The following is a 66,170-nucleotide window of genomic DNA, read 5'->3' on the forward strand; positions in this document are numbered from 1 at the left end:
GGTCCAGCTGTCAAGCAGAAGGATCAAATCAGCAGAGTACTTAGGTACTTTAGGTGTTGCTTTCAGACTTCAGCACAAGGTACTTAGGTACTTTAGGTGTTGCTTTCAGACTTCAGCACAAGAAAAACCATGAGGGATGCCCAGCAGCACTTCTCTGCAGTGCTGGGCCTGCAGCAAGCGCCCAACTACAGCCAGCACCTGTGGCAAGGGAAGAGAGCAGCAGCTGATGGTGAGAAGCACAAGAAGAGCAGACGTATCACAAGTCTCGGTCCTCAGTCCCTGCTGGGCGGGAGGGAAGCATCCTTTCCGTTTCTGATTCTCAGATGAGAGTTGTTGTTGGGAGTTGGACACCTGGACTGTTTCTCTGCTGTCCTTCCTGCCAAACATTAATTTTCTCCTCTTTGTCTTCAGCATGGCAAACTTGCCCAGGTAGTTTTGCGGAGCTGGGCCTGGAAAACAAGACCAGTTAATGGAGCTATTTCTCTGGTCCTGAGCTGTGGTCCTATCCACTGCCTGAGAAGTGTGCGAAGTCTGGGTTGCTGCTGACTTGCGACCCATATGCATGCCCTTAAGGAGAGCAAAGATGGCATTTCAGAAATACACTTTTCATTTATTATAGCACTGTCTTCAAAGGTACTGTGCCCCCACCTCCCAAAAGCTGGCACTGCTTTCCTTGATGTGGTTGTCCCCAGCCCTGCTATTAATACAACGATTTACTCTGCTGGCTGCATCTGTGAGCCAATTTCTGAGAAAAATCCATGCCAAAACTTACTATATATACCGATTTGTATTGTATTATAATCACTCACCAATACTAGTACTCCAGCTCTCTTGCTTTTAAGGCACAGACCATGTTTCAATTTAAATGGAGCTTTCTGGGTACAGACAAAGGAGACAGAAATCCCACACAGTACTGAAGAGGCCAGGAGGGTAATTGCCAATATACACACTCATGAGTAGTTTAAGATACACGTTCTCATTTCTGCTGTTAGTGTGGCAGTGGAAAAGAGTCAGTGTTTCAGCCTCTCAGGTCCAGACCGAGGAAGCAGCGACAGCAGCGCTTGAGGTCAGAATGGTTAGCGGGAAAGGAAAGTACGCTAATGAATTCTGGAGGGCTTGTAATGCCATAAAAGATTCAGTTAATCTGCAGCATAGATGTTGATCAGCGAAACTGAACCTAACTCTCTGGACCTTGTCAGATGTATTCTGTGCGTGTCAGTGTTCCACACCAATTACAGATTTTAGAAGATGCTCTCATGCAAAACTATGTGCCCTAATATATAAGCCAGCTCAGATGTAACTAAAATTAAAATCTGACTGTGGCAAATCTCTGTGATCCTGATATATGAAAATCCAAATAAATTATTTGTTCCCAGAAATGAAAAATAACTTCAGCAGGAAATTTCAAAATTACTTATGCAGGATTAATCCAGTTCAATGAATGCATCTTGCGTTGATTAATAAAGCAATCCTGAATTGCAAACTAAAGCGAGAGGAGACTTCTGGTGCTGATATATTTGTGTATTTCTGAAGCTAGAGAGAAATGCGTGCTTGCAAGAGATGTGGTCAACCAGTGTAAACAGAGATTGAATACAAATAGTGATTTTCTAATTGTCTGTTTTCTCCCTGCAGCAGAAAACTACCTTTGTGTCATTGATCCTTTCTTGAAGAACACAGGTACTATGTTACCTGCCACAATACTGAATGAGAACAGGGCATCTAACACAATTGTACAATGACTCCAATTAGCATCCTGATGACATCTACTCTTTTGCCTAGCAAAGAAAAGAAAAACTTGAGCTACTTTGTGCTAATTGTCTTGCCACACGGAGTAGAAATTTTGGTCAAGTAGCATTAGCTTTTGTGGTCTGCTGTCCTTGAATTTAATTGGCCTTAGAAGTGAATAGATACAGATATTTAGAAAGTGAAAACAAGGGAAGAAGATTTAAACAAATGTAGCATTTTTGCAGCTTTTTCTTCAGCATACACACACACACACAAAAAAAATTGAATTCATTTAAAGTGGTCTCATCACTTAATCTAGAAACCTGTTCTTCCGTTTGGAGAACTACCTTCGATCATTGTAGTGTTTTCAAAAAGCATATTTATTAATGATTGACGTATTTTGCAAAATATCTCTAAAATCCTTATAGTTTTATCTTTAATAAACGGTTCCTCATACCACTCAAACATCTGCCAGAAAACCACACTGGAAGGATTGTGTTTGTAAAGCTGCTTGATATCTTGGTATCTTGTGTGGTATTCAGTTCCTGATTCTTTGCAAACTCGCTTCCATTTTTGCTTGCATTTGTGCAAAACAGTTCAGTTTTCAGAAGACTTTGGCTCATCAAGAATATTTTGTATGAATGGAGTAAGTGAACTTTGAAAATGCTTACTGTGAATAGTGAATACTGAGACTGATGATCCATTGCGCAAACTGTAACAGACAAATTGTTGCTTCCTCTGTATTTAGGGGTTTTGAGAAAGGTGTATAAATACACACCTACACATTTGGACCTGAAAAATGTCAAGTTCATAGACCATAGCAAGTACTGCTGTGCCATTGTTTTTGCTAAAACTGTAAACTCGGTAACAGCACTGACACTTGGATGTTTTTTTCTTCAAAACCACCTCTTTAACTGCAGAGATGCCATTAGTCACAGCAGGGAGCATAAGCAGAAGGAGGACGTCTGTAACTATAGCAAGAGAGCACATTAAACTGTAGGTCAAAATCATGACTGACTGATTACCTTCAGGGTGAACGTAAATCTTCAGACTTGCCAGAGTAATGGGAAACAGGACTAACGGGCTTGCTGAGGTCATCCCCTGCCTCCCCTATGCCACGGCGGGGTCGGCGATGCCCAGTGCACTCGCAGCAGACGTTTGCTGACTCGCTTAACCTTTGTAGTGATGTGTGACGGGATGTAGTCATCGTCATCATTAGAAAATGCTTCTTAATGTCTATCTTAAATGTCTCATTAGTTTAAAAAGATGATTCCAGGAAGAACCTAAAAGAGAAAACAAATATTTTCCGAAAATTTACATCCACAACGAAATAATCTAAAACTTCCACAAATGACAGAACCTTCAAAGCTGCTTTTCCTTCTCCTGCTCTCAGTAGATATGAAGAACTTTTTATTCCCACTCTTTTTGCAGCAGCTTTTTTTTGCAAACCTGAAGACTACCAGTCTTCACTTTTCTCTAGGCCAGTGACTTGGTCTCTCCTCCCTGACTATGGTTTTTACATCTATCAGCAGTCTGATTTTTTCCTTTTTAGCTGATCTCCAGCTGGCCCACATCATCTGTGCACTGACCAGTGCAGAGAAGACCAGAAGATTTCTGACTAACCTGCAGTAACGTGGTGCAGGGTTGCAATGGACTGAAGCTTCGCAATGAGGTCTTTCCATTCCTAGTAAGCCTCCCTGTAACCTGCCCAAGTCGGAGCTGATCAGGCTGATATTTTGGCACTATTCAAGATGAAGCATCCACTTCTTAAAGCACTTCCACTGAGAATGGGAATAAAAACCATAATCTGGCTGGGTAGGACACAGGTACAGAGTCCAATCTAATAATCCATAAGTGAATGGATTTTACATACAGAACTGCATGAAAAGCAGTTAACCTGCTGTAGGAAAGTGTGGCACTTTTATCAGTGACTGGGCACTCAGAAAAAAAAAATACTGTTGCCTTTTAAGCTCTTTCGCTTCTTTCAGTGGAATAAAACGAAAGACATTTGTGAAGAATTGTGTCAGGCACACTATCACCTCTTGTGAATTATTCTCCAAGCATTCACTTTTGCCATGATATATTCCACTGGTTTCAAAAGCTATTGAGGACTGCCAGTACCCGAAATGAAAAGATCCAACATTGCTCCAACAGTGGCCTATTTTGACTAGCACAAGGCTGTCATGCTCTGGATTCCCTCCTCTTGTTTTTAGATGTGGCTCAAGGCAGAACAATTTTCATAGCTATATGTATTCATAGCTATATGTATGTATTCATGCTTCCAATCACAAAAACACCAGCTCTCCTGTTTGTCCTGTGAAAAATGTCATCAAACAGCAACTTCAGCTCATTCCAGCACAGTTACTTTTTCTGGGTGCATGTACCATCTCTCTGTCCATCCCTGGCCCCATAGTTCAGAGTTTAATCAGAAAACCTTTTGTTGCAATCCTTAGCGATACTGGATGTGGTAATGGGTCTTTGCATTCAGGGTTGCAATAACACTGGCCACTCCTCTTACAGCGGGAAGAAAAAAATAAGGGGTTGTCCCCTTGGCCTGCAAAGTGAACTGTATATTAGACTCCATGTCTAGTCCAGCCTGAAATGTCGGTGAGTGAAGCCTCAGACTAGCCTACACCCTGATCACTACAAACCTCGCATTTCTATGCTAGCCCATCGGGCAGGCCACAGGCTGTGTGGCTTCACTCCCTCGTCTCTCCTGCATTCCTTGGAAATGTGTGACAACCCATCCAAGCCCCCCCCTCCCTGCTGCACAAGGTATTCCCAGGGCTGTGCCCAGCCCTTGCCTTCCTGAGGACCCATTGCCCAGGGCTGGGCAGCAGCGCTGGCACTAGCCACGCAGCCGGGACTGTTACCATGCCCTGACCCCGTCCCTGTTTCAGATTAAGCAATTAAACTATGCCGTTTAGGGAATTAAATGTGCAAACATTCTAGGACAAAGCTGCAGAACAGAGTCAGTACTCTCATACTTCACACACATCGAAAGCTATGGAGAGGGCTCACAAAATCATTGTTTAGACCCAGAACAACACTTAACAGATGAGACAAAGGGCCTTCATTCTGTACTCATTGGTTCCAATTAGAGGATGAACTGCCCCTGTTTTCCAAAGCATGTTTAATTTTGAATGGGTTTCTCATGGACAGTGGGCTACCATAGGCAAATCTCATTTTGACAAGTACTAATTATGGACAATGCAGTGGCAGGCTGTAATCTCTGTCATGAGAGCTATCAACAGGGATGCAGCGAAAGCTTTAACAGTGGGTGGCAGTACTCTGGGTCAAATTAATCACCACCATAATGACAATGAAATCAGTAGAGCTTTGGGATGTTAAGTTTGATAAAAGAAGCCATTCTGTTCTCTGTCTGCCTGTTTACATTGCAGCCTGGCCTCAGCTTGAGCTAATCCTTTGTCACAGTGTTCAGGGCTGGCTATTTTTTTGGCATGGGGTAGAGAGAACAAAGAGCTGCCCCCTTTGCAGAAGCAATGTTTTCATGTCCAGATCTGAGTTGCTGCAAGTGGATTACCTAAGTGTGAAGCAGACAGCCCCAGCTTTGCACAGGCTGCTGTTTTGAGGCACATGAAAGGACTCAAAAATCTAAGTGGAATTTTTAGGGGATGCAACCTCAGAAGTGCTGAGGTGTGTGAAGCCAGCTCCATTTGGCTTTGGTTTTTGTCAAAGAGCTTTAGGAAAGTCCGTTCTGCCTCCTTTGCCCCCTTTCGCCATGGCCACAGAGCTTGAGGTCTGAGCAAGTACCCCACTAAGAGCACGATGTAGGCAACTGCCAGGATGAAGAGACACAGTGCATGCAGACACAGCTAAAAAATGAGGTTCCTAGGAATAACCAGGTGGACCAATTCTGCATGTAATGATGCTACACTAAACTCTGTCAAATTTTAGCCCAAGTCAGCCTTGCCCTACAGCTATGGGCTTGCTCACTGAGAGTGCTTCATACTGCTTTATTCTGCTTCAGATACACGTTTCACACTCTGCTGCTAATGGCTGTTTCTGTAATACTGAGCCTTGGAACATTTCTCAGCACTCGTACCAATGTGCATGCTCCCTCTGGACCCCCAGAAAGGACACGTGCAGAGGCTGGACAGGAGCTGCCACCTTCCCTAAGAGCTCTTCAGGCTGCATGCCCAGGGCTGCAGGGCCCAAGGCATCATCCAGCGCATCCCAACTGGTTTGTGTGGACCAAATATATAAATATATATATTTGGAAGCCATTCTGTTCTCTGCCTGCCTGTTTACATTGCAGCCTGGCCTCAGCTTGAGCTAATCCTTTGTCACAGTGTTCAGGGCTGGCTATTTTTGTGGACAAAGCTATAGGCTGTGCAGCTTGTGTATCTGTGTGTCATGATCACAAAACACCTCCTCATTTTGCCATGCAGGCCTCCCCCATCCCCTTCCTACCCCACTCAGGGTTATTTCCCCATGTCCTCTGCATCTTCTGACAACTAATCAAATACTGTTTTGATGCGGGTGATGTAGCCCAGCTTTTTGTCTGAGGCTAAAATGGAGAATTTTCATTCCTACATCCACGGTCCCATATAATAGAAAGAATCAAATGTAAACCAATGTCTTTCCATTCACCTGTTTAGTACCAGACTAGTCACAGAAATATACAGCTATCCTAAAATCCAAATAAACTGCCAACCATCCATTTTGTATCCATTTTGTAACTATGCAGAATAATCTATTCTTTTATTAGAGTGGTTAAAGGAGATTTAGAGGGAGGAAAGAGCATGGTGACTTCCAAGGGAAGAGTGAGTGATTCAGTGCAAAAAGGGTAAATTTCATCTGCACATTCTTAACTGCGAGGACATTCTGCACATCTCAGGAGTGCACTAAGTGGTGCAGTAAACCAGTAAATTAGAAGAATGTAAATTCTTTAGTAGGAATTGCACGCAAGGGAAAAATGCTTCCTCATGCTCATATTTGTTTTCATGAAAATAATGTACACTATTCCTAAAATCATACTGGTACAGAGCTGAGTAAGACATCAAAACCAGTAATAGATATTACACTGGACTAAGAAATGGCAATGACACAATTATCTTCCATGTTTCTGATGATCACTGCGATAAAGTGAGGAGCTGGCGTATGTAGAGCCTGGCGCCGAGTAGGGGGCCTTATAGCTCCCTTCCCCTCTTACTCTGTCTGTCTTATTTATCTCTCATTAAACTAAATTGTATTCTTATTGGCTGACTGACCTCTGATATTGTTATTAATTGATTTATATAGTGCCTTTTGCAAGCCTCAAGGCACTTCAGAGAATTGCAAATATATATAGGGATCACTTCACCAATCATCTGAGTGCAGCCACCGTTGGGGTGGAAACCAGTGGTCATTGCAGTGGCCCTGGGAAGACTTTGGGTTAGAAAAGAAGGCAGGCTAGCAGAGCCAGCACTCCTAGCAGTCCCACTGCCAAACAGCTGCCTTGACATCAGACCGGGACAGTTGGAAATCTTTAAGACAAAAGACTAGTTCTAGCAAATGATGAGTTGATAGACCATGCTCAAAACCAAGCATGAGGCAGAATTCATGGTGACTTCAGTGCCCAAGCGTAGTTGTGGTAAGGCCTGTATTTTTTAATGAGGTCCTCATGACCACAGAACCCCCTGGGCATTATGCTCTTAGAGCTTCTGCCCAGCCTGACCTCCCCACTGGCTCATACACACACGGAGACATGGCTTTTGTCCCTGGCAGCATGCATCTGCAGGCCCCATGGTGCCCAAAGGACTGCTGGAGGTGCTGGCACAAGCAAACACCATGTACAGGCATAATCGTTGAACAGCTACAGGGAGCCAGGCCAGGTGCTTCCTCCTCTTGCCACATCAGGCACCTGAAAAGCCGACAGGGACTTCAGACTGGAGACTGGGGCCACCTGGCTGTCTGTGTCATGTTTAGCTCAGGACCTAAAGTATCCCAGACAGCATCCGATGGCTGTTAGCACCACTTCTGTGTTTCCTTGGTGCCTACACTGTTACAAGTGATGGAGAGAAAAAAGGTTAAAATAGAATAACACAGAGATAGCAGGTAGCCACCAAGAACAGAAGGGATCGCACACACCAAAAAAATGGCAGAGATCTTCTCCACAGAAGGGCACCTGGCCCTCCTTTCCTTACCCTTGGCAGTGACTCTCCGCACCACAGCAGGACCATGTCTGTGGTCCCTGCGAGCATTTATTACTTCAAATGTGGGGATACTAGTTTTTCAGTGTAAGAGCTTGAGCATTCACAATAAACATTTTTAATACTTTCCCACCAATTATAGATGAGAGGGCTTTGTGTTTTTTCAGAATATTATAGTTTTGTCTTCATTTGAAACATCTGAATGCCTCTAATTAAAAAAAAAAAAAAATAGTCGTCTTTCCAAAGGTGCAAACATAGCAGAGAGTATCAGAAATATCTTTGTTATGTTAGGTCATTACAGCTACTTAGACCTGAGTGAAATGCATTGTACAGATCTGAAGGTTTGGAACCCTTCCCCACCAAAACAAACCCTGAATATGAAAAAGTGCACCCTTTCCAAAGCAGAATTAATTTCACTGGCTCCATTAACAAGCAGGTCTGCTCTCGTCTTATCTTTCAAGAATTCTATGCCTGATTGCATTTATGTTCTCATTTAGCATCTCAAAATGGGCACTTTCTTTCAAGAAGGGTTAGTGCATGACTCACCCGCTTAGTTAATCTGACTAATTAGCATACTGTCACCCATTAACAGCATTAGAACAACAACTGTAGCTCTGACTACCTCGATGTCTGGAAAACAGACCTCTTCTAGTTTGCAAGGACATCAGTTGCTCCCCATCTTTTGGTAGCCATGGGGTTATTTATCACACCAGCACAGGATTTGCAGATGACTCTGGAAGTGGCAATATAATTCTTAATATCCTGCAAAAACCCTCAGCCCATAATCTTTCCTGATGACTTATTGGAAATCATTCTAAAGTTCAGTCCTCAACTGTAAGAAACCTCTCTGGCACCTGAGCTGCTCCCATGCACCTCTTCCAACTTCTCTGAAGGAACTGATGGTGGAAATTAAATAAGTTTTCCTTACATATAAGTCACAAATATGTGTATCGATATTAAAATCTTTTGTACTTCAACCAGCCATGACGCTCTTGGATGTATTTCCCACAGCTATTCTAGGTGTATCAAGCCCTGCTCGGACAGAGGTAAGATTTGTGAGTCCTTAGAAGAGTAATTTTCCAAGAAGCATGCCTTGCAGACCAGGAACACTTTTATTCATGGAGGTGATGCTGGGAACAGCAGGTTAAAAGACTGAACTAGGGAGGCCAAGCCAGCGACTGCCAGAGCTCCTTAAGACAACTGCAGAGTGCTCACCGTACTCAAGCAGATTTACACACCTAATTTCAGCCCGTCCTAAATAGGCTGGAAAAGCTGTAGGACCCAGATAGGTGTGAATTCCTATTATTTATCTCAAAGGACTTTCACAGGAAGCCTAATTACAGTCACTTAAACGCCAGGACAGTTAATCATTTCACTGCTGCTTACCATACCAGAAATACCTATCATCTAACAGGCTTCCTCTGTGTCACCAGCACACAGGTGAGACCCGCTGGCGCCACACACCTTCACACCACACTCCCAAGGAGTAAACCTGCAGCCTATGGAGGCCAATGCAGCCTGCACAGCCCTTGGATGGTCCTCAAAGCACAACAGAGAGTATTTCATCTTCCTTGCTGTTAGCATGGAGATGTTGGATGCCAGTGTTTGGCTGGCTTATTCGAGTGATGCTGGCTTTGTTGGGTGCCTCAGAGCCTGCAGGGTGTGCCTAGAGGTTTTGTAGGTAGGGCTCCTTGCCTCCTTCTCAGCCAGCAGTGAGAATTAGCAGACGTAGCACTTGAAAATACTTGAAAATACTTCAACAAAATACCATAAGCTTTAGAAATCTGAAATATTTAGTGGACCTGCACGTTTTCCCTGATGGGAATGTTGCTGATGAAAGCAAACCCATTTGCTAGGGAGGCTCACATTGGACAACGTCAGAGCTCACGCTAAGTGAAGTTTCCATCTGCTTTGTGTAAAAGCTGAGCAACAAGATCCCCTGACCAAAAATCCCTCACAGAGCACTGGTCCCTGCAGGAGGCGATGCTGCTTGTACACCCCTCCCGCTGCGCAGTCACACCACCGCCGCTCCTAATGACTGTCCCTGCTTACAGCTGAGGCTGAAAAGCCGGAGCTCCTAGCACAGATGGAACACCACCAACATGTCTCGCGCATCCGAGCCTTGGTTTCAAAGTGCCCCTGATGGTACTGACAACGATTTTGTCCAACTCACATTAGCAGCTAAACTAGTTTCAGGACCAGTGGAGGGCAATATTGCTTTGGCTTCCTAGAATAAAGGGACCTAGGCACCAGCTAGGGCACTGAGCTGGTGTGCACAAGGCAAAGCCCTTACTCTGGGCACAGGATGGCTCTTTTCGCTCCACAAAAAGCAGTCCCCAGGGCATACGGCCGCCGGAGCACCAGCACCACCTTGTGAAATGTCTTGGTCCCTAAACACCAGCTTGCTGTAGGAATCAATGTTTTTGTGCAGCTATCATGATCCCAGACCAATGCACAGAGAAAGTCAGAGGTAGAAGCAGTTCCAGGGTGAAATAGATTCTCTGTATGTACCAGTACTCTTATGACATTTGTTATTTTCCTAATTATAAGCTTGACTCAGCATTTTACAATTCCTCATGTCCACAGTCAGCCCAAGTTCAAGTCTAAATAAATATATAAAGGAGGTCAAAAAAGGGATGCTTAGGCCATATTTTCTGGAAATAGTCTAGTTCACGTAGGATCTGAAGTACTTCTGGATTTGAGCAAACTGTTCAGAAGGTGAAATCACCAAGCCTGCAAATGTAGCAGGTGACTTAAAACCTTTGCCCTTTTTTAAAATAGTTCCTTAGATTCCTTTCATAACATTAAATCCATTATTTTAACATTAAGAAGGACCATTCATATTTTGTGTTAACTGTCTTAGCACTTTCAAAATGATCTTGCAGTGATACGACTTTGCTATAATTTCTCTCTCCTGTTTGAGATTTTGATTCATTTAGCATTTCCCTGGAAGAAGAGTTTCAAACTTGTGCTCAGGGAAGAGCTGTGGTGTGTCTCCTTTTTCATCTTTGGTGTCCGTGGCAAGCGATGGCTGCTAATCAGTACCTGCAGAGCAGGCGGCTGCTGGGTGACTAATGGTGCTGGGGTGGGGAGCAGCCTTGCTGGAAAGATGGAAGTAGAGCAACGGGGCTGAAAGCTGGTCGGATACGGATGGCAGGGACATTGTCCGAACTAGGGGCAAAGCTGGGGTGCCTGAGGGCTAAGGGAAAATTAAAGCCTGATGGGGTTGCAGGTTAAAGGTGGGCTTTATGGGGGCAAATGCTGACGTTTTTCCCTTCCTCGCCCTGCTCACCTCCTGCTGCCACATTCCTGCTTTGTTCTACTTCCATCGTGTCTGAGGGGACCTGCAGTCTCCATGGAGGCTCCCACAGCAGGCACTGCTGCATTCCAGGGACACGCTATTAGCAAGCACTGTTGAGTCCTGCCATCCAGGCTGCAGTGGGGCAAATCTGTCAGGAAAGATGACATCTTTGGCTAGACCCGCTGGTTTGGCTGTAAAAACACAGGCAGGCTTTCTAGGTTTTTTTTTGCCTGGAGAGAAGTTTGTGCCTGAAAACTTGGCTATTTTTCCAGCAATATCAGATGCTCCAAGAAAAAAAAAAGGTAACATTTCTTCCTGCAGTCTGTCTCTGTCATATCAGTAGATAACCACACCAAAAACATGATTAGGAATTTGGCACATGCCATTCAGTGTGGGCTGCAGGTCTGTGCCTGCTGAAATGCAGTCCAACAACCAAAAGCATGCACCTCAGCCCATTTTTGAATTGCGACCTGTGTGTGTTCAACCTTGCCTTTACAGGGAGCAGAATTTATTACCCAGCACAGAAAGTGATAGAAGATTGGAACTGAAGCCTGGAGAGCCTTAACGTGCTATTGGGGTTCCTTTTTGCATGAGAGAGGCATCTATATCATTTATACATAATTATTAATGATAGGATAGCAGCAAAGACGAGTGACTCAGTGAAGGCTAAATAATTTCTCAAAAGCCATGGATTGACAGAAAATATCTCCACTTTATCTTTAACATGTGACTGCAAAGAACAGGTTGGCAATGCAAAAATCATTCCTCTTATTGATCCATTATCCATCCATCTTTCTGAGAGAGTTTGGTGTTAGAAATATTATCGAAAGCTTTAGTGAAGACCTGAAATCTCAATCACCAAATAGGTCCTTCAAAAGCCTGAAATCAATTCAGGCTTTGAACTTTTTGTCTTGTGATTGTGCCAAGGGCCCGGTAGAACCACAAAGCTTTAGATGCTCTTTTATCATTTGCTGTGATACTTCTGGTCCAAGGAGTCCCATATTATTACATGTACCACGTTTCTGGCTTCAGAAGAAAGGAGGGAACTCTGTTGGAAAGCTTCCACTTTTAATGACAAAAGAGGGTCCTAGACTTCAAGAAAGACATTTACTGTACTTATGAAGACTTGCACCTTTACATATCCACAACTCTGATCAAAATCAGGGAATGCAAAGAGACTGTGCAGTTATACGACTGTTGGCACATCACATGGCATGAGAATGTGTTGGTTTGACTGCTGATACTGGCTAGGACCTCTTGTAAAACCGTGCCTGTCCATCTGCTGAAATACACATACTTTCCAACAGCCTGCTCAAGTCAAGCTAAGCATACAGGCAGGATTTTACAGGGTTAGTCTAACTTAAGTGTGAAAAGCTGAGAAAGAGGACATTCTTCTCTTCTATTACATTTAGTGTTACATTACCAAAAATATTGAATTAGAACTTTATTTAGATAGAGTTATTAACTGTCACATGGGTCCTTAGCTCATTATATCAGTGCATCCAATTATCTTCAGTTCACAACCCAATTGGCTTATAACACATGATTACAGTGAAGGACTTCATACATCCCCAAATTGTCTTCTGAGGCATCTGTATTCCCCAGACAAAGGTGACTTCAGCAAAATAATTGCTAAAATTTTGTCTGTTGAGAAAGTCATGGAGTGAAAGCTTCTTGGGAATAGTATCTTCCTCTTCTGCAAAGTTGGCACAGGCTTCTCAACAGGGTGAGTAGCATACAAGCATATTTCTACTCCTGCCTTGGGAAAAGCAAAAGAAACGAAAAGGGCAGTGCTGGATTGCAGACAAGGTGTCGATACACTTTTCTTCCAGAGGATAGAGACGATGCTCCTAGGAAGGGTACTTCACCCCAGCATGAGCTTGGTCTGTCTGCCTTGCTTTCCCCAGCCTGGCTGCCTGGCTCAGGCGTAAGCAGCACAGAGAGCAGGACTGTGCTGTTTTGCTGGGCTCAGTGATCTGATAGTTTAGCTGGATGCCTACACTGCCTATGCAAAGGGTCAGTTCCTGCTCTACTTTGCCGAGGACAGGAGATTACAACATTGATCATCTGATACTGAAATCCTATTATCACACCTAGTGGTTGAAGACTGTTTTGAGTTCCTTTTATTATGCTGATATTTAATAAAACACATATATAGAGTCTTCATAAATAGGAAGGGACGTGGAAAGACCATCTATCCACTCATCAGCTACAGCTAATCTTTCCTGAGAAAGTTTGCTATCCAGATCCTACTACAAACAATGAAGATGCCAGCATCTGCCCAGATAACCTGTAATAGTGCCTCATCATTGTTGCTCTCAGACATTTCATAACATCTAAACTAAATCTCTCCTGATACAATGTAGACTGCTTAATGCTTGTTGACAGGTTATTGTTGACCTCTTTGAGGTTATTTCTGTCCTCTTTGCCATTTATGTTTTTGAAGGTGGTTAATCTGTGTGCCTTAATTTCTTTCTTCTTTGGATCAAACAGCCTGGTTCCCTTTTATCTTGCCAAAGAGTTTAGAGGAGAGCAAAGAAAATGGCTAGATCCACCTTACCTCATCTGCATCTTTCTTTAAGTGCTCAAAGTGTTCAAAAGTGGACACCATTCTCCAGCTGAGCACCACACCTGCACTGAGCAGATGAAGGAAACTTCACGTACATTGCAAAGTCCCTTTTTTTATACAGCCCAGTATACCTTTTTGCCATATTATTAACTCATATTCACTTTAACTTCCAGATCTTCTCCATGACTTTTATGCTGTTTCAGCTGTTCCCAGTTTTGTGGGTTTTGGAGTATAGATTTTCCTTGGTGAGTGTAGGAATTTTCCTGATGAAGCCACACAGTACTTTGTTCTCATTGCCTTCTCCAATATACTAAGTATAGTCTGGATCCTAGTTGTGCCTTTCAAAGTGTTTGCAGCTCTCTCAGCTTGGTGTTGTCTGCAAATCTAACAAATATACTCTTTATTTCATCAGCAATGTTGTTACTGTAATTTACTCTGAATGAATATTCAACACTTTGTATTACCAGGTCCAAAACAGACCTCTGGACATTCCCCCTTGAAACATGCTGCAGTGTGACAGTGGACTACTAATTATTCCCTTTAGTTTTTGAAGTGATTTCGGACTAACATATCCAGACCATATTTCCTTTACTTGTGCATGGGGATCCCACACGTAACCATGACAAAAGTCTTCCTGAAGTCATGATTTATGGACTCTTATTCCTTCTTCCCTCATCCACAAGGCTTGTTATTCTGTCACACAGAAGGAAATTAGTCTGGTTTAATACAATTTGTACTTGACAAATCCAATTTGTCCTTGCAGCTAGTTAGATTATTTGTTCCATGGGCTCTTTCTTTCCCTGCTTTCTAGAGATAAGCATTATGTTTATCATTTTCCAGGTTTATCCCATGTAGCTTATCTGCCCCACATTTCATTACTTGTTTTCATCTCTAGCTTCTTCTGCAGGTAAGATTTGGCCAACTTCATGGGTCATCAAGCAGTACTCTTTTAAACTCATGCACTCCTATCCGTTTTGTAATGTGCATGTTAAATGGCTCCAGAAGAGTTTTGGAGCACTCCCCCAGTGCAACTGTCCTTATTTCAGAGAATACATCGATGCTTACACTTGTGGATAAACTACAGCCACATTTGGCTCAGTCTCTACAACCATAGCACCGCCAGTGACTTGTCAGTTCTGCTTTGGTTAGGCACAGACTGCATTAGTCCAAGGTAATTTTGTTCCTCAACCTAAACAACCACAAACTTCAAATTTCAAATTAATTCACCTTTAAGGCAGGTCACTTCTTGGATTTTGATTTAAGAAAAGTCATACTCCCAGTACAGCACAAACAACTGTAGTCTGTGAAGGACAGAAGAGTCAAGTTTCACAGCCTGCTTCAATTTTCTAACAACTCACCAGCCCCTGTGTCGTCCATTCTGGTTTCTCTCACTTCTTTGGTCCTCTCATTACACCAGGTCCTATCTACACCCCGTGAAGCATGATGCTGGAGAGATAAGCAAGGTGGAAACTCCAAGTACGACATAAATGGATGAGGCAGCTGTGAAAATAGGTAAGCAGAGTTGTACAGAGTAGCATACGGAGAAAATGGCAGCGCAACATCAGCTCCCTCAGCCATACTCCTTTAAAAAGTGCTAGCAGTGACTTCAATACGTCTGGTGTACAAATAACCAGAGGAGAATATTGAGCAGAACAGTATTGCCTGAGAAAGCACCGATTTCATACTGTTGGATTGTTCTGTGGCAATATTAAAAAGTTTCCAGGCACACTGTGAACAGACATATTTTAGAAATGCAAAATTGTTTGTTTTCTGTTGGAAGGGGAGGTGAGTTTGTCACGCAGGTGTGCAGCCTGTGTCCTGCTGCAGGAGTGTGTTTTGCTGAACAAGGTATATGGGCCCTTCTCAACATTTTTTTACTGTCTCTCCAAACGACATTCAATTGCTTGATCAATATTTCAAATGATGTTCCCAATCACTCTTTCACCTTTGTGTGTGTGTGTGGACCTGGATAGAAGCTTGGTTTGTTCTAACTCTAAATCAAAGAAAATGTCCTTGATTTAAAACAAAGCTTTTACTTAAGGGAGGCATGTCTTCAAGAGGATTAGGTTGAGTTAGAACTGAGCATTGATCATTTCACACCTTTGGGGCAGAACTGCATCCTCTGTTATGTCTCTCTTCAATCGGTACTAAACATTCATGTTCATATAGCTTCCCCCCTTTCTACACCTCCCTCAGATTTTTTTTACTTTTTTTTAGAAGGGAGGGGGAAGATATCATCCGTGTTCCTTAGGAAGATGTAGAGGCCCAAACACAATTTATTTATTCCTGCTTGTCGTACAGTTACTGTTTTAATAGCTCATCAGAGGATGTGAGCTACTTAATTACATTTCACCTTCACAAAGTGTTGTTTGAGTTTTTTTAAAGGAACAGCACAAGAATGCTAATCCCCCAAGTAAGGCTAACAGCTTGTGAATCAACAATGTCACCAAAAAATAAAACATGAGATAAACCATCACATTTTCTCAGGTATCTTCCATCCTAAAGGCACATTTCAGGCACTCTTGCTCCAGATTCCCAAGGAGCGGTAACCAAACTGATGGCAGGTTTTCCTGGTTTCAGCTGGGGTAGATACAGTTAATTTTCTTCTTAGTAGCTAGTACAGTGCTGTGTTTTGGCTCTGATGTGAGAACAATGTTGATAGCACACTGAGGTTTTTAGTTGTTGCTGGGGAATGTTTATACCAAGTCAAGGACTTTTCAGTTCCTTGGGCCCAGCCAGCGGGAGGGCTGGAGGGGCACGGGAAACTGGGAGGGGACACAGCCAGGACAGGTGACCAAAGCTAGCCAAAGAGGTATTCCATAACATATGACGTCATGCTGAGTATATAAACTGGGGGAAGAAGAAGGAAGGGGGGGCACCTGGCATTATGGCGTTTGTCTTCCCAAGTAACCGTTACACGTGATGGAGCCCGGCTTCCCTGGGGATGGCCGAACGCCTGCCTGATGGTGGGAAGCAGTGAATGAATTCCTTGCTTTGCTTTGCTTGCATGCGCAGCTTTTGCTTTACCTATTAAACTGTTCTTATCTCAACCCCTGAGTTCTACATTCCTTTCTGATCCTCCTCCCCATCCCTCTGGGTGAGGGGGAGTGAGCAAATGGCTGTGTGGTGCTTGGTTGCCGGCCGGGGTTAAACCACGACACAGGTATAAGACACTTTGCATCAAGGGGCAACCTGCCCTCACTGGTGGCCAGGGCTCAGCTGTGCTCCCCCTCTGCAGCGTCTAGACCACTCATGCAAGCTCCCCTAGCTCATGTTAAACATCTTCATCTGTATCCAAATTAACTCACAAAAATAATCAAAATGGATTTTTTTCTGTGGATGCATGTGGGCAAAAATATTTTCTTTCACCAGGGCAAGAGGGAAGCCATCTACCATCCCAGTCTCCAGCGCCAACTAACCTAGAGCTGCCTAAGTGGCAGCAAGCAGAAAAGATGCTGTGACCACAGACTCTCTCAGTCCTTACAGGAGCACTGTAAGGGCTCAGCAGTCTGTGACCAGATCCAGGCCCCAAGGCCTTTGATCCTGACAAATTCAAACTACAAGGAAACCCCCTACACTTGTGTTCCCCACTTGAGGCAATACATCACTTTCCAAGATAGAGAAGGCTACATTATTTTTTTTTAATTCTCAGCATGTTTAAATTATTTAAAAACTTGTAACCTGAAGTTATAAATTTAAAAAAAAAATTCTAAAGCAATAGCTTAACATTCTGAAATTATTATTAAACATTTTACAATTTTGAAAAGCTTGAATAGTGTGATTTGGTGAAGAGTTTTGTCTGCTTTTAAAGGTAGCCTTAAGCAAAAACTACATAAGAACTGAATAATAATAACTTAAAAATCACTGTCTTCCCGACAAATACTTACCACTCAAAGTTGCTTCTGCGGACATATTATTATACAAGAAATAAATAGATTGCATTTGTTCATACTAACAAGACATTGTCTCAGAAACACTAGCTGTCCAAAAAGTGCAGACAGTGATAACAGGGTAAAGAGCACTTCCAACAGTCAGACTAAGCCAAGGGAAGCTAGGAAGGAAGGGAGACAACAGCAAAATAAAAAGCAAAGAAAGAGATGAGGAATTAAATATATTCCACAGAAATCTTGTGTTTCAAGGGCTGAAGTTCTCACGTCTAGGATTTCTGCTTCAGACTAGTGGGGAACAACTGAGGGATATAACAGGGGTGCTGCAGCAGAGTTACTTTCTGCCTTTCTAGCAGATTATAATTTCATTTTTACAGAACTGTCAGGTTCTTCAACTTCTTCTGTGCTGACAAAATACATTTCTGTTCAGCTGAATCATGCAGTACAATACATGTATGCTTTCTTTCCAAGGCTGCTTTCTGCATCCAGTGCTTTTATGAGACTTAGATGAGGTTTTGGTGATTCATAGTACTTAAACCACCAAAGAGCACTTTTTCAATTGGAAAATTCAGTTGAAGTAAATGCATCATCAGCATGATTGTCCATGCATGAAAGAACTACAAGCAAAACAATGAGACCATTTTTTAAAACCCACACTTAAGCCAAGAAAAACAGTTATCATGAACTATTAAAAGACCTTATTTTTCAGTTTCCGTGAATCTCTTATGGAAAACATGGGTTATCCTTGTCTCTGCATCTCTTATTCTGAGAATCCCAAATTGCAAACGAAAAAAAAAAATATAATGTGCACATTGTTTTGGAGTTGTTAACATGATACACAGCAACATAAATTATATTATCTACAACAGATTAAGCTACTACTGATCTAGCCTTATTCTTGTAGCGATTTTTTCCAGGAGGATACCTATAGGATCTAGGCATTGAACACTCTCATTATTCTATTTTGTGCTTTTGGAATTCTTAATACAAATAAAATGCTATTTGAGTCTTTTAAGAATTAATAGAAGATGCTCTGATTGCCAAGCACACTGTGGATTTGAATATTATGTCAGATACTTAAATGAAAATGGACACCTACATTTTTGACGCTTAGCTGAAGGAAAACATTCTATCTGTGGGTTATGTGTGTGCATGTGCCTATATGGCATTTTCACAGATGATTTGATAGTGGTGCTTCCAAAATATTTCTACTCCTAATAGCAGCAATGCAATCTTTCACTCTTACTCCATTGTGGCAGTGTTTATTTATTTGTTCACTTAAATAGATTTATATAGTACATAAAAAAGGTCTGTCCAGAACTCTGCATGCTTTTGATATACATGAAAATATAGTCAGACTGGTAAAAACAAGTATAAAACCAGCAACCTCCATTAAATCAGAAAAGAGTCACAGAAAAATAAATTTAAAACTATTCCCTGCTCCAGACAGTCATTCAGATAACCTGCACTAACCAAGACCACAAGGGCAATTTGAGAAGGTGACTTCAAATCATAAAAGCCTTTAAAAAGGGAGCCCATGAAGCCCCCAGCTCTAAGTGTACCCATCCCAGTCCCAGCTTTGTGCCCCGTGACCAGCAGGGACTGGAGATGGGTCCAGGAGATCTGAAGGTCAGAGGAATCAGGCGATTTCACAGGAGAGTGGTACAGCCCAAATGTGAGAGCTCCTCACTGGGAGCTCCTTGCTGGCATTGTTTGTTCCTGGTGAAAAACGAGAGGATGTGTGCTCATGTTGCCCTTTGGGTAGGGTTTGGGGGTAGCTGAGTGCTCTTGGGCATGGAAGAGTCCCACCCTGGGGAGATGCCAGCTGCTGTACCATTTACCAATCAAGGCTCAGAGGACTAAACACCACCACCAGTGGCATCTGTCTTCCAAAAACAACAGTCCACCACAGGCAGGAGGGCTTGCCTCTGACAAGTTGACAGCCACCTCCGGGCTGGAATGGCAAGTCCAGATGTGGAAGAGAAGCTTATCTGGTGTGGGAGCTAGAAGGACTGGCCATGGCAGGACACATGTCAACAGAAGCAAGCTGGTGAATGACAGGGGAGGTGAGCTAACACCTACAGGGTAGATGGAGCTTCTTCACTGGTTTACTCCTCTAGCAGCTTTGCCTGATGAACTTGAACTGAAATACGAGTATTTCTATTAAAGGTGATACAGATGTGTGTTCTCAGGCTCATCTATAAGCAGACTGCTTGCATAGTTTCCTCTTTGTTTCCATTACTAGGTAAAAAAGTAGCGTGGAGAGTACGTAAAGGCTTCCCATCAAAGCTCTCATGGCTGCTTGGCCTTTGGTATATGACCTAAGCCACATACTCCATTTTGATCTTTTAGAAGTGCTGTAGGAAATCATTTCCATAAACAATGCCTACACGCCCCTACAAGGATGAATTCAGTCCTTCACCTCTACATCTGCTCTAATTTTCTACTCCCCGTCCCCCTGATTTGGAGATCAACCAGCCCCCTCAGTCTACACTGCTCCTGATGTTACAGGTGCTAAGAAAAATCAGAATAAGCACATGTACTTGGTGTCCTCCTCTGAGTCCTTATATCTTGATGATAATGTAGCTTTCCACCTTCTCTTCCTGTTCCAGGGTTCTTTTTGTCATGTAAATATGCCTTTCAATTTTTTTTTCCAAAAAATATAGATTCCTGTGGCAAAGTCCCCTGCAGACTTGTTTTCCACAAGTAAAGAATGGAGTAGGCAATTAAGTGGCTGCTGTTTCCAGGTGGATAAGTAAGGGTGGTTTCAGATTTTGCTTCTCATGGATAGCATTACCTGTAAATCAGAGATACAACACCTTGCTAAAAAAATGGGGAGCAAACAGGAAGATATGCAGGGATGGTATTTATCAGGATATCTTCTGTATTGAGTTTGTGTGGCCAGGTTTCGGTAGCAGGGACCTACAGGGGTGGCTTCTGTGCCAAGCTGCCAGCAGCTTCCCCCATGTCCGACAGAGCCAGCGCCAGCCGGCCCCAAGATGGACCCGCCGCTGGCCAAGGCCGAGCCCATCAGTGATGGTGGTAGCGCCTCTGGGACAGCGTATTTAGCAAGGGGGGGGGGGATAAACTGAGCAGCAACCTGCAGCCAGAGAGGAGTGAGACTGTGAGAGCAACAGCCCTGCAGCCCCCCAGGCCAGCGCAGAGGGAGGCAGGAGGTGCCCCAGGCCGCAGAGCAGAGGTTCCCCGGCAGCCCGCGGTGAAGCCCCTGGCGAGGCAGGCTGTGCCCCTCAGCCCGTGGAGGGCCGTGGTGGAGCAGATCCCCACCTGCAGCCCACGGGGACCCCAGGCCGGGGCAGGGCGATGCCCCGAGGAGGCTGTGCCCCGCGGGCAGCCGGCGCTGGAGCAGCTCCTGGCAGGGCCTGTGGCCCCGTGCAGAGGAGCCCAGGCGGGAGCAGGTTTGCTGGCCGGGCCTGTGCCCCCGCGGGGACCCGCGCTGGAGCCGCTGTGCCTGAGGGGCTGCGCCCGGGGGGGGACCCGGCTGGGGCGGGCTGGGAAGGGCTGCTGCCCTGGGAAGGGCTCGCGTTGGTTGGAGAAGTCCATGGAGGGCCGTGTCCGTGGGAGGGACCCCCGGCTGGAGCAGGGCCCGAGTGTGAGGAGCCTCCCCCGAGGGGGCAGGAGCGGCAGAGGCAGCGTGTGATGGACTGACCCAGCCCCATGCCGTCCCTGTCCCCCTGCGCTGCTGGGGGGAGGGAGAGAATCCGGGAGTGAAGTTGTGCCCGGGAAGAAGGGAAGGGTGGGGGGAAGGTGTTTTTAAGATTTAATTTTTATTTCTCATTACCCTAATCTGATTTGATTAGTAATAAATCAATTTTCCCCCAAGTCAAATCTCTTTTCCCCTTGACAGTAATTGGTGAGTGATCTCTCCCTGCCCTCACCTCAACACAGGAGCCTTCCGTTACATTTTCTCTGCCCCGTCCAGCTGAGGAGGGGAGTGACAGAGCGGCTTTGGGGGGCACCTGGCATCCCACCAGGGTCAACCCACCACATCTTCACTTCAGGAGTATGGGAGCTAATCATGGGACACAACTTGTAATGTGTGAACCAAAATAAAGCATAATTTGAGCCCTAAATTATGTTTTATAATATACACATCAGCATAAAGTCTACTAGAAAAAAATTTGAATTCTGCCATAGTTGTCAGAGTCCAAGGGATTCCCATGTCTACAGAGGACTCACAGTATACCTTAAGCTAAAACTGCGTTTTGAAATGTCCATGAAGCCTAACTAGAGCAACCTGAGGCCATAACAATCCCAGTACAGAGTGAACATCATGATGTGTATAACAAATGTATAAAACTTCACTTTTTTTCCTTTTTTTTTTTTTCTGTGCCTGCCCATGCTACAAATGTTATACCTTTTTAACTCATACAATATAGTACCTTTACTGGAGCAGGAGATTCCAAAGCAGGCTAAGAAGAAAAAAGGAGAAGGAAGGAAGAGGGAAGAAGACCAGAAAGTCACTGAAGAAGCTGGGCTGTACAAATATTGGGTGCCTCTCCCTTTTGTACATCTGCCTTCTCATACTATCCACATACCTGAGAAACAAACATCTTACTTCTTTCTCTGTAATGTATCAGAATCCATCCTTCCTAGCTGTCTGTGTAACTAACATATTTTTCTCTGCTTCAGCTGCTTCTCACTCTGATTATCCTCCCATCTTTCATTTACTCACCTTACTTCTCTTCAATCAGCCGAAATTACTGTGACCACCATACTTCCTCTTTCAAATATATTGAGAGCTTGTTTTCTCCAGTTTATCGGCTTTGATTTCTTCACTTTGTCATGGCAGAACCAGTTGGCGTCTCTCACTTGCCCTGTTCTCACAGTCCTTCCCAACACCGCTAGCAGTACTTTTCGCATAAAATATTCTCCTTTCTCCAGTTCATTAAGCCACTGACCTACCAAATCTCTCCTAAAATAATCACTGCTTTCACTATGGCCAAAGAGGCAAGTTGATAGCACATAGGGTTTTTTTAATAACACTTGCCGGTCTCTCTGAACAAACCCAGGGCAAACAGCCCTTACTGCCTCCTGCTTCCCTGAGCTCTCCTGGCCCCAGCATCCCTCCTGCTGCTGCATGCTGGGATGCGGCCCCTGTGCTTTGCTTGGTGCTGACGCTCTTCCGCATGTCCAGTGTAAGTACACACAGTGGGGTTGTGCCTCCTGTATACCATGGCCCCTTGTCTCTGGCTCTCAGCCCATCAACTATATAAATCCTGAGAAGTGTTTGTATTTTCTCATCAAGCTGAGCACATTCTTAACACGAAGGAATTAATATCAATGTGCACTGCCTCCCTTTTTCCAGAGCTCGCCTGAATTCCTTGCATTGAACTGTTTTATCTACTTGGATTCATTTGCCTTCAAAATAAATAGTATTTTCTAAAGTATTGCAGCAATGTTTCTGCTAGGAATATAGTGCCTAACCCTACCCTAGTCTTGAGCAAATATAATTTATTTAACCATCTCATAAAATCAGTATAATAAAGAATCAGGACTATGATACTCCCAAACATTTTCTGTTAAAATCTTAAGTCCTTTTTTCTTAATTTAACATGGTAACACACAGCTTCATTAGTAATAGTTAAGCAATTGTCTTTCAGTTTTCTCTTACACTAGTTTCCCTATTTGAATAATAATTTTCAAGATTAATATAATCCTGGAAATACACAAAACATCCCTGCATCAAAAAAATCATTTTAGCATTTTCCTCTGAAAAGATTTTTTCTCCCACCAAACTAACACACATGTAACTTTTAAGGTCTGATTTTTCCAAATGAATGCTACTCTTACTGCAAAATTTTCAAGTTTTGTTGCAGAGTCACAAAATGCTTATTTGGTAATTCATAACAAAACACTTAATTTTTATTAGATTTAGAGAAGAGATTGCAGGCCATAGGAAGGATAATGTGACAAATTTCCTGGAAGCCTCAAAAAACCAGAAGCTGCTAACTTGGGTCCCGCAGACAGGCAAAACATCTACCTAAAAAAAGACTAAGAGTGAAATTGCAAAATTACAGAAAAGTGGCCCGATGTAAACACCCAAAAAGACTAGGGTTAATATTTTTCTAGTCAACTCACAGAGTTGACAACCTAGTCTTGGAGAAGACAAGTCATATCAAACCTGATTTCCTTTTCTCCCAGAGTAACTGGCTGCTTAGACGAGAGGCACCTTAGACTAAGTTCTCTTCTTTTTTGTCTGGTTTTATGTGCATTTTGATGGCTTTTGAATGGCAAAAAATGCAAATATATTACAAATAAGAGTACAGGTAGTGCTTGAGACACATGAAACACTTCTGAGCAGTGCGAAAACTCCCAAGCATGCAGCTGGAGGTGTTCACCAGGGCTGCACAGCGTCTGCTGCTGTACTTTACTCCCCGTGGTCAGTAACTGCCTGTCCAAAGACATCACCTCATTGCTCACCTGCACACATAGCTACTGGCAACCGAGTGCATAGAATATTTCAAACATTTCTATCTGATAAAAACATATTAGAGTAATCTTTATGGAATATCTGGAGGGTAAATGCATCTTTTAAAGAATTGCCCTCTAATATCTTATTTTCTAAAGCTGTACGTAGGCAACAATATTAATTACTAAATTTCTGAGGGTCCAGCAGTTTCCATTTAGCATTCCTGCAGCTAGATAACTTTTTAAGTTCCTGTGTATTAATTTAGAAATGTAACACTGAATAATGGTTTTGAAAATCTTGACCAGATAATTAAGCAGCAACCCAAAGAAAGCAGTTTTGAGTAACGGGGAAGACAAAGCAACTCTGGGAGGACTGCATGTATTTAAAGCTTGTACTTCTCAGGCTGTTCAGTGAGCAAGGCTGACAGTGACTGACTGACAGCAGTAAATCACTCATACTAGAACTGGTCAAAAGTTTGTTTTTCCAGAAATTTCAGTTTTCACTTACAGTGTACTGGTATTTCAGTAACAGAGATGAGGCAGGCTCAATCTAAGGGGAAAAATAACATTTGTGACTCTGCCAAAAATGCTGTGAATTTTTGAGTGAACTTCAGGTATAATCAGGATTTTATTAACTATACAGATGGCAGTCAGTATGGTCTCTTAAAACAACTATTCCTTCTGCTGCTCTAGATTCAGAAAAAAATCATATGTTGCAAAAGGCGCTACAGAAGAAAGTGTACCTTGATTTTTTAAAAGTGTTCTTAAAGTTGCTGCGTGACAAATTTACTAGCAATTTTCTAAATATTCATTACTAACAACTTTGGGTCCAAGAGCAACAATGTTGAGACAGGAATGAGGGCAACACTTGCTTGGTCTCCTTGTTGGTCTCAATTCTAAGGTTTCAGAGGGATCAGGACCCCCTTGTAAGGCTTGGATTATTTCAGTTTGTTCTGTTAATATTTGCCTTCGTTATCAGTAGGTCAGAAATGTGACTTTGAATCCAGAGGTATCGATAGATGCCCTAACTAGAAATAATAAGCTAACCCAGTAATGATGACTTCTGTTATTAAGGAAAGCCAAATTAAAAGCCCCTACAACGCGGAATCAGGTCATGCGCAGGTATAAACAATGCATACCTCATCGCAATCACTTTTCAAAAGAATTTTCATCAGTAACCCCACATTTGAGTCATTCTGACTTGGAGAGGTGTTCTGTTCTCTGATGAAATCTTAAAAATTATATTCCAGTTTAACAGTTAATCCTGTCTTTTAAATAACTAAAATACTTTACAGTTGGCCTAGAAATTTCATTTAAGGATTAGTGAACCCTGTTTTGCCTATCATGAGTAATTTACCTCACTTTTGTCCACTCAGAAGTGGTTTTATCTTAACACTAATGAAAGCAAAGACTTTAACTTTGGTCACTTAACAGAACCTATGCAGTGAGTAATCTTGACATGAGCAGTGACTTAGTACTGCAGATTTTAAATCCAAATTAAACCTTGCTCTTTCTTCTCACTACCATTTTTAGTTTATACCTTCAGCTCAGGAAAACTTGCACAAATACGCTGCCAATATTTGTAATTGCATTATTATTCTAATATTCTATCAAAATAATTTCAAATGGAAATACATTGAATGCCCTTGCAAAATTTTGTAAGCTTTATTTCATTAAAATAGGCTGTGGCATCTATAATGGTACCATCAGAAACAGGGCTGTACTTGAAGGATGCTATTTCTTCATCCTTAGTCTATATAGTTACGTTCGCCTCCTTAACTATATTTTTTTATAATGGTTGCTTGCAAGAATGTGCAAAGCACATTCTTAATGATAGGATTATACTGGATGTTTTGCATGAAATATGCTGCTGAAGAATCTCTTTGGTTTCTTCGTGCACTCAGAGCAATTTACAGTACTTTCTGTAACTGCTATGAAGAGTTATCCCACCTTTTGAAGGGGTTTGATTATATGAAAATTCAGCCGCTGTAACAGTTCATTGACTCTTCAGGAGAGACTGGGGTAATACGCCACACTAAAGCAAACCAGGAGGTGAACTCCAAAACCTGTGTGAGCATTTTGAGAATTAAAAAATATGGCATTACCATCTTTGTCCAGAGTCCTCCAGTACTCCAACAGTAAACTGAGAAGTTATTCTTAAACTGAACATTTCAGATAAAAAGCAAAAATGTAACATATCTATGAAAACAACCCTATTTACAAGTATTCAATGAAAATTAATGTGATGCTCTAATAACCCAACATTTTAAAAAAATTACATCCCAATAAACTGTGTCATTATTATTATTATTGTTACTATTTATCACATTATTAGAAAGACAGTCAAGGAGATGGAAGTGAGCGATCAAAAAATCCGAATGAGAGGCAAAGACAACCTTTTACAAGGATATCTCAATGAACATCATGGAAACCTTGTTTCTTCTTTGCATCAATTGACTTGTAGCTGCACAGTCATTATTTTCAGGTCATTAGCTTCATTAAACTAACTTTATTTGTCATTAACTCTATAAATACAGCATCATCATACAGTTTACAAAGATCTGGAACTTTTTAATAATACATGAAATGTCTATTTTAAAGAAAAATTAAATTTCATTCATTCATTGGTAGCTTTTCAAGAGCTAACTTTTAAATGGTTTGACGGTGGTAAGAGATGGAAAGACTGTCCCCTTGTGGATAGGATATGAGGAAAGTGATACTGTAACTCATGGATAGCAGCGGTAACCCTGGGCATTTGGAATTTCAATAAGAAATCAGCTAGAATCCTGCCTTGCACATTGCTCATAAATCAACACTCAAATGTACAAAATACTATGAAGAGCCTTTTAATTTAAATTGGTTGGCCTGACAGACAACAGAGGGTAAAGGCTGAGCTAACGTAGCATCATTGCTAAGACCATCAGTCCAGGCTACCACCTAAATCTACCTGCTGCAGGCAGCTGCAGTGTTGCCCTCATTTGAAGAAAGCTGTTTTGTGAAGAACAGCTTCTGAGCAGAGAATGGGAGAAGGTGCCACAATAAAGACAAAGTCTTGTGGTATATCTATAAACCAACATGCTGCCCACATGCATACATCTTCCAAACCCATGCCAGAGCATCCATCTACAGGACAAAGCACCAGCCTTGTCCTCGCTCCTGCAGCTGCACTGACAGAGGGACTGGAGAAGGATTGATGCACAGCTGGCTGGAGACATCTGCCTGTTGTTGCAGATGTTAGATTATCTGTAAGAGTTACAGATTGCCCGTATACATCATCACCTCTGATCCATGAGAACTACAAGAAGATGCTAGCACCCTGTCATCACTCAGATCTCGGGTAATCAAGAGTAGCTTCAAATTTCTGCATGGGGAAGCAGAACTTCACAGGGCTGCTGAGATAGAAGGGGATGCTAGCAGCATAGGAAGTGTTCTGGTTTATGAAGTCCAGTCCTTCCCTGTTACAGATGGTTATAGCTTCCCTAACAAATTCATCTTGTTCTGCCTTTATTAAGAATTTTCTCCAGACACCTCAGTTGCAAGAATTTTCTGAAATACCATTAGAAACCTCACAATTTTCAGCTCAGCCATATTCATGCTCAGTGTGTATCTATTCACTCTACCATCCTTTTAAGCGACTTTTTTACCTCCTTATTGTTTCAGCCCTGACAGAGACATATTCCCTCCTAGCCTTGTTTTGTTAAACTAAGTAAGCCACACACCTGCAGCTTGTAGAGGACAGGCTCCCCAAACTCTTTCATAATGTGATATGTCAGCTGAAAGTGTCCTGTAGGGTAAACTTCTTCCACCAACAGTCACTCAAGAATGTATTCAGTCTCATCAATACACACCTCTTCTCTGTCCCTAATAGAAACACTTTGATGTCTTCTTTGGTAGTATTGGGGTTTTTACAGTCACATCTTAGAGGTCACTCCTAAAAAGAGCAGCTAACTCAGTAGCTGATTTTACCAGTCATTTCCTACTGATTATTTCCCAGCTTGTAGCAGAAATTCTCATTCTTCCAGAAACAAGAATCAAGAAACAAGTTGCTGCCATCCTTTGAAGATTTCCTACCACAAAGTCCTAAAGGTTTGTGGCTAACCAGTCCGACGCAGGCAAGTTGAGGTGCAGGTTGGTGTGTGGTTCAGAGCAGGGTAATGGGGAAATAAGCCTGCAATAATCCTTAGCCTTTGATAAGAGGACATCCTGAATCGTGCCAGGTGGAGCTCACCAAGTCATAAGTTGTCCTCCACAAAATGTGAGTATGTTACATCTACTGCTCTGTGATACATGAATTGATTGAGTAGTTGCTTGAAGTTTCAAAAATGAAGGTCTCAGAATCTGTCAGGAGTCATTGCAGGCCTAGACAGACACAAATATTTGTAAATGTCTGTTAGCACTTTTAATTCAAATACATCCCATTCCTAAATTTACAACACCGGACGAGTTCAATGTGCACATCAGCAAATGGCCAAGTGCCTTACAATTTGGATGATGTGGGATACTGGTAAAAACATTCCGACATACACTCTGCAAGTCTGCACTGAAGATATTTTATTATCTTTTTTTATTTTTTCTTTTTGTACATTACAGGTCACTTTGACTGTCAGATGAGAACGAATCAAAAGTGAAAAAGAGGAAGCTCTTAAAACTTGCTTCCTCTGTCTGTAATGCTAGGAAGCAATGAGAAACCAGACTTTTATTCCTGTACTTCACAGGGGAAGCGTTACGGGGGTTGTGAAAGTTCCCTCTTTCCTCCCTGGAGATGAAACGTCATAAAAACCCCCGCATTTTTGCATAATTTCATAACCCTGATTCAGGGCAGTGGCTGAAGTGCGGCATGTGGAAGCCTGCGCAGGATCTGTAAGGGGTCTGATGTGGCCCCGCCACGCAGTGGGGTGGATGCTGCGTGCCAGCGGTGGTCACCTGAAGTGGCTGTCATCTGAAGTGGCTGTCATCTGAATGCAGCTGGTGGCCGCCAAGGGAGGGTGGGCGAGCACAGCCCGGCTGCAGTAGCCCCGGGGACCCGGCCACGGTGACTGCTCTGGGCTTGCTGCCGGCCACAGCATCGGCTTACAGCACCCCGCGTCAACCATTTCGGCCACAGTTTTTAACTTTTTAGCAAACACGGGGATCAAATAATTCAGAGCTTGGCCGGTTTCGTATTTTGTATAGCACGTGCGCAGATTTTTGGTTGGCGTAACGACGGCGACATTCAGCCACACTGGGGAAAAAAAAAAAAAAAAAGGCATTATTCTCCTAATTATTCTTCAAAACCGGTTTAGAGCACCGCCCCTCACCCCGCGCCCCCCTCACCCCGCGTCCCCGCAGCCCAGCACGCCGCGACAGCATCCGGGGCTCCGTGCGGCCCGCCCCACCTGTGCGGGGCGGGGGGCGGCGGCCCCGCCGGAGATGGCGCCCGGCCGGGCCCGGCCCCCCCGCACCGTGGGCGGGGGCGGTGCCCGCTCCCTCGCAGCTGGGCGGCCCGTGGCGCTGCCGCCCCCGCCCCGCTCCACCCCGGCCGAGCCCGGCCCGGGCCGGCCGGTGCTCGGCGCCCGCCATGGCGGGGCACGGGCAGGGCGGTGCGGGAAGGCCGGCGCTGCTGGTGAAAATCGTGATGGCCGGGGAGTCCTGCGTGGGGAAGACTTCCATCGTGCGGAGGTACACGGAGCCCGGCTCGCCGCCCGCCGGGGATTCCACCTCCTCCTACTTGGCCACGATCGGTGAGTGACCGCGGGCCGGCCCGCGGGCAGCCGCCCCCGCCGTCGCTGTCCCGCTGCCCCTGGCTGGCACCTGCCCGCGCCCCCCCGGCGCCCCCGCCGGCCCGCCGCCCCTCAGCGCCGCCGCCCGCACCCGCGGTGCCCGCCAGCCCGCCGCACGGCCTCCGCACGCCCGCCGCCACGCGGGGCCCGTCTCCCGGCGGCTGCGTGGGCACGGCCGCGCTGAGGGACTGGCGTGTGCCCCGCGGGGCCGGCGGTCGCCTGGCCGCCCGCTGCGCGCCCGCGCCTCGCCGCCCGCTCCCGGCTGCGCCTCCTGCCCGCAGGCCGCGGGCGCGCGTTTCCAGCGCAGCCTTCCCGGCGGCGGCAGCTCGGCGCTGCCGGTCTCGGAGCAGGCTCAGCGCCCTCGGTTACTGCTGCGTGGGTCCCGCCGCGACCGGCAACTTCAGCCTGTGCGGAGGTTTGACGGGGTGTCGGGAAACGCGTCACCCGGGCTCCGGAGCCGCTGCGTGCCGGCGGCTGCGCTGCCCTTGCTGTTTGTCTGGGACGTTCAGAACGATGTTAAACTTGGGAAGACAACTTGTTCCGAACTGTTTCTGGTTGCCCAAGTCTCCAGAGGGAGGCCCCGTTGCTGTACGCTGCCGTGGGTGCAGAGAAAACGGTGTCTGCCTCAGGGAGCTGTCAGACAGCAGCAGAACGCCCAGTTCATCTTTCATGCTAGAAAGGGATTTAACTTCGTGCTAATAACTTTAACTGTGTAAAGTCAAGGTATCGTCTACTGTAGGTGGCCACGTGCTGATGAGTAGAGGAGAGCCGCTGCCGCGATGGAAGCGATGAGCCGTGCCCCATCGGGGCGGCCCCTGTGCCGCACCACGGCGCTGCCTGCCCCGGGGCCGCAGGGCGCTCCCGCCGCGCTGTGCCAGCCCCACGGCGCGCTGTCTGAACACGTGTGCTGTGGTTTGGTTTGCTGCGGAGGTTTTGCCAATTTCTGATTGGGAAATTCAGATTTTTCAAAGTTTGCGCGTGTGTAAGAACTTTTTTTTCAATTTTTGTGCTGTTGAAGAGAGTGTTGAAGTATGCACGAGAAACTCTGTGTCCCTGCATTTGGAATATACATGGCTCTTACACGTTTTTCGGTGTGGGAGGAGTTGGCTTAACTGAATAAGTAACAGTAGCTGTGGCTGCAGCTGGTCCAGAGAATACTTGACGTTCACGAGATGACTTGACCTGCCCACATGACAATGGCTGAACTTGAACTGCTTTTTATTTTCTTGCCCATTCTTGCAAAGCAGCTTCTGAATCTGACAGGAGCAAAAAGGCAACCGGCAGTGAAGTTGTGAAATTGATCCTTGTAACAGGCAACTTGTTGCCAGTTTGGCAAGGAGTCCCAAAGAATGGTGGTGAAAATAAACATTGGTTTTGTTTATGTGTTTTATATTGGAACACAGATTCCTGACCCTGAGGTTATTATTTTGAGGTGCAATTTCTTTTGCTCTTAATTCAGTCCACGACAGAGTCAAAAACTCGTGTATGGTGACGATGCTAATATATATATATAATAATATATATTCCAAGTTGTGAGTTGAAATAGTTCAAGGAATAGTTAAGACAACAGTTTTGTTACAGTTACAGACTGAGATTAACCTTACTAGTTTTATTACTGTTCCTGAAACCTATTCTTGAGAGATTTAAAAACTTAAAACAGATATTTATCTGAAATGTAAATGAATCATCCAAGTGTGGTATTTATTGTTATCTGAATGTGATTTTAAAGTTACTTCTGAAATGCTGTGTTCCATTTAATTCTATTTTAGGAGGTACGTTAGAGCTTAGACTTTTAAAATGAATGGCGTTGTGAGTGATGGCTTCCCAAAGAGTAATGTTGCAAGTGGAAGTTTCTTTTTCATGAAACAGCTACAACCAAGAAAATGGCCTGTAGGTCGTAGCTCATAATGGTGTAAATGAAGAAGACACAATGTAATGGTTTTTCTGCTCATAATGTCTTCTTCTTCTTTGTTGACACCATAAAAAAATAAACAGCTGTTTTCATCCGAATGCCTGTTTCATGCAGGCTCAGTCAAATGATCCTTATCTGTCATGCAGCCTATTGAATGCTTACCTGATGTTAATTGATTTTTCACCCTACCTGTTCAGCTGTAACAGTTATTCGAGTAGATGGAAGACTATCCAGGCTGTGCAGTCTCGCCATCCAAGTTCCCTGACAAAATCATGCACCAGCATCTTCCTCAACGTCAAAAGGTTGTAGGCACAGAAGTTAAAAGGTTGTTGAAAGTCTTGTTTCTGCGTCATCATGAATCACAGGTTTGCGTTACTAGGGAAAATCCTAGCGTTACTGCAGGGGGAAAATAACCCCAAAGATTTTATAGTAGGCTTCAGTAGTGGTAAACTTCTCTAAAATGATGTATTGGGGGGGGGGAGGGCAAGAAAAAAAAATGCATCCACAGTACATTTTCATTTAAAGCTTTTTATGCAGCACTTAAATACTCAAGGCTGGGTGCCCTTCCTCCTTATCAGTTACACAGTTTAGGTAAACTATACCCAGTTATAGTTTTCTAATTAAACTTCTATGCATCGTAAGGTAGATGCATTGTATTATGAATAGACTATAAAGAAGAAATTTTTGTTTAAACAATGGCATTGCATATAAAGCTATAGAGAAGGTTTATGAACAAAAAAACCCCTTGTATACGAGTGAACAGGATTGTGATCTCACAGGATGTGAGGTTCTTACTTTGCTGTATTACAGTGGCTCTGGTCTGGCAGCATGCATGTTTTCTGTGAGAAACATTTCTGTAGAGGTGTGAATCCTCCCAAGTCTGTCATAGTTGAAAGTCGTGTAACTCCCGTTGTAGGACTTTTTTTAAAAAAAAGTTAACTTTATTTTGACATTTTCCTCAAAAGGAAACTTCCGCTTTTTAATGCCTACATTTACAAAAAGAAAAAAAAATTAAGAATGAAGTTGCAAATTCAGGTCATTTACACATCTGTTTCTAATGCACAATGAATAAGAGAACCAGCTCTGAAGTCTGTGTAGATTCCTTGATACTCGCTTCAGAAGGAAAGTAATGAACAGAAATGAACCATATTGAAGGTAAACATGTCCTGTGTTACAACACTTGTATTAATCCTCATCTTAATGTTCCTTGTTTTCTTTTTTACAAGGCTAGATTTTTTGTCACTTTTCTTTTCCTAACCATCTTATCCCATGAGTTGCTTTTCTTACCAAACCAGTAATTATCAGTGCTTGTGACTGCCCAGATACCACTCCAGATATTCCTTGACATGTACAGGAAAAGTCTGATTCAAGTAATGCACCAACAGCTAGTAAGGGTTAAGTATGTGTAGGAGTAAGAGGGTGTAAACTCAACCTGCAGCATCTGACTGGGTGCTTGCCCAGCCTGGGGATGGGAATTGATACCAGCTGCTGCCCTGTTCCCAGAGCACTTGCTGTGTGACGGTAAGTGGGCTAGGTAGAACCTGCACCTAGACATGTACCACCCTCTGTCCATGCTGTCACTGTTGCATGCTGCTAAGCTACACAAACTTGCATTTTCCCTGGATGAACATATTTTGTTAAGCCTTTTATATCAGGAACTTGCTAGCTGTATTGAGGTGAAAAGTGTGTTGTAATTTGCTTAGGCCGCTGCAGAAGACCTCTTTGAAGAGGACTTTTGCAGATGGCCAAAGGCTATTTATAGATACTGAGGGAAGAGTGGGGCAATTCACAGCTGAATTCCCCTGTGGCTGACTATTTTGATGCTGTTTAGACCTAATTGCCTTTAAGGTGCCTCAGTCCTAATATGGACATATTTATTAAATGGAATATAAAGAAAATAAATTATTCTCATGGCTATAAAACTTGGAAATAACAACTAGAGTTTGAACTTGTACCCAGCATACCCCTTCTTGGTTTTATTTGACAGCTTAAAAGAAGCAAGTACAAGCTGTAGCATTCAAATAACATTTATCTCAAGAGCAGTAATCAATGCTCGCTTTGTTTTGTTGATCATGTTGTATAATACATGGGCCTAAAAGCATCTGAAATCTGTGAGCTGTCTTTGGCATTGTATTTCTCATTTTTCTTTTCTGTCTTTCCAATTTGCTAAGTTTGCTGGAAATTTCATATAAAGACATGAGCAATTCATGCATGCAGAACATATTGACTTCTGTTTTTCACTAACATTCATTGACCTTCTATGTCAATAAATTTTGAAGTTGACTTAAGAAGTCAATAAGCCTTATTTTAATTTAGATTAAGTTTTAGTCTGATTCAGCACTCTGCTTCCCTTTTTATAAATAAAAAAATGCTTATAGCAATTTATTATTAAAATGTGTGTCAACTAAGAACTGTTTCCTATAGGTCTGGGAATCCCTGGCTGGATTATAATTTTTTGCTGTATTCCCAACACACAATTTGAAAGTGACTTTCCAGCCTCCCAGTGTGTACTGTGTCCCTCTCAACTACTCTAACATCAATTGTAGAATGTGATACAGATAATTAAACAAAACCAAGTGAATTTCAGGAGCAAATGTTTTCCATCACATTGGAATTTCAACTTACATGAGCAAATTTAACTTAAATTACATTTCCATCTGACATTATTAATTCCATCAAAGAAGCTTTTGTGTATTACTAACTACAGATACCAATTATATTATTTCATCTTTCCTTTCCGTTGGAGTTTCAATAAAAATTAATCAAGTGAAGGACATGATTATCATAATAATTTTAAAAATCTACTTAAACTTTTTTACCACATACACACAAAAATGTTAATAGCATTGGAATCACGTGTGTGAGAGTGTACTTGTCAAAGTTCTGTGCACCATACATCCATCGGTAAAAGAGAAGGGAGCATCTCCTCTACTGCATTTTTGGTTTACTGCCATGGATGCTTTCCTTTAGCAGACAGGTTCTTGCAAAAATCAGTGCAGTGGTATTAACTTAAAATTTTTGTGCTTTTTCAATCTGTTTAGTTCTTTCAGATGACATTACTACTAGTGAAAAGTCACTCTGAAGTCATGTTAAGTAGCCATATTTTGACCTTACGGAATTTTGACCATGCAGTATGGCCAGCTATTGCAGTGTCACCTTAACTTCACTTCATATAATTGACCAAAATAGCCTTATTGTTTTTCAGTGGGGGAAAAAAAAGGAGCAGAGAAATGACTAAACAGTATTTTGGATTTCAGCAATAACGTAATTGGGGAAAAAAATGGCTAACTGTGAGGAAATGCATCACTCTAAACCAGCAGCTGATAGCTGGCAGGTACTATTATTAAGATTGAGGCTTCAACAACCCATAAATCCAGGTATCGTATACCACATTTGGAGTACTGATTTGATAATATAATAAAGGAAAACACTATAAATTGTAGGGAAAAGTATATTTGAGGAAAGATCTGTAGTGTATGTAGAGACAACATTCTGCACTGATTTTAAGTGCTAATGCTTGATTTCATCATTAGTACTCTGGATCTGGGATACACAATGATTAAGGCTGTAGACAATCCTCTTCATTTTGAATGAAATCCGGTGTATGTTCTAGTACAGCTAATTCCTATTCCTGTTCATATAACCTAGATATCTAGATATCTCTTTTTTTTTTTTTTTTTTTTTAACTTTTAGGGATTTGGAAGTAAGGACAGGAAAATGGTGGTGTGCCTGTAAACAGTTTTGTGACATCTCTATCTCCCCATTCATTGTCACACTGTTGTGATGAAACTGGAAACAACTGAAATCACCAATATATTTGCCAAGTATTCTTGTGCATAGGCCATGAAACTGCTGTCATGTCACTTGCCTATTCATGGAGATACCTACATGTAATTTCAGAGTATCTGCACCTTCACTTTGACTTGCCCCTCCATTGCTTTGTATTGGCATTGCTTTGTATTGTATTTGTGTAATGTATTGGCACATAGTTCTTTTCATCATTGAATAATTTCCTTTTACAACTCCAGTTTTGAATCTGTATTCTTTGTTTGATATAGTTCCTTTTCATTTTCTGTTCAAAATTGCATGAGAGCTAAGAAACAGTCTTCAAAGGGAATCTTATGTTATTATGAGAAATGTTACAGATTTTCTTCTTTCTTCTAGGCATTGATTTTAAAGTAAAGCCAGTAACATTTAATGATACGAGAGTGAAACTTCAAATATGGTAAGTTTTAATTTATATCACAAATGAGAACCAGCTAAATTACATTACAGCATGAAAAATCTCATCTGCTGTTAATTGCGTGTCTTCCTAAAGTTCAATTGTTCCTACTAGGTCATTTTAAAATTTGAATTTGGCCTAGGGGAGCATATTTTTTGTAGCAACTAATGGAAGTTAAAAAAAGAGTTGTTGTTAAGTTGCTTTAACAATAACGCTTGCAGCGTACAAACAGTGCAGATCTACGATCCATATTAAGTATATTTAATTGCATAGAGTTACAATCTATATACAATCTAAATAGAAGTTACAAAACAAGAAAATTCTACATTTCATTACCCATCAAATGCACATTCAAAAAGGTCACTGAGGGACAGCTAGTAAGATGAATCTTTGGGAGCTTACACTCTGGTTTTTGATTTTGAAGTTACTTCTAAAGGCTGTATAGGCTACTGACAGCCATCTCTCCAGGCATCCAGTACTGGAGGTTGTCTATATTTACCAGTATTTAACCTCAAGGAGTAACTCTGTACAGGAATTATCTGACTAGTATTAGACCTGCTTCATACAAAAGTCTTGGAGGCTTGTTTACAGCTTCTTTAAGGCATAATTATGTGTAGGAATTTCTGCATCCCGTTGTTTTATAGCTTTTTCCCAAAACCATCTTACTGTCTGTGTCACAGTTTACAAAGGACTTGTCAGAATATGGAGTGTCATCTGACTCCTGCAGTGCTTGTACTCCAGATTTATTTTTTTATCACCTGAGTTATATTTGTCTTAATGATTATAGTGGGCATGTGGTGGGCTTGAAGTTACACTCAGACTTCAACCACTGGTTTAGCTTCCCTAGTGGGGCTGTATTATTCAGAATAAATTTCCAGTGTATTTCTTTCACTGCTGTATCTGGCACCCAGATTTTCTCTCATCCTTATATTTTCTTGTTCCTTTCATTAGGATACACCATTCAGAATTTGAACAATACTCCTTAAAACAAGTGGGTTTTGTTGGGGATTCTGCAGTCTGATCATCTTTTGTTTGTGTGTGTGATTTCTTACAATTTCTTTCAGGGATACTGCTGGCCAGGAACGATTCCATACACTTAGTACTGGCTATTTTCGTGGTGCTCAAGGCTTTGTTCTTGTATATGACATCACAAATCTGGACAGTTTTCAAAGTATAACAAGCTGGATGAAAGACATCCATGAGGTAAATATATCTAACAGTGGTTGATCTCTTTAATGAAGGTAGTTAACAAGTTACTGCAGTTAAATGGTTTAAATGACTGCGTGAGAGATATTGTTGTTACTTGGGCTGTATGTTTCTAACCAGAATTTCTTACATTGAACTCAGCACACAGTATGATAGTAGGATTATTGTTATGTGAAACTGGAGTACAGTGTAGGTTATCCAGGACAAGCCTATGGTGATGCAGAAGTGTTTTCTGAAGTACTTTTAAAACATAGCTTCCAATCTGGTTTTGTACATGATGGGTTATGGTGCTTTTGTCACTGATGTGGCTATGCACAAGCCAGTCTCTGTGAGCTCATCCCAGGATTTTAATTAGCTTCCATGTCAAAATTCCATATCATAGCCAGTGATTTCACTTTCCTAATTTCATTACTTCAGTGTAGTTACCTCATCCCAGGAATCAAAAGGAACAAATAAAATGAAACATCCTTTGTCCTCGGTGGATATTTGAGAGGATGATTTCAAGACAGGGGAACTGGAGGAGGAAAAGGAGAATCCCTTTTTGGTGGCAGCGAGCTGTTGGGTTAGCTCAGCTGCTTGTGGTACTGCAGCTAGAAACACGTGTCTTCATGTGACATGGGAAGTGATTCAGCAGCACGTGGCTGCCAGACGGAGAGCGTGTTCCCACCTCCCTTCCTGCTCCTGAATGCTGGCTCCCACTGTGCTGCTGCTGGAGGTGCTTGTTGGAGCTCTCAGAGGTTCACTCTGACTTTCTAATGTGGTAGCAAACTAATACAGCAAAACCATTTGGATGGTTTTCTGCTCCATCACTGAGTTTCAGAGGTTCATAGAAAGGTCTGACAGTTACTGGAATTGGTGCAAGTAAGCAGGTAGGAGTAGGAATGTCAGGAGAAGAACGTGTGGAAACAGTGTGAGGGAGGAACCAGAGAGGGAGGAGTGGACAAAGCCCTTAGATAGCAGATCATTCAGCTGCCTGTAACCTTGTTCCCTGAGTCTTTATTGCTGGGTCTCTCTTGGTGTGTTTGCTGTTAGGTAGAGGCAGGTCAGTTTTAGAATAGGTAGTTCAGCTGGAAGGGACCTATAACAATCGTCTAGGCGCCTGACCAAAAGTTAAAGGTCGTTATTAAGGTCCGAATGCCTCTTAAACACTGACAGGGCATTGACCACCTCTCTAGGGAGCCTGTTCCAGTGTTTGACCATGCTCTTGGTAAAGAAATGCTCCCTAATGTCCAGTCTAAACATCCGCTGGTGCAGCTTTGAGCCATTCCTGTATGTCCTATTGCTGGGTACCAGGAAGAAGAGATAAGCACCACCCACTCCACTTCCCCTTTTCATGAAGTTATAGAGAGCAATGAGATTCCCCTAAGCAGTAGCATGGATGTTTGTAGTTAGCATACTTGTGTAAGTTAGTGTGCTTGTGTACGAGTCAAAGTGAAGTGGTGGTTTTTGTTAATTAAAATCAAGTAACCATTCAGGCAGTTTTTGTAATACTCTGTGAACTGGTAGGAATGTGGTATGATGGATGGGAGAGTTCGTCTTGAGAAAGCAGGCTCAAAATAAAACCATCCAACACATCCTTTTCACTCTTCACAGCTTCAGTATATGGATGAATAATGAACTACACGTGGTCGTATATCCAATAATATATACATAGGCTATCTTACACTCTTGGTAAAACATTACCTCAGTATTAAGAACGTTACTATGGTGACCTAGTATGTCATTATCCTTGGCCTTAGAGTCATCTTAAAAGTCTTAGTAGCAACAGAGCCAAACTTCAGTAATGTGTGACAAAGGAGATTTGACTTCCTGGCTTGTCTGCACGCGCTTCAAACTAACACCCGTGTTTTATTACTTCGTTAATAAAAGCATGCGCCCTTCTACTGTTAGGCAAACCAACAAAAGTCCTAGCCAGACATGCCAGTGGTGGTAAAATTTCACAATTAGGTAAGATTTAACTCAGCACATGGTATGATAGTAGGTTTACCGTTCCCTGAAGCTGAAAATGCAGATAATCCATATATATCCATTTTTATATATATCTATATATGCATTATTTATCTATCCATATGCATAAATTTATATATAAAATACAGATCTGTCTTCACACTGCCTCCAAAGGGGTTATTTTTTCCTGTCATCTTTAACTAGATAAACAGGATGGTTGATTCAGTGGGCTAAAAAGCACAACCATAACCACAAAGAAAGTATCAGGACTGTATGGCTAGGATGAAGGCAAGGATGGGACAAGCTCTAGTAGCCGCCATACAGGCTTAGATCTGCTTAAGTCAATCAGGAAATCACACCTGCACAAACCTGCTTTCTGTTCGTGACACATAAAAGCTTTTGTGTAAACAAGCTCAAGCTATTAATATTTAGACTGTTTAATCTTAAATCCTGAAGGTACTTTGTTAGTTTAAAATTTTAAAGAATGGAAAAATACTCAATTTAAAACAATTTCTGGGAATGTAAATTGCATGATTGATTGTACCAATCTGAACGTAGCAATTAGTGAGTGTTGTAATAGAGCTAGATAATAATAAAAAATTTAATTCAGTCCTAGTGGGATATCAATTTCTGAAGTGTCTTGGTGAAAATATATGGGGCCATTCACTGCAAAATAAGTGTTTTTAAGCAATAACTGTTAAAACACAGGGCATTTCATGAAAATTAATTACTGGAGGTTGGTGACATTCCCTACATTTGCTTTGGTCTGTGAATGCAAACTAGTATTTAATTTCCCGCAAATAAATGCCCAGTGTCAAAGTGGCTGTTGTTACAGCACCCTTTAAGATGCGCAAGGGTAGAAAAATTAAATAAAATTTTAAAAGGGAAACAGATTCAGGTTTCAGTAAGCACCAGACTAATAGGTAATGTGAAGCTTGCACCTGAACCATTCAAACAGGATTTTTTGAGAAAATTCAGTTACCACATTTCTTAATTCTTTGTACATAGAGACTTTAAAGAGAAAGTTTTCTAAAAAATCTGTTCAGTGTGCTAAGCCATTTTTGCAACAGTTGAAAATAACAATCTAAGCAATTTTGCATTCCTAAAAACTCCATTGATTTTATGAAAACTGGCCAGTCAGTGCTATTTCAATCGGATTACCAGTAATGTTCTTATTGTATTTCAATTATTTTAAGCGTGGAATACAGCAACTTTCCTGTTAAAAATGAATTACTGTTCAAGGGAGTTCAAGACACGAATATGCTGCCATATCTGTACTGTTGTAAAATTTGTATCCACAACTAGAGGAAACTAAGTAACATGACTGTACTTAAAAAGCTAACTAGAAAAATATACTCACAGATTAATATCTTAGGACATTATTGGCAAATCCAATACAGGTATATTGGATTTGTAATGTACTCATTAGGAGCATAATAATTGCAGGGAAATTACTTTAGAATCTGGAACGATTCTTTATTTGTAGGATCGCGGGTCATGTCCAATTTATTAAGGTGTTCCTCTTGTCCGCTGACATAGTTTCTTGCTACTGTATGCAGCTGTTTTAAAAAGCTGATTCTGTTTGGCCTTTAAAAATTAAATACAAGTAACCGTGTATCAAATCCATTTGCAGAAAACATTTATTTCAGGATGTTTTGAACAAGGTTCCAGCTAACATATTGGCAAAAAGTTCCTTACAGTAGTGGTCAAATGCTCAAACAGATGCCCAGAGAGGATCTGGAGATACTTGAAACTCGGTTCAACTAGGCCTTGAGCAATCTGACTTGATTTTGAAGTTGGCCCATCTTGAAGCAGGGGGTTAGACCAATGACTTCCAGAAGTCCTTGCCAATCTAAATGACTTCATGACTCACATATAGCATCGGAGTCTCCAAAAGCTTTTGATGTAGATGGTAGGTCCTAGTTGCCTTTTAAACACATTGGACTCATTTTCATTGTGCCAGTCTCCTGGTGTGGCTGTGAAGGTGGCATTATCAGTTTCTAGCAATTACCTGTGTGCTAGCAGGGAATTTCCAGCACACAAGTTTCTGCAAGGAGAAGATAAATTCATTTTCTCATGCAGTAGCAAGGCTTGGTGACATAATTTAGTGTTCTTGGAATGCATTAGCTTTCTATTTGTGCTACCTGAAGAAGCGACCCTTCAACCAAGGATATGAAATGTATGGGTATGTTGGGTTACTGCCATTTTTGCATAGTGCCTTTTTTCGGTTCTGTTCATTTGATGCATATGAGAGTTGGGATACTGGACTGTCTTTTAGTGTTTCTGTATCATACTTAAATAAAAACAGCACAGCAATCTGCTTTGCAGTTAGTTCAAATTAGTAAAGTTTAACTTCAAACTTTTCTGAGTTTTACTTCGTCAGATGGGAAAGCTTGTCAAAAGGCTCAGATTGTTCCAATTCATAGATGGGTTTGTTGTTGTAGCTCTGATTAGAACTGAAAATCCTTGTTCTTGTTGCTTTACTAAATTGATTTATCTCTAATTCCAGATTGGTTGCAGGACAAATTGGTTTATATCTAGTTGCATCTAAGTTTGCTAATAGACAAACAAATTTCATCATTTGTTTACTTCCACTGAAATCCTGGAAACTAGGCATTTATTACTGAGGCCATAAGGTGGCACTTAGAAAAATACATGGAAAGAGATTATGTATGGGAATCATAATAGGAACATTGCCATGTGGTGCTGTCAGAGAGACTGTGAGGACAACGTATACCTAACAAATTACTCTTCATTAATACAAAAGATAAGTTTCTAGGGTCATTGTCTAGCGAGTAGGAAGAAGAAACACTCCAGCTTTATGGCCTTCCCCAGCTCTGCCTTCATCTTGCTGTGCGACTGTGTGTATCCTCTTCAGATTTGAAAAATTACATTAATGATACATGTCTTTCTCAAATACAAATACTGTGGTGTATTTAATCAGGTATGGATTTTCAATTTCACTGTTTGGACCTACAAAGAAACTTCTGTTCCCTTTTCAAGCTGTAATCAATGAGTACCCAAATCATGCAGCCCTGCATAGCTGTGCCCTCGAAATGTGGTGGAGGGACAGGGTGGTGATTCTGTAGGATCCATCACTGGACAGACAGCTTCATACAACAAGGAGTGTGGATGAGCTGGTAATTACAGTCAGTTTGCTGCAGGGGAGGCTGAGGCCAGCCGTTCATGGTAGGGTCTGTGCTCACCCTTTAAAAAGTGAAGGGATAGTTTCTTCCAATTACAGGTAAGTACAAATGTGATGTAGTTCTCTTCCAGCAAAGGTGTCTGTGCTACTTTTGATACTCACATGAATTCACAGCACCTTTTTGAAATAGTTTCCCTGCAAAATGAGAACAACTGCAGAAAAAAAGACCTAAAAATTGAAAAAAATCCAAATTACATACAAAAGGGATGAGCGAGATATTTTCCCTTTTGCATTTTTGATTTCTGTTAATAGCCACATAGTGAAGCAGTAAGTTGGTTATTTACCTGGTTGGCTGCACAGGCTCGGTGAAGGTTGAGCAGTACGGTGATTAGTGAAGAACATGAATGGATGGCGCCTATCAGAGTAGGCTGCTGAAGCGCACCATGGTACTGTGGTGCACGAGTCCAGTGTTACCTGTCCGGTCCATGGCACTGCTGCATTTGAGGCTCTGGCCCTGCTCAGTCGTGTGGCCACCAGGCATGGCAGCCTGGCTCCCACGGCTCCCAGATGCAGCTGCTGGGAAATCCCTTTGCCAAAACCTGGTGAGTCCAAGCTCTGTCGGATGCTTCGAAAAACTTGGTCAGTCTCAAAAAATCTCTCTGCTCCAATTTTCTGAGAGAAATACAGTGCTGATACTTGCTTTTGGGGCATTGTAAAAAATATAGGCTAGGTTTTCTACAAATTGAGATTATTTTAAGTTTCAGTAAGATGTGACACTTGAAATTTAAAACCAGAAGAAAAACTGGAGAAAGTGAAGCAAAGATCTGGATGTATTTTTGAGATACCAAGAGAAAGCGCCCTTTTTTTTTTCTTTTTTGGTTTTTTTTTTTGGTTTTTAATTTCCGGAAATAAAACCTTTTTGCCTTGATGAAATTGATGAAACTTTAATAGTATTTTTCCATGACACGGAAAAAAAGTTTTCCTGACTGTATTAGCTTAGTCAATGCTGACTTGCGTAATAGCATCTTAACAACTGTGAAATAACCATCCTCTTTAGCTATACATTTTGCATTTGGAAAGCTTATTCCTGAGCTATAAATGGGATGAAAATACACAGTGAGCTTTTGGAAGCACTAGAGAGCCATATTTTTGGCCAATTCAAATCAATGTACCTCTGCAGGGTTTATGCCAACTGAGCACTGAGTCAAACTTCTGCCTAGTCATATTGACTTAATTTTTTAAGACTTCATCTACATAATCAGTTTTCAGAATTTTAAAATGGATGTCATTTTGGTGTACAGTCTTTAGTTTTCTAAAAGCAAGAAACTGCAAGATACCATCTTTAAAAAAGGAGTACTTCCAGTGCTTTGGTGGAGGATCCAGTCAAAGTGAAGATACATTACTGCATTATATTGATGTTGCTGAAATAAATACTTAAGTGATTGGTGATACAGATAAATACTTATTGAAAGGCCTGGTACTCCTAACCTCCTTTAAATTTTGTTCTTATTTAAAACTGTTTAGAAAGAACATTTCTACTGCAAAAATGTGTACTGTTTGTACAGAAATAAAGTTACAGAATGAATGTGATGGTTTTGTACATACGGTATGTGAGTATTTCCCTTTGACTTTTTACTTCAGAGTGAAGTCAAATGTCACTTGTAAAACGTTCAGCTACATAACAGTCTTCTTACAAATAAAAAGCTGATTATGTGGTGAGATTGAATTGTCTGTTTACCCTATTTTAGGGACTGATGTATGTGTTTTTATGTAGGAGGGCCATTGACCTTAGTGAGTAAAGCTCCAGGGCATTCTGAAACAGCCAACATTTTGGTCTATTAATCCAGGTTAGATTGATTCATTATTTTAGGCCTGTACTTTGTACTCTTGTGTTAAGCTTACTTCATTTTAATACTGCATTATCCTGAACATCAGCTGTGGGTATGAAATAAGATTAGCTGACTCAAAAATGAGAGTAGATTAAAAAAGATGAAATAGTGTTCCGTAATAATAAATTGTGCCTACTGCTGTACTCTTGAGATGAGGCAACTTAGCTGTAGAAGTGCAAATAGACTGAAAATAATGATTCTCTTATCCTTTAATGAAGAGAGGTTTTTCTTTGCATTTCTCTGAAGGGAGGGACATGTCCATGTGTATGAGTGCTGGGGAAGCGGATTGTGCCTAATTTTGTTTTATGGCAATGTTATAAAAATTAAGACTTCGACAGAGATCAGAGTCCTTGTAGAGAGCGCCCTTGTAGATAGCACCCTTGCAGGAAGATCTTCAGGCTTTTTGAATCATCAGAGAAGCTGTGTGAACATGTACTTTCAAAATATAACCTATGGGATCAAACTATGTTAGCTTTAATTGTTTCTAGGTTGAGACTCTCAGCTTCCTCCATGGAAGCACCAAAAGTGGTTTTAAATATTACGATTTTCACAACAAATGTCAGTTTTCAAATTCCACATGCTGTTGTAGAACTGTTCCCTTTCCTTTTCATTATTCCAGTCATGTATAGTTACGATGGCTTATCTTAAAATAACACTGATGTAAAGCACCCAGTGCATTTCACAGTCATCATGTATGTAGCTGTATTAGTGGAATGAAGGATGGAGACAAGGTCAAAAAGCTAGGTTTTTCTTCCTTTTCAAATCAATGAGGGTTTAAAATTTTACTTCATTAAAAATCTATCGCCTTCTTCCAAGTGTCTTGGAGTAATCAAACTTTTATGTTGAGTTTGAAACTTTGAATGTAATTTTACTGTCTGTGTGCAAAAGTGAAGCACAGAGAAGTGCTCTTTCAGGTACAGCAAAATCCTTCCTTTTTACTTGTGAGTGCTGGATATAGTCCTGACTCATGCTAATCCATGAACCCATTACTTTAGGGAGGGCAGCGTCTGTGAATTCAGGGCATTTCCAGTCACTTTAAAGCTTCAAGATGGAGCATTCATCACAAGATGGTGCCCATGCACCATATACTTTATGCCTTATGAAAAGGGTTAGAAATTATCCCTGGTACTTGCAAGTGGCTTTTTTCTGCTCTTTGCAATCTTGCTGTTTTCCTCCAGATCCCAGTAACTGATGGAAAATACTTCCACATATGAAAAGGTTGGGGCAGAATTTAGCCTTTACTGTCAAGGAAATAAAGTGTTGAAGGCTGGTGTGAGCAGAAGGTGAAGGGCTTTTGTTGTTACTTATTAATGCTCTTCTCTTTTAGAAAGCAGGTGATGAAGTGGACGTAATACTGTTGGGCAACAAGTGTGACAAGGAGTCAGAACGTGCAGTTCCAAAACAGAAAGGAGAAAAGGTATCACTGGTACTTTATTTGGGTTCTCCTCAGTATCTTAGTATGCAACTGTGACCTGTTACACTGAAAGTGGTAAAAAGCTCCTGAAATCCAAAAATTCTATTAAGAGTTGCTCCAGAAGAACACCTGTGGAGTTCTGGGGTGTTTGGTGTTGGGTTTTTTTTTTTTTAATATATGAGCAGAAATATATTAAGTTACTCCTAGCTGATTTGTTTAGAATATTGGTTTTTATTTCAAAGGTTAAAATGTACTTTAAATGTTTTAGGTGTTACAATAGTAATTGTATATTTTGAATTAAAAATAAAAATATTTTAGGGTCTGCATTCTCAGAGTGCTGTTGTAATGTGGAATACTAAAATGCATAATACATTTTGCATAATTTTTCTGGTATCACCCATCTGATTTTTTTGCTACAAGCTTGACAATAAAGAACAATTCTAGCAGCCTGTGTATAGTGATCTGCATCGTCCATGAATAGCCTTAAGTAATACTTGGCAGATATGTTTAGGGAATATCCAGCTTCCGTGGTCTAACTGTGTGTGTGTCATAAAGCTGAGACTACAGGAGAATTTATACCTGCTGACCATGTGTAGGGGAAGAGCAGGTGTTAAGTGGGGAGTGCTGTTTTAAAGGTGATGGCAAATTACTGTCACTGAGAACTAATGAGGAAATCCAGGACCCGTGCTATGGCAGAAGAAATGGTGATACTGGCTAAATGTGCCTATATACCAGTAAATTTTGCAACTGCAGACTGTATGCATCTGTCTGGAACTTGGAATGAGCCCTTCTGGCATGCTTTCAGGCATGGTAAGTCAGGCAGGACATACTGTGTTTGAAGTAACAAACACTGATAATTTCTTGTCAAGTATATATCACACATTAGGGAAGTTTGAAAAATAGCATCACCTTTTCAAGAGCATTACAAATAGGAACTTTTGAAAGTTCATTGTTTGTATGCGAGACACAAGCAGTAAGGTTGCTGAAGAATACATGTATACTCTCAAAGAATGCAGTCAGAAATCTAGTCACTGGATGCATGTGCACAAGAGGGCAGTAGCAGGGTTTTGCGTATGGTATTAACCGTGACATTTTCTGACTCCTGTGTACTTAACCATACAATCAGTTTCTCTTAATGTAGTGTTTTTTTCAGAAACAAATCATTACCTCCTCACCAATAGGTCTCCTTTCTAGATTTGTCTCGTTTTTTGAGGCAAGGCAACTCTTCAGTTATACTATTTCTTCCTTTAGTGTGATTTACAAATGCTAAAGTCTGACTGAACCAGATGGAGAAAGATTCCATTAGCAGAGAGAGAGACTAGTTGTCCTCTCGCTCCAAAGAAGAAAATGCCCTTATTAAGAGGGGAAAATAGTTTAATACTAACTCTACCACATAATAATTCATACTTAAATATTTTGTATTACCCTATGAGTATAAGCTGTAAGTATTGTTCTGTTCAGAGTCTTACAGGGAAGAACGCTAGATTCCTTGGGAATCTTACCATCTATGTTGGCATTTCTGTAACAACCTGTCATAACTGAATGGCCATCATGCCACTTCATAGACTAATTTAATGCTGAGAAATGTTTTTTTTTCTTTTGTAATTGTATAATTTTGACCACTCAAAAATTGAAAGTTTTATTTCAACACACTGAAGTATTTTCTTGTATTAATAGCTTTTTATTCGTTTTGACAAACGTTTGAACTCAACCTTCTTGGTCTCCTCCATCCTCCCCGCCCCACCTCCCCCCCCAACATTACCTTTTTCTCCAAAAAATGAATAAAAATATTGAAGATTATATGACTTGGTAGAATGTGGCCATTTTTCTCCTTTCAGATCTTTATAACAGAAAAAGCCAAGTAAAATACTCTTTCTGGTTTGGGTTTTTTTTTGCTTTTGCTTGTCTTCATGTGCCTGACTTCAAAGCTGATTTTACAGGTACAATACAAATGAAAAAAAAAAAAAAACCAAAAACATTCTTCACAGTTCTAGGAGTATTTCAGACACATCTTTCTGATTCAGCACTAAAAAATCATAGCAGCACTTTGCTAGGAAGCGGTATATTTTAAGTTAAAAGAAATGAACAATTGTAATTACATTTTACCTTGGAAGAGATACTGGCATTACTTATTTTGTTATTGTAAGAGCTTATTTCACTCAAGATCTCTAAACTGTTGTCAAGGATAACATAAAATAACATTTCCCAGCAGCATAATTCCCATAGGTTTGTAAATGTATTTAGGTATTTTATTTATGCATCTATTCAAGAGATGCTCCCAAAGGCAACAAAAAGTAGTTCTTTGAATGTGCCTTTCCAGTTTCTTTAGAAGAGGGAGTAGCCAAAGCTGTCTTCATACTTCCAACTGCTTTAACACTGAACTGTTGGGGTTCTTTTCCATCTCTTTAGAGGACTTGCTTGCCACAGTACTTAGCAGTATGCAAGGTGAATTCAAATAATACATGCATTAATCTTCTCTGACCAATATTGTGCACACACAGAGAATATGGGGGTGCATTGATAGGTGTAGTAGGCAATATAGTAACATGATACAGAGAGGAGGCTGAAGTACTCAAGTTCTTTTTATTTTATTTTATTTTTATTTTGCATTGGTCTTCACAGATGGAGCTTGCTCCCAGACCTCTGCATGTACTGTTACGGTTCAGGAAGGAGCAGGTCAGTCAGCAGTGGGGAAGCACTGGATTAGGAACTGCTTAGGAAAGTTGGATGCATCCACAGACATGATGAAGTTCACCCACTTGTGCTGAAAGAGCTGGTCAGGGTGAGTGGGGCCACTGTCAGTGAACTCTGAAAAATCATGGTGGTTGGGAGAGGTCCCTGTTGACAAGAAAGATGCCAGCATGAGACCTATCTTTAAAAAAGGCAAGGAAGAGGGTTCAGGGAACTGTCAGGGGACAGGTTCAGTCAGCCTTTCTTTAGTCAGTGGAAGGATCATGGAGCGTATTGTCATAAAATCCTTTTCCAAGGAAGTAAAGGACACAAAGATGATCTGGAATGGTCAGCGGATGACAAATTGTGCCTTACCACCCTGGTTGCCTTCTATTGATGCCAGGAAATGACTGTGCGAACAAGGGAATAGCAGTGGTTATGACATATCTTGAATTTAATAAGGCTTTTGTCACCCTCCCATGGCATCCTCACTTGGAAGCTGGGAAGTGTGGCCTGGACAGGTGGACCATTGGGTGGACTGAAAATCAGCTGCACTACCAGAGGCAACGGACAGCAGTTGAAGGCTGTGTGTCTAGTTGGTAATTATGGGCAGAGTACATTGGGTGTCTAGAGGGGCTCACATTCAACATACATCAGTGATCTGGCTGACGATACAAGGAGATTTGCATGTGATGTGAGGTTGAAGGGTGTGACTGGCACACCAAATAGGAGAAAACCAGTTCTGTGGGACCTTGATAAACTTGAGAACTGAGCCAATAGAAACATCATGAAATGCATTAAGAAGTGCAGAGATTTACACCTGGAATGGAATAATCCCAGGCATGAGTCAGTGCCCTGCTGCAGAGCATTTGGTGGGTTACAGTGAACACCAGCTTGAATATAAGGCAATGGTGTTCTCTCATCGCTTAAAAGCATGCTGGGCTGCATTGGGACGATAATGGATGCTGGTGAGATCTGGTGAGATTATTAGCCCCCCCCCCCTATTTAATGCTGGCAAGGCCACTTGGAATATTATGTCCAGCTTTGGCTCCCCCATTTGAAGAAGAGTGTTGAGAAACTGCAGAGGGTCCAGCAGACAGCTAGCTACAAAGATGATTGGGGTCTGGTACCTGTAATCCACGAGGAGAACTGAGGGAGCTGGGTAAAGAGGTGGCTAAGGAGCAGTTACTGGTCCACAGCAATTGAAGTGTGGTTAGAGGAGTGACAGAAATAGAGACAGGCAATAAACCCAGGGGCAGTCCTGCTTGGGAGGTTCAGGCTGGAAATAAGGAGAACCAGCTGCACTAGAAGGGTGATGTAGCCGTGGAAGGGGTCCTATAAAAGTTAGGAGATTCTCCATCGGTAGTGGATTTCAAGACTTAGGTAGGCAAAGCCATGGCTGCCCCCATAGCATATGGGTAGTAGTCCCATTTCAAGTGGGTTTATTTTTCCAAATGATATCTGTGACTCCATGATTAAAATGATTTGCATTCATCAGAGTTTGTACATAAGTAGCATCTAGGAATCTGGTACATGACACAAGAAAGAAAAAAGGAATGTTTAATAGTAGATTCTGTGTACTTTAAAAGCTGCAAACTAGTCTTCTCCACTTTATTAGCCCAGTATTTTTTATGGTTTGTATTTTTCTTTATGAATCATTATGCATCATTGTTTTGCATTGACATCTGCTAATAGTCAGATGATCTTAACTTTCTGTAACAAGTTGCTGCAGTACCAAAAACAGTTCGTAGCAGTCAGCTGGAGTTTTAAAATTCCTTATGAAGCAGTCTGTCTTAAAAAAGAGTCCAAATCTCATCTTTATATTCAAAATTACATTTTCTTACAGCATTTTGGAAAAGAAACCATTTTGCTTACTTTTTTTCTACCTTTAATATAATCTTTTATTATATTTTGACTAAAACTTGGAAGTCCAGTGCTTGCACCTTCATGCCTGATTTTGGAATTTTTGTAAAGCATTGATTTGTTACTTCTAGAACTCATTGAAAGCAAACATAATTACCAATATAGGCTTTTTATCCTGATGGAAAGCCTTCCAAATAAACCATTGCCTGGGATTGCCTTCTCCAGATGTGTCCGAGAAGGGATCCATTGCAGAGGGAGTAAATACTTTACCACTATGTTTTTCTGGGAGATGTTATTCCCACCTTGGCCCCCTCCCTTGGGAGGCAATGATGCAACTGTTTTTCTTTTTTTCCATGTATTCCACTCTATACTTTAGAAAATGATCAGGACCTTAAAAAGCTTTGAATACGTTGGGTTTTTTTCCTCTCATACCAATGTATCTGTAAGAGAAATACATTGGAGATGAGAGAGCACGAGTAAATTAAATAAAATCAACCAATGTAAAGACTGCCCTTTCCTTCGAAGTATTTTCTCTTTTCTATTACCATCATACATTTTTGCATACATATCTGTTCTTTGCTTGCTTTTTACCTCTGTGCTTCACTCTCTCTGGTCAAAAGGATGATCTGTTCTTTTATATTTCATCACGCCTCTTTTACCAGTGTTCTTGTCAAATTTTTTTTCTATACTTTTCTACAGGCACTCCATTAGTTTCCTCTAAATAATTGCCTAGGAGACAGTTCATTTTCCAAATAAATCAAAATATGGGAACAGACTCATTAGAGTTTATTCTTATTTACAAGTAAAGATAGGTTAAAAAAGCTGTTTTCAAAATGCAAAGGTTTAAGGTGAATGTTTTTTAAGAGTTACCTGAAATTTATTAATGAGGATGAAAATAGAGCACTTTACTGAGCTGACATTTACTTAATCGGTGCTTATGTAGCATGTTAGAAGCTGTGAGAACACCTCCATATCTCCTACCATTAGTATCAGGAAGCATTTCTTTCCCTGAAGGTCATCCCGTTGTCTATGCTTTTTTTTTCAGCTTGCTTGGGAGCATGGAATACCCTTTTTTGAAACCAGTGCTAAAGATAATGTGAACATTGAGGATGCATTCTCAGTCTTGACTAATGAAATACTGGAAAAGGTAGGCTGCTTTTCTGAGTAGAAAGAAAATGGGACATTTTTCTTGACAGATTGGGTAAACAAAATTGTAAATACAGAAGTTTTTTAGCAAAGCACATCCAATGATGTTTTTGCATTATGGGGTTAATATTTTGGGGGGGATCCTGTAGCTGTAGACATACAGAGAAGAAATGTGGGGGAGAAGAATTTTGGGAGAACAGCAGAAGAAAGGAGCAGGTAAAATACGGTTCAGAGAGAAGGTGAAAATTCAGGAAAACCGCATTTGTGGCTTTCCTTCCCATGCTTTTCTTCAAGGGAGAAGTCACAGCTCTATAGTTCCACTTCTGTGCCAGGAAGGTCCCTTTTCCCTGTAGGTTTGTGCAGAGTATGCACACTGTGAAGGTACGAGTGGAGCGGACCTTTTATGTTCAGCTATCAAATGTTTTATCCAAAGTTCATAGCTGTTTGTTTGGATGATTTACGCTAGTACTTTTGAAGTTATTAGGACCTAAAGATTTGAGTTAATTAGGGGTAGAATCAATACTGTAGCTGCCAGATCAGCATCTCTAAGTACCTCAAGTGTGTTGGCTTAAAGGTCCTTACTCTTCACAGTTGCAATACTTTTGTAGGACTGAATTATTGTTCATTAGCTCTAAAAATGTTTTGCATCGCAATTTATTTTTAGACAGTAGAATATTATTTTAGACATTAATGGATGTTCTTCATGCAATGCATTATCATTGCCATTCATCACCAATATTAGTTATACAAAACTAACCTTCCATTCCGAATACTCTTGAAGTTATAATAAAGATAAATGAGCAAAATTACTGATGGAGTCACATGTTGCAGTGTTTAGATTAAGTAGCCATAGGGAATGGTCAGAATAATAGCTCAGGGTTGGACTGGTTCTACATCAAGGTCCTGTCATATTCTACAATAACACAAGCTGTAGTTGGTTATTTTGGGGGAGGGAAAAAAAAGATGAAAAATAAACTCTTTATGATTCCTTTAGCATGAAAACGAAGCTCAGCAACTCAACAGTCAAATAGCATTTAGAACAGGGGGAGAGTGGCAGGTCCTTGAATAGCTGGCAAAAAGTCTCAAATAAGGTAACTCTGATTTTCTTGTAAATGAAAGAGACATTGTCTACTGTAAATAGAGAATATATGTGTTAGTATGAAGCATGAAAACTACAAAACAGTAGCTGTGATCGTAACTGATACAAAGACATATACATGTGAAGCAAGCATTTCTGCACAGTGCATTTGGTTAAGATCCGAGAGAATTCTCTGCAGCATGCAGAAATGCTGTTTGGGTATTTCTCACATTAAGATTGCCTGCACTTATTTTACTTTAAGGGGAACTGTAGTATTCCTACTCATCTTCATGAAAATTCATGGGGTTTGTAGTGTGGACATGCAAACAAATTCAGACCATGTTGAAAATGTGATACCGCTGCATGGTTTTAATTAGAACTGCTTGAGAATACAGTTGTATGCTCTGTGTGACTGTATGTGTGTGTGGAAAATATTTCCATAAGCATTCATCAAGTTTGTCTCTAGCAACATTTCACCTTATCTAGAAATGTTTGCAGTTCCTCATGGGGCATCACATACCATTACTTTGGTGTGTAATTTGCCATTTTTAGTGAAATGCATTTGTTGATTTAAACAAGGACTCCTTTAGCCCAATTGGTTTTGCCACTGGCTTGATAAGAAAGAGTTCACAGTAAAAAAAATAAATCCACCTTTACAGTTTCATCATGGTTTTCAGGTTCGACAAAATAATTTGCTTGTTCACAAAACTGTGAAATCTGAATGTAGTACTTGAATTTTAACTTCCTCTAACTGATGAAATTTTGGAGAAGGGAAAATGCAGTGGGAAGTGTGACTAGTAGCTCTGAAAAATGACATGATAGACGCCAGTTTGAGATCACTTCAGTCGTACATCCATTCTGTAGTGGTAAAATATGTACCTGCTGATTGTAAAAAGGAGATACAGCTTTGTGCAGTGTTTTGGCCCAAGACAGCTATGGCTGAGGATGCAGGATATTGGGCCTTCCTTACTTCTGCAATAGGACCACCTGTCCCAGACTGATGAGATGCTTCAGTGGAAGCATGTCATTGCTTTACCAGTCCCACAGAGGAAACTCATTTTAAGGAACGACCTAGAAAAGTCTGTTTTGGCCATGCTTTTGGGAAGTATGTGGAGGTCGTTCAGAAGTAAGATAGATAGGCAGGGCAGGCTGGCAGGCAGCAGGCTGTTTTCAGATGCATCGCAGTAGGCTGTATTAATGTGAGGAAATCTAGGATTTTTTATATACATTCTAGTTTACCATCTACTACAGGCATTTCTTTATTAACTTAACTGAAAACACTCCTGTAGCTGGAGAAGATCAGTGTCTGGAGTTACAGAGCTCATACAGCAGTAACGAGCTTCTCGATGCTCTTGAAACAAGTTGTGGTCCAGTGGAGTATTGAAGGAAAAAACACATTAACATGCGCTGGACATTAAAAAAAAAAAAAGGCAAGTTTGTATTGTTATCATTTTGTGCTGCATTTTCCTATCTCTTCTTTGTGCTGTTACTTGTAGTGGGCTCAAGGGAGAGAGAAGAATTCTGTGTCCCAGTGATTCAGATAACTAAAGTGCTGCTTGACCTTTCAGATATTTCATATCAGGCATTCTATGCTGTGTCTCAGTTGTACAGCTCTAGTTTACATGGGTAGTCTCATTAAAACGATCAGATGTTATTTGACAGCTTACATTGGTAACAGCTAAGGAGTCACCATGGTTTTGAGAACTCAGAATTTTCAAACTAATCACTTAACAATAACTGACTTGATTGTATTCGAAAGGCTGCAGTAGAAATTAATGTTATTGACACAGCTTATTCCAGAGGTTTGCTTAGACATAACAACAAGATTTTATTTATTCACAATTCTTAGAAGTGTCGGATATGCCTAAACCTGTTCATTAATAGATGGCAGCTGTTCCTTAACAATGTTTCTGGTTGCCAGTGAACTACTTGTACTTGTCAGTCAGTCCTCAAAAAACAACCAAACCCCCCAAAATACTATCCAGAATGCAGTTAGTGTGTGCACTTTTGTGTTGTTTGGTTTCATAGCTGATAAGCAGTACTCTTCTCAAGTAGCTTTTTAAAAAAATACTGCAAGCCTTTGTATTTCTATCTTTATAGGTGTGGTGGTTGGTATTTTTCTAAACTAGGAGCAGGAGGAGGGAAACTGTATCAAAAAAGAAAAAAAACGGAAGTTTTTGCCCTTTTCTGAAGGCTGCTATAACACTAGCTGAACTTAGGTTCTGCCTGCCCCCAAAGAGTGATTGACTACTGAGGTTATTTTGATATAATATTAAATAAACATATATATGCTGAGCAGAGAACAGTCAAAATCCATTTAAGACACTGCTGTTGTGAGTAACATTTACTGCTTAACAGCTGGAAGTCATTTGAGTTGAATTCTGTCCTTCATTCATCTCTATACCTTCCTTTTCTATGGCAACAAGATTTTTGAGATTACTCTGCGTCCCCCGTTTCTTTGCTCCTGAAGTGCCTTTGGAACTTGCTAGATGATTTTAAACAAATTTGACAGGTCAAACTAAAAGATAATTAAGCTCCCAAGGGGTTCTCTGAATATAAGGTGCTGGGTGGAGGGAAAGATTCACTGCAAGACCCTAATCTACAGGAAATCGGATTTCATTATTGCCAAGGTTCATGGAATTGTTAAGTTTGTCCAAAAGATCCCTGTGTCTCCCACAATGCACATTTAGTGTTTCTATATTATCCTCAGTCATGCATGGAGCCCCAGGCTTTATTTGCCCTTTATTTATCTTTTACTGACCACAGAATACTAATTTCTTTGTGAGGTTTTTCATAATGCTCGTAATGCTGTATTTTAGATCTGGTTTAGATTTTTATCTTCATAACCTTAGCAACATCAGGCAGTGTATTCAGCATTGCACACATGGGAACCAAAGTACAGAGATTAAAGCGAAGAGGATAAACGGTACCAACTCACTTGGTGCAATGTAGGGCATAATTTTGTTACATTATCTTGTTTAATTAAAAAAAAAAAGTCTGTTCTGGACATTGAATGAGCCAGATATTCTTCTGGAAACAGTAGCATATAATTAGGTCATGTAAATCAAAACTTAATCACAGTGTCTGAGTATAGGAGATGAGATTCATCTTGGTGTACAACCTTAGCCAGCAAAAATTTACATGGCTGGTCTGGTGTGGTTGTCTGGAATCACCTCTATTCAACGGAAAGAAATGCATCTTTTTCAGATAATACTGTGTTCTGGAGGTGCCTTTACCGATGACAGAGGACTCCATCTCAGCCCATATTGTTTTATATGATTAAAGTTAAATAAATTAAACTCCAGGAGACCAGAGGAATGTTACATGCTTGACTGACTTGACAGCATTTTTTTGCTTCCGCAAGATCTTGACTTTGAAGATGGATTGCTCTCTTAAATAGGGTTTTTGAGGTGCAACTGTATTAATCCTCACACAGACAATCTGTAAGGTTGAAGAGCCTTAAGAGTAACAGCTCAGCTGTCTTCTCAGGTTTGTGAAATAACTAATTGCAGTACAACATTGTTACAGTCTACAGTGGTGCTAACAGAAGAGGGAGATAGAGACCCACACTTTGCCAGTGGGTTAGATGTTTCAGACATTGTGGGATGGCAGGATCTGGGGCAAGGACTTCATCCCCATTTCTTGAGGAAGATGGTCTGCAGCAGTTAGATCCTGCTATTTTCAACCCCACATATCCTTTCCTGCTCCTGTCCTTGTTCCCCCAGTGATCACTTTTCCTGCTAATACATCCCTAGCTCTTGCTTGATACTGCTTGTGCCCTGGCCTGCCCATTCCTGTTGCGAGAGGACTGTCTTGCATTTTGAACAGGTAATTTGAATTACAGGACACAGGGAAGATACATGTCAAGAAAATGGCAGGACTGATCTTAATAACTGAGCTCTCTGTACTGGCAGTTCAGGCATAGAAGTCACAGGAACCTGACTGCATGAGGTTCTCTGCCACGCTTTGCCATTCTTTCTCAGCTATCACTGTTGAATAGAAACAAAATTATTGTGGTGATTAAGTATGATCATTTTGTCATTAGAGAGACTAAAAATGCTCGATATTTAAAGAAGTTATGAATAATAGTAACTTCAGTTACAGTCCCTTCTGCTTGATTCTCTAAAACTGTTAGTTTTCCAGCAAGCACTCTAGGTCTGACTTTGGGGATACTGAAATGGACTGAGTAAAGTCCTGTCCTTCTTCCAGATCCATAGTGGGCCACACCTCCACAATAAACCACTATCAAAATACCAAGAACTGGTGCTAGAGTAGGTGAATCAGAGTTGGTGTGGCACTGCTGATCTGAGCAGCAGTTTTTCAGCAAAGAATGGGCAGCTAATATTAATTAAGATTTATAAATTTACTCCGTTAGAAGCATTTCAAAGAGTTTCTTATATTTTTTTTTAATGATATTTCTCTTTGTATGCCAGCTTAGCTTGATTAAAACCTTTGGGATCTCGGCCATCTCATCACAATTCCTGTGTCTGGAAGTTAGCTATTTATTGCATGCCAGTGATACAAACTCTGCTTAAAGCTGGGGAGGAGAGACAGCCAGGAGGGGAGATAGCAGGAAGCTTAAAACTGGCTTGAACAGCTCAGATGCCTGCCTGTTAGGTGGGACATGTTTGCTGTGCTATTTAACAGGAAAAACTAGTATTTGATAGCAGGAAGTTTCAACATCTTACTAAAATCACTGCAGGGTAGAGTGGCGTCTGTGGTGGTATTTTCAAACCCCCCCCTTCAGCCAAGATGCCAAAGTGGAAGCTCAAGCTTCTTGGTACCAGTTTGGTTTTTCTCACCTTCAGCTGTTTGTTGGCTGGTTTGTCAGGGAGTGAGTTAGAACAGGGTGAGCTGAAATGTGAGCTGGCAGTGTTAGTGTTGCTCGTGGGGCCCTGAAGAAGGAATGCTGCCTGCCGTGTTCTCACAGGTGGGAGAGATTTACATACCTCGATGCTGTAATTTTGGGAGGGGAGGGTGCCCCACCTCTTGGTGGAAGGCTTGGCTGAAGTTGAGCACTACATGGGATTGCCCGGTAGTTGCTTCAGCAATTTATGTAGAACTTGCAGTATCTCTTCAGGTTATGAGTTATGCACTTTTTACATGTGTATATAGCGCATTTGCTTAAATAAATCCCAGGCCCTTACTTGCTTGATGAAGATCTGGTATGGGATAGTCTTACCAAACTGAAGCGATCCTTAAAGTCTTCAACTTTTAAAATGCTTTTAAAACAAACTATTACCTCTTCTTTATTTGTGGAGAAGTGGTTCTAGTCTTTCTGTCCTAGCTAGTTTGTTGCTGAACTACTATCAGATAATGATTTTACAGCTTTTATGAATTATTTCATTGTCCAATATGTTTCACCATTCTTAATCACTTATAGCAGGGGTCCTCACACTTTTTAACCAGGGGGCCGGCGCGCGGATGCAGTGGCAGGCAGTCATCTGCGGCTGCTTGGTTTCCCCCCCCAACCCCGGCGGGGGGTTCTGTAAATACCGGGGGCCAGATTGAGGACCCTGGGGGGCCGTATCCAGCCTGCGGGCCATAGTTTGAGGACCCCTGACTTATAGTACTGAGGGTCCTTGCTAAGGACACGTGAGCAGCTTACCACCCAAAGTGGTAAAATTAAGTAGTAAAATAAGCATCTTCAGTGTTTAAGGAACATGCAAGTTTCTTCCCTTTCACTGAAAGCATGAAATTAGATATGGCCTGTAACACTTTCAAATTACCTGTTTCTTCTAAGTTGAGTGAGTGACACTTGAATTCTGAAATGGTTTAAACAGGGATTTTTCTAAAATTCTTACTTACTTAAACTGAACTTTTCTGAAGAAGCAGGGGTGAAACAAAACCTACTTAGTTTATGTCCACAATATTCAATGCTCGGTGTTATTTCTTGGTCTCAGTAGAGTGAATTCAAATTTCTTATTGTACTGTAATCTCCCAAAGCTCTCCCTACCCCAACCCCCACCCCCTGGAATCTTATTTCTAAACCAGACTGGTATCTTGTTCCTTGAGATGACAAGGTTATGGTTGTGCACTTTTGATTCTGCCTTGCTCCCTCTTTTAAAAAGATCTTCATACTTTACATTTAATATCTGTGCTTGAAGACTATCAAATACTGTCTCCACCTAGCACAGATCATAATGGCTAATGCCTGCACTGAAGCACCTTACACAACTGTGTAAAAAATTAAAAAAAAATCAGAAGTTATGAAGCTGCATGTTGGAATTTGTGCGAACTCTCAAGGGTAATAAAAAAAATTGTCTGTTGGTACTTGTCACTCCAACAAAAAAAAAAGTGCACATGCTGTATTTCTTCATACATGATTTATATCTGACTAATGACAAGTAATTCCTAAAATCAGTCAGTCACAGTCTTCCAGTACCCTAGAGTCAGAACAATAAGTGTTAATAATTTTATTGATGACAGCTTCAGCATCCATTCTGAGGTTTAGACACTATGATACCTTTCCAGCCCTCTGCTCCTGCTTCTATCCGTCACTTCTGATCCCTTCCCAGGTGTTTCAGCTTCTCCCACAGCAGCATGCACTGTGGAAGCCTCCCTGGGACCCTGCAGCCCCAGGGAGGAGTGGATTCAGCCATTCTCTTTGTGGGGATGGCCCTGGCATAGAGCAGCCAGCACACTGGAAGAGCTGGAACTATGGCTACAGAAGGTAAAAGGAAAGAAATTACATGCATCTTCTCCAGAATTTTAGATACTGTTAAGTATTCTTGGCCAAAGACTCATAAGGCTTATCATAACATGGGGGAACCTTTTGTTTTCCCCTTGTTTTGATTCAGCTGAGTAATTTCAGGTGAACCTTTCTGGGTCTAGTCAAATGTTCAGCTATGCTGTGACATTGTAGGTGTTAAGTTCTCAGCTCTGAGTCATGATCAGCATCGTACTATGTGGTGCCTTTTTTTCTGCTGTGCTTTGATTTTCATTATTTCCAGCTTAGGTAGCTGTCCTCTCTGGAAGCTTCTCTTCATTGTTAGAAATGGTTGTGTATGGCTTTTGGGTTTGGGTTCAGAGAGGAATGTGGTGAATCCAGTGGTTGCACTTTCTTCTGTGTGTATCATTACATACTTGGTAAACCTGCCAAGAGGCAGGCAGGAGAATGGCAAGTAGAGAAGTTAGGACTTTTTGGTTTTCCTAGGTGTGTGACAATATTCTCTGTGTCTTTGTGCCTGAGTTCAGGGTTCAGCAATCATAGTTTTAAGAGTACAAGATTGCAACATGTACTGGTGCTGTATTGCACAATGGAGTTGGATTGTTTCTCTGGTCAGCATAATTATCTAGTTGAGTTTATTGCTGAAAGGAAGAGTCCTGGTCTTGCTGATTTATTATTTTTTTTGATCTACTTTTGCAATCAGTACATAAATGTTCTACAAGGGTGAAGTGCTATTTTGATAGTTTATCTTGATAAAGACTGAGTTATCTGAGTTATTTCCATTTGGGGGTATTCCTGGTTTATTAAATAGAGGCAGGAAAATAGAGCATTTTAGTGAATTTGACAAAGCAAGTTAATGCTCTTTATAACAATTAATAGCCTGTGACTTTTCTTCATGGGTACTGATGTCCCGTATTTCCCTGTTCCTTTCAACTGGATTTTTGCACCTCATGCTCAATACTTCAAAGATCAGTGTGCTTAATTGCAAATTAGTGAAAACTGGTGTAGTCAACAGAACTGGTACATCTAGAACAATTTGTGTGAGTAAAGATTTACAGGATCAGTTCATATAGTTTGTAGTGTCTGCTCAAAAGACACTTTCTATTATCTGTCACCTTGAGAGTTAGGAGAGATGTTTGAGGCAGGTAAAGAATGTAAATATACCAAGCTGGGACTTGCATGGGCATCGGTCTCTATCTAATTTATTAGAAAAGTTGTGATCTTTTAATTAAATATTCAAAGGAAAAATATATCTAGTGACCCCACCAAATCTTTTATATATTAAAATATGTGAAAATTCAAACCTTTCAGCTGTTGTGTTCTAGTTATCTTAATTAAGTGTTTGCTTTTGTTTGTTTTACAGAAATCCTGTGTATTATATGACTTAGATGTTGTGGCTTTAAGTCAAAGTAAGAAGAGAACCTGCTGTGCATTCTGAAATATATTTTTCTTACTCCACTTTCTCTTCAGAAAATATTAACTATTCAAAGGAACATACAAGATATTAAAAGTGAGCCTGTAATCCCAAAACACAGTATTTAGGCATTCTTTGTATTATACAAACTTTGTCGCCAAATGTTTTGATATGTTTATATTATATTTTCATATTTTCATTGTGAATTAAAAATAATTATTTGACTTTGGAATTATTAGATGCATCACAGGATGACTGCATTTTCATACAAATGTTTGCAGAAATAAAATCTAAGTGTACTAATTTTCTTTATTAAAAAAAATTACCTTGACTTTTTTTTTTCTGTATTATTTATACCAGATTTCTAATGTAGTGAACGTTGACATCATCACACAGGCAGCCTTCTGATATATGAAATCATTTATGCGATCCCCCAGATTACATCTCTTTAAGTAGCTGATATTTACTGCAGTCCCGTAAGGTAACTGTCTGGGAATTTTTGCCTTTGTTTCTTTTATATCAATTCCGGAAATGTGTTACTTGAATACCCTTGAACAGGGAGGCTGCAAAGGTGAAGGCTGAGGGAAAAGAGTAAGCCATTATACAAGATCAGTATGTTGCTGATCATTCCTTAGAAGGCAGAAAACATGGAACAACAGAATGCATCAAGTAATACTTACCGTGGTAATGTAAACTTTTATCATTCTATAAAATAATTCGCGCAGGTGTTAGCAGCATACCTGCATTTTCAAGTGTCCCTTTTGTTGTAAAGGATCACGATATTCAAAGGGTATGCAGTGCTTGTTTGATATTGTGAGATATTTATGTTATTTTCTTAAAGTATAAATACATCAGATACCTGGTTCTGCTCATTTAGATCTGTTATATAGCGGTATGCAATATCTTTAATGTCAGTGGAGGATATCAAATTTAGTTTAAATTTAAATGAGGGCAGAATCAGGATGCCAGTTTCTTTAATCAAAAGCAAAGAGAACACAAACCTGCAGGATGCGCACAAAGCAAACACAAGTTGCGAAATCTGAAGAATTGTGGTTATTCTATTGTCTTTTTTTTTTTCCCTGGGAGATGTGGTTCTTGCTCATTATTAAATTTGATTGGTTTATTACCATTTGCGAATGAATAATTTGGCTGTGCAAAATTGTGTTGTGAGCTATCCCAGCACATCCAGAATGACTAACTCCACTGTTCTGGAATGTCACTACCCTCCTGAAATATGTCTGCTGCTTTCTGGGGGGCTGTTCACAGATTGTCATAATACCACATTATTATTAAATTTGGTATGGAGACAGTGAGCTCAACTGGAAAATGCTTTCTGAAGCACAGGGGGCCTAATGTACCTGATCATAGTGCCAGGTTAATGTGCCACTAGGCCACTGAGTGTGCTCGCAGAAGGGGTGCGAAAGGATGGCAGAGACTATGTATTTATGGTACTCATCATGGCCAGTCACTTAAGCTAGTGTTTAGAGCAAAATCTGAAAACAAGGAACAAAGGGTAATCCCTGCATCAGGTACAACCATAGCAGTGGAAGAAACTAGTGCTGGAAGAGAGCAGTCTAGGTCCTCATCTTGTCTCAGCCTCAAATCAGCTGTCCCTGCTGTACTGCAGGAAGATGTTTAGAGAGTGCAGTGATGGACATTTTACAGTCTCTCTTGAGTCGTCCTTACTTAACTGGTTTGGCAAGCAGGAAGTTATCCTTATACCTAACCTAACTGGTACACATGGAAGGCAGGTTCTTCCTTTCCTCCTGCCTGTCCTCGCTCTTCTCTTCAGGCCAGAGAACTCCTGTCCCTTCTACCTTCCCTTGCAATGTCAGTTTTCCAGAATCTTTGCCATTTTTTTCTCTCTCCTCTTGGTATTTTTGGGTTGGTTCTCGGCTATCCTGGCATGTAGACCTGAAAACTGAGCAGACTGTTCAGGTTTAAATAATAACAGCAGGACAGATGAAAACTATTTTTTCATTATCTTATTTGTGATACTCCTAGTTATGCATTCCAGCATCGGTGTCAGGCAAGATAGCCTAGCACTGCTCGTGATTCATAATCTCTTTTCTGCAGAACTGCTTTTTTATCCTGGTACATACTTGTGCAGTTGATTATTCCGTTGTATGTGTAGAACCTCCTGTTCCTCCTTACTTGGTGGCATTTCACTTTCTCCAATCTGCCAAGATCCTTCTGAATCTTAATGCTGTGCTCCAGCATAGTTGGAGCCTTTTCCTGTAGATACAGTCTCCAAATGTGAGTAAGCATACTCTGTTCAGTCGTCAAAGATACTGGTGAAAGTACTGAATAGTTCCGGATACAAGACAGATCTCAATGAAATTCCATGTATCTTTTCAGCTTGGAGTACTAATTATTCCCAAGTAATTTTGCACTCATTTTATATACTTGTCTAGACGATAATTTTTTTTTGCCTAAGAGCACATTATATGAAACCCTGTGATCCTCACTCTTTCTGCCCTATCCACAAAGCCTGTTACCATCTGGTAGAAGCAGACCAGATTGATCTGGTAGTATTTGTTACTGACAAATCCACGCTGTTACTTCTTACATCTTTACTTTCTAGATTCTTGCAAATGCTTGAATAACCCATTGAAATATTTTTAATTTTTGGTATTTTTTTTTTTGGTGGAAATTCAGCTAATCAGTTTGTAGAGCTCTTTCCTTCCACCTTTTGAGAGAGATGCAATCCTTGTCAAGTTTTCTGGAACCTCACTCATTCCCTGTTGATTCTTGGAGACAATCATTAGCAGCTCTAACATTGCTTTAACTCTGAGGGATTTTCATTGGGTCCAGTCTATCCAAAATTTTTTAAGTTATCTAAGTATTTTCTAGTCTATTTATTAATTTTTCTAGCCTAAGCTCTTAGACTTGTGTCAGTGGTGCTGGTAGTGAAATCACGTCTGCCTTCTTAAATTGAAAACTGAGGTTAAAAAAGTCATTAAGAATACTGGCGCCAAGTAAGGAGGAACAGCATCACCAGTCATTAGGTGAAGATTAAACAGATTTCCCCTCTATAGAATAACAGACTGAATTTTTCCTTGGTCTTCTCGCTATACATCTTTCTAGCATCCTTGCTATCTTTTATATCAGATTTCCTAACATTTTGGGACCTTACCTTTATGGTTTTGCCCATATGTATAGACTATGTAGTCTATACATTTATTCATGACTTAGTAATCTGACCTACTTTCTACTTTCTTTTAGGTCATTGAAGATCTTATGATTCAGCAAAGTTAGTCTTTATTTCCCTTCCTGTTCTTCCTCTGTGTAGATCAAATTTTGCCTTCAGCAGTGGATCTCTGATGAACTTTAAGCTGTCCTGAATGTGCAAAGTTTAGCTGCTAGTTCTCTTAAGTCTCTATTTAGGTCTTCCTCCTCTTCCTAAAAATGAAAATAGATAAATAGGGTCAGATTGCTTTCTTCTCTGTATAGCTAATAAGAATTTCAAATATAGAGTTTCTTTATACATTTTTCCTTCTCATAGTGTTTTTTACTACTTGTGGCTTAGGTACGATCCAGTCACTGGCCCACCTTAGGGAGATGCAAATATTTAGATTCCCATGCAGCGTTTGCAGGATGCCTCACCCCTGCTAGCTGATGCAGTGTGCTACACCTAACACTCCAGGTAGCGTGAGTGCTCCCCACATCTTTTGCTCTCCTGGAGCAAAAGAACTGCCGTTTTTCTAAGCATATGCATTGTGGACTACGTTCGCAGGAGTGTGCCACTGGGCAAAACCCCACCACTGTCACTAGAAAGGATCAAAAAACCTCCCACAAAACTGGAGCATTCTTGTGTTTGGAGGTATTTTCCCAGCTAGAAAATAGGATGTAAGTTGAGAACATTATCTTCATTAAGTTCTTTTCCAAAGCTGGCTGGATGTTAGTGTTGCACAAATTCCCACAGATGGAATTTTTAGAATTAATAAAGCTTAAATATAAGGGATTTGACTGGAAAAAGGAGGACACCTCTTACAGCAGAACAGAAGATAAAAAGTGAATGTTCACACCAGACCCTCAGATCTCTGTAGAATACCTTGCATGAGCAAAGGTTGCTTGGATTTTGCCAGTAAGACAGGAATAACATTCTTCTGCCAAACATGAGATCCACAGACATCAACCGTATCAAATGCATTGTTCTTTCCCCTTGCCCCCTCACCTCAGAGAAAGGTAGGTATTTAGGATGCGATTCTGAAATGGTCACTGGATGTCCTGTTGTTTCTCATTGGATTTGCAGATATTTGTATTGTAAAAAAAAATAATTATGAAAATCAGACCTTTGATGTAAAGGTAAATCACATGTAGGAAGAAGGAATGCAAATTCATGGGTTTTTTTAAAGAAGTACTGACTGTGATGGCTTCACATGAAATTTACTGTATAAGGCTCAGAGTTTTATTTGGTGTACGCATACTATAGTGTAAAGCATATTACCAGAATCATACTAAAATGAGCTTGTTGTGAACAGCTCCATTTCAAATGTTAGCATAGAAATGAACTGATGACAAACCAAAATGCTTTAAAAATCATTTTATTGGCAATGGAATAAGTATATACTAGGTATTTTAAAGCCTGCTGCATAAAATGTGTTGTGAAGTCAACATGAAAATTCCGTAAATTCAAAGTGCATTTAAGACTAATTTCAGGAATTACATTCTGAGTCCCCCTGCCACTGCTGGTGGTTTTATGGTGGCGATTTGCTGTCAGTACATAAAGACTGTCTGTGAATGCTGCCTGAAAGGCACATACACAGAAACTAAGATGTTGTGTAACTGAGGCCCTAGTCCTGAGGTGGATCTGCTCGCAGGGATTCCTCTCAAGGTCTGATGGCTTCATTAGCATTTTGCAACAGTAGGAGACTTTGGGAAGAGATCACACTAAGGGACTAAGGCATTGCTAGACATCAAAGAAATTATTGTATCTGAAGTGTTAATTATACATCAGGTGCAGTTAAAACAAGAAATCATCTGAGATTCATATGTGCTGGTGATTTGAATACTGTATATGTAATATTAGACTGTATTTCAAGGAGGTTGAGCTGTAGTACAGTTAGGACACATAACAACGTCACTAAGAGCTCCGGTGAGACATTTAAATACTAGTAAGCTTTATGACATCTCTTTGTCTGGAAATAACTGAATGAAATTTAGGTAGTATCTGGAAGTTACATTTTAAAAGAAATGCATCTTGTTCCAGTAGGATGAGTGAGAGTGGGTTGGGTTTCTGCTGGCTGGAGAGAACACAAACAGGTTTATGTGAAGACAGACTTAAAAGCCATGGGACGTCTAAAACTATCTGAAGAATGAAAAAAATCTTTAAAGAAAAATTAGCAGTAACTATTTCTGCGTGAAAGATGCATTTCTTCCCCCGACAGCAGAAGTGCATGATGTTTGAGAGAAGCATATGCTGTGAGACGGTGTCTATCCTAGAATTAGTGGTACCCAAGATAGTGTTTAAAAACAATTCTTGACAGACCAGTGCTTCCAGTCCTGATGAGTCCCAGTCTGACCTGATCTGCTTTGCCTTACACTGCACCCAACAGCCTCGTCAAACTTGGAACAAGTTAAAACCATGCTTTTGCCTTCCATATTTCAACAATAATGCTCTTAGCTGTTGTATTACTTTGCATTTCAATAGCTTAATTCACTTAAGTTGTTCAAAGCATTTGGTGAACTCTGTAAAAGGGAAGCTATTTGGAAAAAAAATCCAGCGTCATATTTTTGAAGGTAGATGTTCTGGCAGGTAGGATCTAA

General features: G+C 41.0%; 1 protein-coding gene across 5 annotated transcripts; it reads left to right on the forward strand.

The window, feature by feature from the left end:
• Positions 1-29,536: 29,536 nt before the first annotated feature.
• LOC119145288 (ras-related protein Rab-10-like) lies at positions 29,537-60,718 on the forward strand. Of its 5 annotated transcripts, XM_037381615.1 has the most exons (8): positions 29,678-29,786; positions 31,935-32,102; positions 35,431-35,480; positions 35,902-35,962; positions 37,024-37,162; positions 45,474-45,563; positions 51,139-51,240; positions 53,607-53,740. In XM_037381615.1, exons 2-8 carry the CDS (start codon positions 32,092-32,094, stop codon positions 53,733-53,735), a joined length of 582 nt encoding a protein of 193 aa, XP_037237512.1. In that variant the 5' UTR covers positions 29,678-29,786; positions 31,935-32,091; the 3' UTR covers positions 53,736-53,740. The 5 variants fall into 5 exon arrangements, with proteins under 5 accessions (XP_037237511.1, XP_037237508.1, XP_037237510.1 ...); XM_037381613.1 differs by lacking the exons at positions 31,935-32,102; positions 35,431-35,480; positions 53,607-53,740 and adding exons at positions 52,234-52,330; positions 60,351-60,437 and having other exon boundaries at positions 29,549-29,786; XM_037381611.1 differs by lacking the exons at positions 31,935-32,102; positions 35,431-35,480 and having other exon boundaries at positions 29,547-29,786.
• Positions 60,719-66,170: the final 5,452 nt, after the last annotated feature.

Source organism: Falco rusticolus, chromosome 3, assembly GCF_015220075.1.
Source record: "Falco rusticolus isolate bFalRus1 chromosome 3, bFalRus1.pri, whole genome shotgun sequence".
Lineage (NCBI taxonomy): Eukaryota > Metazoa > Chordata > Aves > Falconiformes > Falconidae > Falco > Falco rusticolus.

What these genes read in the sequence shown, in the direction of transcription:
- LOC119145288 (XM_037381611.1), top strand. Translation starts at nt 29,624, where the DNA reads ATGGCGGGGCACGGGCAGGGCGGTGCGGGAAGGCCGGCGCTGCTGGTG. An exon ending in CTCCTACTTGGCCACGATCG is followed by an intron (nt 29,787 to 35,901) that starts GTGAGTGACCGC and finishes TCTTTCTTCTAG; the next exon opens with GCATTGATTTTAAAGTAAAG. An exon ending in CTAATGAAATACTGGAAAAG is followed by an intron (nt 51,241 to 53,606) that starts GTAGGCTGCTTT and finishes ACACTCCTGTAG; the next exon opens with CTGGAGAAGATCAGTGTCTG.